General features: G+C 38.7%; 5 protein-coding genes across 9 annotated transcripts; 4 read left to right on the plus strand and 1 right to left on the minus strand.

The window, feature by feature from the left end:
• Positions 1 to 11,720: 11,720 nt before the first annotated feature.
• LOC132621169 (RNA demethylase ALKBH9B) lies at positions 11,721 to 17,993 on the minus strand. The gene is made up of 6 exons (XM_060335332.1): positions 17,650 to 17,993; positions 15,844 to 16,518; positions 13,442 to 13,527; positions 12,870 to 13,180; positions 12,724 to 12,795; positions 11,721 to 12,628 (listed from the first exon to the last, which is right to left on the minus strand). Exons 1-6 carry the CDS (start codon positions 17,822 to 17,824, stop codon positions 12,343 to 12,345), a joined length of 1,605 nt encoding a protein of 534 aa, XP_060191315.1. The 5' UTR covers positions 17,825 to 17,993; the 3' UTR covers positions 11,721 to 12,342.
• Positions 17,994 to 26,197: 8,204 nt separating this feature from the next.
• Positions 26,198 to 26,929, plus strand: LOC132623467 (uncharacterized). Its single transcript, XM_060338219.1, has one exon. It carries the CDS (start codon positions 26,276 to 26,278, stop codon positions 26,795 to 26,797), a length of 522 nt encoding a protein of 173 aa, XP_060194202.1. The 5' UTR covers positions 26,198 to 26,275; the 3' UTR covers positions 26,798 to 26,929.
• A 1,377-nt stretch (positions 26,930 to 28,306) lies between these two features.
• Positions 28,307 to 33,186, plus strand: LOC132625144 (endoglucanase 2-like). Its single transcript, XM_060339955.1, has 6 exons — positions 28,307 to 29,141; positions 29,233 to 29,516; positions 29,869 to 30,303; positions 30,573 to 30,723; positions 30,818 to 30,984; positions 31,463 to 33,186. Exons 1-6 carry the CDS (start codon positions 28,937 to 28,939, stop codon positions 31,799 to 31,801), a joined length of 1,581 nt encoding a protein of 526 aa, XP_060195938.1. The 5' UTR covers positions 28,307 to 28,936; the 3' UTR covers positions 31,802 to 33,186.
• Positions 33,020 to 37,572, plus strand: LOC132625145 (uncharacterized). Of its 4 annotated transcripts, none has more exons than XM_060339957.1 (3): positions 33,020 to 33,186; positions 34,035 to 34,926; positions 37,169 to 37,572. In XM_060339957.1, the coding sequence occupies exons 2-3, from the start codon at positions 34,067 to 34,069 to the stop codon at positions 37,341 to 37,343; spliced, it is 1,035 nt and encodes a 344-aa protein (XP_060195940.1). In that variant the 5' UTR covers positions 33,020 to 33,186; positions 34,035 to 34,066; the 3' UTR covers positions 37,344 to 37,572. The 4 variants fall into 4 exon arrangements, with proteins under 4 accessions (XP_060195940.1, XP_060195942.1, XP_060195939.1 ...); XM_060339959.1 differs by having other exon boundaries at positions 34,125 to 34,926; XM_060339956.1 differs by having other exon boundaries at positions 33,021 to 33,186; positions 34,064 to 34,926.
• A 1,056-nt stretch (positions 37,573 to 38,628) lies between these two features.
• On the plus strand, positions 38,629 to 42,477 carry LOC132625146 (transcription initiation factor TFIID subunit 14b). 2 transcript variants are annotated; one of them, XM_060339961.1, is made up of 7 exons: positions 38,629 to 38,761; positions 38,792 to 39,037; positions 39,755 to 39,843; positions 39,930 to 40,151; positions 40,239 to 40,423; positions 40,511 to 40,632; positions 42,067 to 42,477. In XM_060339961.1, the coding sequence occupies exons 2-7, from the start codon at positions 38,921 to 38,923 to the stop codon at positions 42,148 to 42,150; spliced, it is 819 nt and encodes a 272-aa protein (XP_060195944.1). In that variant the 5' UTR covers positions 38,629 to 38,761; positions 38,792 to 38,920; the 3' UTR covers positions 42,151 to 42,477. The 2 variants fall into 2 exon arrangements, with proteins under 2 accessions (XP_060195944.1, XP_060195943.1); XM_060339960.1 differs by having other exon boundaries at positions 38,677 to 39,037.
• Positions 42,478 to 71,662: the final 29,185 nt, after the last annotated feature.

Genomic DNA, 71,662 nt, shown 5'->3' on the forward strand with positions numbered 1-71,662 from the left:
TACCCCCCCCCCCCCCCCCCCCCCCTTTTCCTGTGTGAGGTAGAGAGGAAATGGTTGTATAATACTAGGGAAAATAAATGAAATCTGTTAAGAACACCTGCCCAGTTAATATAGCATGACAGGGCAAATGGTAAAGTCTTAAGGTGTTTCAGAAAATCTCTCAAGTTTGAGCAGTACTTTAGCCCGATCATGTTAACTTTATCTGGATGAAGGGTAGAACCCTTGACTCATCTAAGCAAGAAGCTTATGTGTCTATGTCACTGTAATCTGTGGTTTATAAAGCAAATTGTGGAGTCTAGATTCCATAGAAGATAGGACAGCTTTTGGTCAGTTTGTTCTTAAGCACTTAGCCATAATATGTCCGTGTTCTATTATCCAAGGTTGTAACCTAGTGATCAATGAAGTGGGGTAAGAGACATAAGGTCTTAGTTTCAAATCGCAGCAAAGGCAAAAAACACTAGGTGATTTCTTCACATTTAGCTAAGTCTTGGTGGGCAGAGTTAACCGGTACCCGGTGGAATAGTCGAAGAACGCACAAGCTAACCTGACACCACCGTCATCCATGTTGACACCCAATTTTGTCCCTCTTTTATTTAATTTACTCGGGTTTCTAAATTTACTGACGAGCTAAATACTTTATTTTTCACAATATTTTATTGCTACTACTATTAATATCACTACTTTTATTTTCAACATTATGAGCATTACTTTATCATAAATTTTAAATGTTCGTCATCGTTTCATTTTTTCCGGTTGGGAATCGTTAAATTAATTACGAGACAACACTTTGTAAAATCTTTATTTTTTACATATTGATTATTAATTGTCTTTACATAGTATATGTTGTACTAGTTATTAAATTAGAAGCCCAAAAATAATTAAATAGCGGAGGAAGGATCAACAATTCTCAACCAAATTAATGGCCCAAAATACAAACACAATATTTTCAACCCAACAGACCAGCCCATTGGATTAAACTTAAATCAGCCCACATTTTACCCGGTCCAGCCCAAACGAAATTGACCCGATCCGGCCCACTACAATTAAAACCCCTAAAACCCTAATCCCTTCTTTTCTCCACTCACCACCGTCGTTCACCCCTCTCTCTTTCTCCTCTCCTCTCTCTTCTCCCACGCTCCTCTCCACCTTCCTCATTCCCTGCCACTTCTGTCTCCCCTGTCCCCCACGTTACCCGCTCTCCTCCACTCACCCTTGTTCCCCACTCGCTACACCCCGCTCCTCTTCTTCTTCCATTTAAAACGCTAAGCACAATCCTATAAAGGGGGGAGAAAAGAGGAGGAAAAGAAAAAAGACACGGATTGAGTTTGTTTGGGATACAACAAGAATCACCCAGAAATCTTTAGCATTTTTTTAGGACTTTCATTTTGATTACGATCCTAACTTTAAGACTGAAAAATGTTCGTTCTATCTTGGTGGACTTTGGCCACGATAGAACTCTTCGAATCCATTTGTGTCGATTCCCAATCTGTTAATGTTCGAGTGTAGATTCGACGACTTCGACACCCTAGTTCATTGCGCACAAAACAGGTAAACTTCGATACGTTTATTACTTCTAGTCTTTAGTTTCTGCTTTTAGTTAAAGTTTAGCTGATTCTGCTACTTTTAAGTTATGTAATTTCTTTGTCGTCGTATTATTCCTTTGATGTTTGGGAGCTGTTAGGATAGAATTTTAGTCGCTAAAATGAATTTGAAAGGTGTATACTGTAGTTTGGATGTTTAGACTGAATTCCCAGAACTTAGAACCCATTTAGAGCCGAATATACATGTGGTATACAATGAGCTAACAAGATAAGAAGAAGATATACATTCGGTATACACCCGATATACACACCCTGATACATATTCTAGGTATACTGTGTATATGGTTAAAACAGTTCTAAACTATCCATCTTTCACTCTGTTTATTCAAGTAATATACTCTGACATGAATGTGATTTGTTTGGGTTAGATGTTATACAACCTTGAATCTGTTCAGCTTTTTATTGTGATCTAGTATGTTTTTGGTTAATCTATCCTAATTATAGCAATACATCAGGCCTGCTAGGTTTACTAAGATTAATCAACTTATTCCCTGCTCTGATTACGCTATTGTGACTGTTGTCTGGCAAAGCGTAAGCTAACTTGGTCTGAATCTCGTTTGCGATATACTTGACGATTCATAAGTATGATTAAAAGATGTTATGTTTGGCTATATCTATGCTTATGAGTGTGATAACATGAACAATGAGGCTGTCAATTTGTCTTACAAATCAGTAGGTGTTACTTGCAGATTTTAGGACAAATATGCATAACTGTAGTTCGAACTACTAAAAATAACAATTTCTGTTTGTCTGGTTCTGTTTTAGCCTCATCTGAATCAAATTCGAAGCTTTTTGAGTGATTGTCCTCAAGTGAATCAGTCACTAACCAAATTTACTCCTTAACTTTACAAAGAATGCTTCTCTTTAAGTCCATAACAAGTGTTGTTTACTGGATACTTTCCCTTCATGAGCTGATAAAGTTCTAGTCAAGTTCATGCTAGTTTTCAAATCTGCAGTAGTGATGCCTCTCCCATCATGATTCACTGATTCTTCTTGCATGAATGTATATTAATTCCCTCTTTCCCTCATTCCTTTTGGTTCTATTTCAATATAGTGCTTAATACTTCAACTTGCTTCAGTTTTGTTTGCTGCCCCACATCCCCAATCAATTTCTCGACTCTATGTTTCTGTTTTGCTAGAATTCAACGTGGTTTAGTTGATTTGTAAGTGTCTTGTCTCTACTTTGTTTTGGATATATGAACTATGAAATACGATATAACGAACTACTCCCTTTTGAACTGAGTTTCTGCCACGATTTAGGTTAAATTTCAGTTTGTTTTGAGCTAAGTTACTATTGAATGTTTGAGGTTGAAAATATTGCTTTTAGATTAATTTGGCTGCCGAAAATTTCCAATAAATGTTTACTATACTTGACTGGATCGATTCTTCGTTTGATACCTATTTTGAGTAGAGATTGTTGTTTGGTGTTTGCTTTTTTACTATTTTCTTCTCGTTTTTTTATGTTGCGCTTCCTTTACCCCCTCTTTCTTTCTTTCTTTCGTCTAAGTTCGGCTGCTGCTTTCATATTTCTGTGTTTGAATTGTTTGTTTGGGGTCTTTTGTGTTCTGGTCATTTTAAATTTTAAAAATGGCCAGCCGTGATTTAAATAACTCTGTTTAAGTTGTACGACCTGCTATATTGACTTGTTGATTGTGGCAGTTTTCTCTCTGTTATAACTAAGAATCGGATCATTTTTATGAAGACCTATGCTTCAGCCATCATGCTTACATATGTACATACGGTCCAACAAAAATGAACATACGTCACATTGGATAGAAAATATGGTTGTTGCTATACGGCTGCCTGTTACCATTGTTGTTTACTACAATAAACCATCGATAGTTCGTTGTTTATTTGGTTGAATCGCCGCTGCCGGGTATCATTTTGGCTAGACATTGTGTTGGGTTGCCGCTCCGTTGCTCGTATGGCTGTTGAAATTCCTTTGTGGACATCTAATCCGAACATGGGTCCATTACATTTGTTTAACTCCCTTTCTCCTTATTAGTTTGGCATGCCAATCACAGGCAGTCCCTGTTTTAGTTGAAAACTGTCGGCTTATTTTTAGATTTGCATCATATATGTTGAGTTTTATGGATTGCGTATTAATCTTTCTTTTCTTTTGTTTTATGCATGACCATCTCGCCCACGAGTCCAAGAGACTCATCCATTTCCGCAATTAATATTGGGCTAGAGCCCAACAGAATTTTCTTCTCGAATCAACCAATCCGCGGCTGCGCAAAAAATGATGTTGGGCCAAGGCCCATATAGCAGGATGCATGGCAGCATATTGAATGGGCCAAACCCATTTACTCTTTTACTCTCTTCCTTATTTTTTATGTATTTTTATTTGCTTTGTATAACTAACATTTATGCTTGTTAATTAAGATAAACTTTAGTAACATTAAGGGTTTTAGTTTAGTTATGGGTAGTTAATTATTCACAAATTACATTCACTTCTATTTTTAAAAACTATTTATAGTATCTATAGCATTTATTTGAGTAATGGATTTTCAAAACAGCATGATTATATATTTCAAGTCAAAGGAATCATACTTTATTTTACTATCTTAAAATTCTCAAAACGTCACTAATATGTAAATATTAATCCGAGTGTTCTTTAGAAACATTATTTTTAAGACGTATTCAACTATGCATACCTTTAGCCGAATTAGTTAAATAAGTTAATGAAAAATAAATCTCACCTCCTTTTGCATCCTATTTGTAAAATAAGTGTAGATTTTTCTACATCGCAATATTCATACAATATAATTTTTATCTAAAGTTCACATTTGTGGAATCTCCTCTACAAGTATTATTTTAAACAATACTATTATGCTTTCGTTTAAAAACTTAACAACATTTATAAGTCGTATTTTAAAACAACATTAGAAGTATTCTTTTATACAAATTATTACCTTCTACAAATTCTATTTTCAAACAACATTTCTATATATCTATCTGTAACTTTAGCTACATTTACAAAGCTATTTTCTTTCTTACAATACTATATTTACACTTAGCCTAATTAATCATAAGTCCGGTCGGTTAACCATTGTTAATGGGTCTTAAAGAGTGCCTAATACTTTTCCTTTAGACTAATTGAACCCTTACCTAGAATCTTAAGTTTCGCAGACCTTAAACAGAGTTAACTTTAAGAAAATAACTTTAATAAACTTTAGGTGTCCTAATTCACCATAAATAATTAGGTGGCGACTCCTTAAAACAAACAAAAACAGGAATCCTCAATATGTCGTACTTCTTAGTTTAACCCGGTTAAAATGGGGTATGACAATCCAAAAAGAAAATCTATGTGCAATTAGTTCAGGAACTGGCAAGATACCATGTGTATAGAATATTAACAAGCACTGCAGTAGTTTGAAGGTCAGAGAGCTAACAACTCCATTTTTTTCCTTCTGCTTACAAGCCCGCTTGTGAATGCTGCTGGTTCTATCATAGTGCCATAATGACAATAGTTTGTTGAAAGCTCATCGTTATCTTTCTCTCCCCAAGGCATGCTCGTGAAAGATAAAGATACCTCCTTTTTTGCTGAACGATGCAACTTAGAGAAAAAGAACTCCTTATGAATGCTGCATAGTGTCTTGGTTTTGTAATAGTATAAATATGAAAATAGCTTGTCGGAAATATATATCCTATTTGATATCATTGAATTCTGCATTTTACTGATGTACTGTCTAACATAATTGCAGTGTCAGCTACAAAAAAATCTGTATTTGGGAGGTTGAAAGATTGGTCTAGCTGAAAATTGTGGTGGTATAGTCCTATTATTGAATTGATTTGTCATGAAACTTTGTTTGATTGTTTGAAGATCAAATAGTGTTTTTGTCACGAATGGAATGTCGGCTCTAATATGATTAATGAGATTGGACTTTGAGGTGCTCTGCCTCCTACTAATTGTCGATTCATCCCGCTGTGTGGGGAGATGCGGCATCTGCAGAGACATGCTGATGCTGTACCACCGATGGCTTTAGCGGACTATCCTCTACCATTTCGAGAGAAAGGAAAAGAAAAAAGGAAATTGATATTACTGATAGCAGGTATAGTGCTGTAGAATTGCTTGTTGTAAATATCTTGATCTGACTCGATTATTTTCCTGATGTTCCGTGCCTATACTTGGGTTTTACTGCTTCCCTGCTGTATCGTGAGTTTCAATAGCTTTGTTCATTTACATTTCAGTTGGGCTACAATACAGGAGAAACTTATCAAAGTTTTCATGGTCCGTGGTTTTTTTTCCTATAAAATGCGTCCAATTACGCAATGCTGATTTCTTAGGATGAATACTTCTTGTTAGGTCAATTTCTTTGTGTGGAAAGTGATCGACCATGTTAGTGAGTTTGAATTATTTCAAGACGGTTATTGATTGGCTTAGAGTTGGTAAGCGAGCGACCATGTTAGTTCCGGACTCGATGTAGCATAGCAGAGGTGAAATTAAAACAATAAGTGAGCGTAACTGAAATCTGGCCAAATTACAAGTATGTTAGCAAGTGAAAACTGATGCTGGTTCTTGCCTCATCTTACTTGTAAAGGACATTACGTACAAGTGGATTCAAAAAGTTCTAAAGATCATACTGGATCCACAACTAAATCTCCAAGTATCCATGAACTCGGAATAGAAGCATTGTCCATAATTTTCTCCAAACACATGCTCAGTAGAAGTTCAAGAGGACAGTACTCCAAAGGGAATGAGGGTCATCAAAACCAGTAAAGCATGAGAAACTTGTCAAACCATATATGGGAAAGCATCGCACCAAAATCTTTGTGATTGGGACTGGCTTCATAATTATTGAGTGAGAAAAAAAGCTTTTGAAGGCAGTGGGGGCCAAGGGAGATGGAAGAAAATTCACTACAATGTGAATGAATTGTAAACCAGTTTTTTTAACTCCCTATGTTTGACAAAGATAATTCCCTAAATTAAAAAAAAAAAAAAAAACTAGTTTACAATTCAGTTGGTTGGCTATCTGAGCGCAATTGTTTGGCTACCTGAGCTCAGTTGTTGGTGAGGGTTCGAATCCCCACATTGTAATCCCCTTCCCCCTATATAATAAAAACAATTTCTTTTTTTTTAAAAAGAGCATGCATGTATTTTCCCAGGAAACGCAACAGTTTATGGCTTAATACATCGACAATCCTTTAATTTGTCAGTAAATTTCATTTAGACAATCGAATTATGGTTTGTTCCAACTGACACGATAAAATATTTCTATTAGAAAATTTCGGTTCAATTTTTTTTTCTCAAATGCCCATTATTTGGATAAGTTAATCACTTAAAATATGTCACCCTCTTTAGTTATACGAACTAATCTCAATAAACAGTAAAACAACAGGCATGTTCCGATTGAGGATTATGTGTATAACTAAAGGAAATTAAATATTTTAAGTGATTAACTTATCTACGTAATGGACATTTGAGATCACAAGCAAAAAGATTTCTAAATTTGAACCAAGGGTATCTAATAGAAACACCTTATGTTCATGTTCCCAACTTGAACAAGCATTACTTCGAGTGTCTAAATGAAATGCATTATATCAAAGTTTAATAGCTTTTGCAACCCAAAAATTGATAAGAAGGGAGCCCAAGTTTTATAATTTTGATAGTTACACAATTAATTACTATTTCTGTTTCAGAATGATATGTTCTTGTCATTTTGTTTTTTCTGTTACGTGCATAAAGGCACGACAAGTATACTTGTCTAACTTCTTGTACTAAATTAAATTATTGCATCAGAAAATACATTGATTGTGTAATATTGAATTCTTTAAAATTAAATATCCATGTTACACGCTCATATGATATCAACCTAAGCGTTAAATGATAATTCTTGAAAGATTCATTATGTATTTTTATAGAATGGTATATAATTTAGCCCCGAAAGTTGAGACTAAATTCTTGTGACACACTCGTTCATCACGTGCTGCAACCTTTTATGTACTCAACCTTTGTACAGTGTGTCTAAACACACCGCTTGATCTATTATTGTCTAATTTTTCTGAACATGTGTAAAAATGAAATTGGATTTTGTTAATACAGTGTACAAGATCTTTCTCTCATCATCCTATTATACTAAAATTGTGAGTTTTTCATTCCAAAATTCAGACGTATCTTTTATCGTCTTTTGGCTTGATATTCATGTACTCCCAATTTTTTATTTGTGCATGTATGCATATGATTACCAGACAAATAAACTGGAACCTGTAGTAGTAGGCCGGCTCACCTTTCTTTGCCAAGCTGATGCTGTTAATTTTTTCAATTGACATTTAATCTTTATCTTGCTAATTTACGAACTGCACCGATGTAAAGAATGAATGGAATAGAGATGAAAATGTAGGGTTATAAGTTCACACGGTGACACATATTGTTCAAATTACTACTATATGTAAGGGAGGATCCCAAGTTTTTGTAATCACCACATCATTCTTTGGGCAATAAGGTTACTACATGTGGTTGTTGCTTTTTGCTCACACATTTTCATTTTTTCTCGTTCATTTTCTTATGACCATTTTCACTTGGGACTTTGTAATTGGACTAGATTGACATCATATTTACTACTATATATGAGGGAGAATACCCAATTTTTGTAGTTCTCACATGAGTTTTTTTGTCTATTTTTACTCCTAATTAAAGTTTTAATGACTTTGTAAGTCCTCACATATTTTGATAAATTTTAAGAACTTTTTCCATGCCACTAAAAGTGATAATGTCGTGAAAAAGGTACACTCATACATATTTGAATCTTTTGTTTCGTGTGGAAATATTATTAAACTTGTTTAAATTAAGTTTTCCCTTACAAAAATTATTATAGACATGTAAAGAAATCATTATGTCTTTCAATTTATATCTTAATATAGTCTTAATTATTGAATTAAAATATTATTCTTATAATATTATTTATTATTTACTGATGTTATTTACCATTTATCAATTTCTATTTTAAATTTTTATTCGTCCGATTAAATGTAAAGTTTACTTTGTCTAGTTATTCCTATAATTTTGCATCATACTTGCTTGCAAACATAAATAATTAACAAAGAGTTCACTTAAGGTAGGATTAAGTTTTAAATTAAAAGAATAAACACAAATAACTTATATCATTGTTAAATATTTTTAAAATGTATCAAAATATGTAAATTACAGTCCTTCCGTCTTAATCGAAGAATGAATTTCAAAGTACGGCAGTTAATTAATCTAATTTTACGTGCGCACACTTTTAACATAAAATTTATCTAATAAAGGACTAACTAAAAGAGGGAAGAGGAACTATAAAACATTATTTTCATATATATTCTGAAAATATTTAAATACTCTGTAATTAAAGAAAATACAATTTGAGCTCCAAACAATAATAATACTAAACAATTGCAAAAGTATATTTTTCACTTTTTTTTAATATTAAAATATTTTGTGAAATACGGGATAATCAATAGTTTATATAATTTAGGATAAAATAGTTAAGTTCAACACGAAAAAGTTATTACCATGAAAAATTCATTAAATTAAGAAAAAGGGGGAAAATATTATCTTTTAAATGCATCTTTTGGAAGGAAAAAGAAAGCTTAAAGTAAGAACAATTTAATTTAATTGACTTTTCAATATTTTTTTGTATGGTTTAATTTGAAAGAACGTCAACAAATATCTTGCAATACCACGGCTTTTAAGTATTTATATTTATTTATAACTTAACTTTATTGATTTTCATCATAAAACAATGTGCAACAATAGATATTTTTGACGTTAGTCCAATATTGTAATATCATTTTGCAAAATATAAGTTAGCTAATATGGATTCAATTCAAAGAAATATATGAGATTTAATTTAACATATGAAAAGCTCAATTTGGGTCATTGGAAACTATAATCTCAAAAAGTTTTAATAAAAAAGAAACTAGAAAAGCTTTCATTCGTTTAATTCTTTTTTTTTAAAGTATAATATATAAACTAAGAAAATGAAAAATGTTTTCCTTTAATTTTCAGATACCTTTTTGTACTTTAAAATTAGAATTCTTTATAAAGAGTCAAACTGACACCACCAAAGGATGTGGTGCAACAGATGGGGTTGCTCCTCCCTTAATCAGAGGTTGTGGGTTCGAACTTTGGGTATGAAAAATTCGGGCGGGGGGGGGGGGGGGGGGGGGGGCTTCCCTCAAATGGGCCTTACGCGGTGTGAATCCGGATATAGTCGGGCTCTAATGCGAATAACGGACACTGGGTGAGAAACAAAAAAAAAAAAGTCAAACTAATATTACAAAAAATGAAGAAGCAAGAGCAGAAAAAATTTAAATACAAAATTAATTTTTAATGTCGGTAAGCCAGGGCCAAATGACACTAGTATTACTAATAAGAGAGAATCTTGGTGCTATCCATATCTTCAAAAAATTTGAAGATGCATGTTTGTTAGTACTAATCTTTAGGTATGTATGTGGCTCATATCAACGAGTATAATTTCTTAAAATTACATTAGAAAGCGTTTTGGAATTGTAAACTATTTTTTTTTTTTAATAAATATACTTTTTTTAAAAATAAAGTATATTATAATCATATTTACTTAAGTCGATAATATTTTAGTCATGTATGTGTGTGAGTGATGAGTGGAGAGCATGTGAGATGTATTCTGATCAATGCGTGTGTGAAATCGAAATGTATTTTGGTGAAAAATGAACGGGCCATAACCAAGTTGTCTATACAAATGGGCCTTTATACCTTGTCGGACCTTTGTTATAAATTGACAATGAGCACCATGATAATGAAGCCCATCCATGCCATGACTCACTTGGTCAAAAATTAAAGACCAGCACAAAAGAGCCCAAGTGCTTATATGGTATGAAAAAAGATATTCTTTCAAGACCATTTTCCAGTGTTGGTAATTAGGTATACAAATGATATATAGAAATTGTGTAAGATGGAAGATATCTATGACAAGAGAATAGTATTTGGTGACATTGTTGAGTATTAAAAGCTATCGAAAAACGTCTCATGTTGGTTGAAACAAGTTATAAAATATAAAAGTAAGTTTTGAGTATTAAGTGAGAAAAAAATATTTTTATCTTCGGGTGAAATACATTTTTCTTCGAGAAAATATTCTACAAATCCAAGGTAATCAACTATTGTAAAATTATTTCACTAAGAAATATTTTCATCAAACACACCATTTGCTAAAATTGTTTGAGCTAGACCTCAACTTTTATTAATTCATAATTTCATATACCATGACTATGGTCTCTTGGCCCGGTTTCTGGGGAAAATGCTTACACTCGAAGTTTACACTAAACAAATAATGACATCCATTTCATGTGTCTTCAATATACTCTTTATCACTTAACTATGGCTAGCTAATCTTATCCTCGCCTCATTTTACACTTAATTAACCAAAATAAATTAATTTCATTGGTGTGATGTGACCGAATGTGAGAATGTTTTTGCGAATTTGTGGTATGTATTAGCGAACCCTCCATGCTGAATTTTCTTTACTTGGGTCAATTATCATAGGATCAAATGGTGGTCATCTGAACGGGTTATATTGTTATATCTGGACTTTTTCCAAATCCAACAACTGGGGGGCTTCTGTGCTCACTATATGGTTAGCATGTTGCTTAATTAATTACTAGCATTGAATTTGGTACCTTTTCTTACGTGCTATGTGAATGTGTGACAGTCTTACAGTCACTTTGGTGCATTATCTCATAATCCTTGCCAGTAGCTTGACTTTTGCTTGTTGTTCCGTACTAGCATATGCATTCACTTATGAGACAGAAGTTATAGATTATACGAAAGAAATCGTCTCTCATTTGCCTTTCCATAATCTTGGATGGCATGCCCGCGATATAGTTAACACTAGGTTTTTTCATCTGTTTTGACAGCAGTCTTGAAATTGTTACTACATTTTAGAATGTCTAATGTTTGTATATGGTCATGTGCTGTATTCTGTTTACATGTTTGTGTTTGTTAAGTTACGTGTACGTGTATGTGTATGAGCAAAGCTCATCATCAACAGGCAGTTTGTTCTGAGCTTCCACCTATAAATTCCACGGCCACCGCTAAAAAAATCAACAAGGAGAAATCTGTATCAGCTGCCACAAATATTCCATGGAAATCTTTGAGCCAACAAGTAGAAAAAACAAAGACACTCAGATAACACAACTTGGCTCTCAACGCTTTCAAGTCCAATACAATAACAATACGAATCCTAGGAGAAAATAGTAAGCACCAAAGCTTATGCGCAAACAAATGTAACCTATGACATATGAATAGTACACCATGTAAGCTTCACCTATACACGATCAAGGTAACACGGGTGGACACATTTCTCACAAGATATATTATTGAAGTAGAGCGAGTCCAGTTCAGCAGGGTTTATCCAAGCTGCCAAGTATTTATTTGCATAGCTGCCTCATGCCATTACAGCTGCAAATTGGAAGACCACGCCTACATCGGATCTACTATCATATCAGCCCATCTCTAGCTTTAGATCACACCACCACTCTTCCCCACTTATAGCTTGACTGTTCCTCGTTCACATTCAATACTTGGTTTCCCGTATTGCAAATGTAGATCAGAGAGTAGGATTGAGCTTCTATTTAAGAAGATATCCATCAAATGCAGTAGCAAACAAGCAATCTCCCACAATTTTAATACTTTAACAACTCCAGAAGATAAGAAGACCCGAATACCAATAACCTTGTTAATTTTAGTAGATGACGCGGACCAATATACAGAAGTCAGAATGTGCCTTCAATTTTCCGTATTCGCCCCAACCCACTGTCTGTTTGGAGGTCCTCGTCGATATCGACCTGTGTAACGGGGCTCTGAATGCCTTCTCATTGGCATCTTTACTCTTTCCATGCTCTCTTCTTGTCCCACTGACTGTTTTCTTGCGGAAAACCTTGGCCTAGAGGAGCTTGATTTCTTTTGTGTGTCTGCTTCATATGACAAGGGCTGCAACCCTTCTAAATCATGCTCAGAAACATATTCAGTTGGTCTTTTAGATTCGTCCATTCTTCTAAATGTGATTGAAATCCTATGTGAAATAAAGGTTTACAAGATGTTAGCATATTACAGAACGAAACAGAAGATTTAACTATGACTCGAGAGTTCTGAACATTCAGTGGGTACCTCTTAGCAGGCACAGCTGGCACACAGTGTTTAGCAACATCAGCTCCATTTCCATTCAAGACCAGTACAGATCTGGGAGTAATGTAATGTCATTAATGACCAATCTTCCTAATTTCAATAGTTATGAGAAGAACACACTCACTTACCCCACTGGCAACGGTATTGCAATTGCACCAGCAAATGCACCGGGACCCACTACTTTCAAGTTGGATCCGAACACAATGTTGCACTCGCTAAGGAATGAAACAGTACAAAATGGGCGCACAAAATCATGATTGTCAATATGTGGTGGTATGCAATCGCCCTCTTCATAAATGTTGATAATACAGCTGTCTGGAACACAAGTCGGAGGCATCACATGCCACCTTACAAGCCTTCTAATCATGACCTTCAAAAGATCAGGCAATGGATCAACAGTTGCACTTTTGAGGATCCCTGGGGAATTGCCACTTTTATCCTGCCATAAAGAAATTTCAGTCATTATGCCACCCTCGATTAACCCATATGCCACAACTCTATCGCAGAAGAAGGCTGTAAACTGGACAGGGAGGGGGAGGGTCTTTACTACAGATTCTTAAATTGTGATCTAATAACCCATAATTTAAGGCACTCAAAGCTACAGTTTTGAGCCACTGTGTGTGTATGTGTGTTGAGGGTGGGGATGGGGATGATTCTGTGTGGAGAGGGAGCGATTAATATAAGATTGTAAAATACTTACTAGTGCATAATTGTAACAACAACCAAATTGGATTGTCACACGCCCTTTGCCCCTCATCCATTTTGCTGGTGCAGTATACGTCCTCCCTAAACAACCACAATACACAGGTAAGAGCCATGAGATAACTAAAAATGACAGAAATAACTTAAGTACAAACAAATTTATAAAGAAAATTTTAGGAGGAAGCTCAAAAAAAAAAAAAAAAAAAAAAAAACCTCCATCATCACAAGTATAAAGGAAAAGCAATATCAGATCAAACTAATTGATGAAGTGAGTCAGAACTCACTAGGAAGACAAATTGACACTGAACGAGGGTAATTACTGAATTAGAATAGAAGATTTTTTAAGGAAAAGTCGTGGAACTACTTTAGGAAATTTTTCAAAAAGTGAAGGTGCAAGTGTCATTTTTACAGAAAAGACAAATTAACCAAACGGAATAAATGTGCACCTTGTAAAACTACTTATACATTTTTCCAAATGAAAACTCATAGTTATGCCTCAAACTTCATTTCTGCAACTTCTTCTTTCCTATACCATACTCAACAAAATTCTATGATATCTTTGTTAATGTTTTCAACCAGGAAACAGTTTCTAAGCTGAATCGAAAAAATTTTGGTGCTAAAATCTAGTTATATTGGTTATTTTACTGTTAAAGCAATTGACCTTGAGCCTAACTCAACCTCAAAAGCTAGCTCAAGGAGTGAGAATTGCCCAAGACCATATAAAGTGACCAAGTAACCCTTGACGCACCGATGTGGGACTCCCAACATTTACAACTGTAAAAGCAAGCTCTTTTTCTTTTAGTTTAGGCACATTAAATAAGCAAAGTTATCCTTATTACCGTAGTCCTAATTCTGGGCTTCTGGCACACCATTAAATGTATGCTATAGAACTCCTATGCGATTAATCTAGGTGTGTGCAATGAATTAGAAACATCTGACATTAACCCTAGCCGTTTTTTAATATTTACTTCAATTCCAAAAAAAGAAAGAAGAGATTTCTCATGCCGCATATTATCACATTATATAGATATCAACATCTATTTTCCTGTTGACAGTTAATCTGATTTCTTGAGGGGAAAAAAAAAAAGTTGACAGTTAATCTGATACATAAAACTATTAACCAATTCTCTTTTTCTCAGTCCCTCTCTTTTTTCTTTCATCTTTTTAATGTCTGGTAATTAACATAGAGGATTCTGTGCTATCAATAAGAAAAACCTAAAATAGGATAAACATTACTAAGACAAGATTCCCCATTTCAATACGTTTGAAGTCTAGAATGCCCAAAGCAGCTAGCTTTAACATACAACGATGAAATGTTTCAAGTACTGTAACTCTCAATAACAGACAAAAAGAGAAATTAGGTATCCTTGAAAGAAACAGAACGGCTAATGTTGAATCTGAATGAATCCAATATCCTCTCAATTAAGTAGTCGGTGAGTTCTCCTGCATAGGATTCTTATAGTAAAAGATACCTGTAGGTAGAAAAGGTGCAAGCCAATGCAATAGATTCGTCCCCTCTCAAGAAAATCCAAAATCTTTTTCTTACTTTTCTGATAGTTAAGCTAATGCACTAACTCACTCCATGTCAATCGCCCTACTTGAAAGATATCGGCATCTAGATAGCATAGGACCTACAAGGAATTGGATGACTATCGGCCAAAATGAAGATAAAGGCATGAACAGCAACACTAGCATCAAAAAACTTCATTCCATAGCTAAATTGTTAGAAAAACTCAAACTGAATCAGAATCACCAATGGTACATCTGCCATTCTACAGAACCAAGCAGTCGTGTAATGAACATTCAATCAAGCAGAATTTCTTGAGCGTGCTGTGTGATTTCTGTTAGACTCAGCCAGCCGTACCACCTCACAAGGAAACAAATATTAATTTGACAAATACTCTCGTATCTATACTAGAAATAAAGAATTTTTAGCCCTCTGGCCAATAAAATGAACTGCATCCAATGATTGAGGTCCAAAAAAAAAAAAAAAAGGAAATCAATGAGGAAAATAAAGGGAATATGCTAGTTAGTACCAATCATCGAACACCAATAATATTGTAATGTTAACAAAAGTCTAACAACAACAAAGTGGATTAAAACTGAGTGCTCTGGTTCACAGAAACACCTGCTTAAATTTCAAATACATTTGAAGCTTAAGCATTAACAGCTGGGCAATATCAACCAAGCAGCTATGCTTGCTATAAACTAGTTGGGCCCAACAAGGGATGCAACACAAGGAATTTCAGACTATTGTACGTTGGACGTCAACCTATTGCTACCTTACTCCTTTCTTCCGACTTGGATTAACTATGCTTTGCAAAGCTCAATATGACAATAAAATTCATTTGAGGAAAGGGAAAAAAAATGATTAAGAGTTATATCAAGGGTAAAACAAACCTTTCAATTCCCCGTTCTTCCCCATCTGGTCAAGCTTCTCCACATAATTAACTATTCTAGTTTGCTCAACTGCGCTAAAGACTCCCTTATGTAGCTCCAGTCCACCAAGTATATTAAAGATTTTCCCGTTCACCCTCTCCAAACATATAAAATCCTTTTTCCTCTTCACATTACAGAATCTAATGTACTCTCGCTGCTCCCTTGACAATTCTGTTTTTCGCTTACTCTCCGGGGTAGTAATTTCTTCTTCAGACACACCATTCACCTGACTACTCAAGGCAGTTGACTCACTCACTTCCTCATCTTGAAGTTCATCCTCCTGAGCCATATCTGCCCATGACATCTTCACTTTAGGGGTAGTCACAGGTAATGCTTCACTTGTAGATACCTCTCCAACAGGCTGAGATAGGGAATCTGCACCCTCTATACAACTGTCAGATGAATGCCTGTCCACAGAAAGCTCCTCAAAGGGCTCCCCCCCAGCCCCATCTTTCCAACTCCCCAGTGAGTTAGTATCTGCATTATCGTTCAAGTCACCACAATCATTCCAACCTCCAAGTGAATTGTTGTCACAATTCTCTTGGTTCCCATTACAGCCATCCGAATCACAACGTTCCGGAGTCGAAACACTCATATTCTCCGGTTGCTTCAAGCATTCCGCATTGCCACCAACTTCTGCAATCATACCAACAAAGTCTCTGATCAGAAAAAGTCACTCAATCAACAACTTTACACTTCAATACTATAGTATAATCCCAAATACATAAACAAGACAAATCAGAAATCAGTTTGTTTGGCCCCATCATTATCTACCAAAGATGCTATAGAGCCCGTTTGGATTGGCTTATAAGTTGGTCAAACCAGCTTATAAGCCGTTTTTAACTTATTTGAATGTTTGGCAAAAATAGAAAACAACTTAAACTAAGTTAAAAAGTGCTTAAAATAAGCCAAAATCAAGAAGTTGCTCAACCCCAACTTTTTTTTTTTTTGGCTTAAAAGCCATTATGGTTTGACCAACAACTTTACCCTTTTATCCCTTATATTTTTTATTAATTCCAATACTACCCTTACTTCTAAAAACCCTTTAAGCACTTTTATCCAAACACGTAACTGCTTATTTATAAAATAACTTTCAGCACTTAAAAGTACTTTAAGCACTAGTGCTTAAAAGCCACTTTTTTTCAGCTAATCCAAATGGGCTCATAATTTGCATATGTTATCTACAACGATCTTCATAACTAGGAATTATATAAACCAACGAAACTTAATCAGATAATTAATATGAATTCTCTGTACCTATTCACACTCTGTTCAGGTTCTTCATAACTAAATAATTTCCCAAAAAATGTATACATCTTAACCAAAAACTAAATAAATAAACAAACCTGAAATAACACGCTCCCCCCTAGAGAGAAAAAAAAACTCATCCAAAAGCACATAAAAGTTGGGCACTTAATGAAATATTTAAGTATCAGTATATGAAATATCTACAACCATCTTCATAACTAGTAGAGTAATTATATAAACCAACAAAACTTAAATCAGATAATTAATATGAATTCTCTGTATCTATTCACCGTCTGTTTAGGTTCTTCATAACTAAGTAATTACCCGAGAAACATCTTTATCATAAATTTTAACCAAAAATAAAATAAAAGCACGCTCCCTCTCCTCGAAAAAGTAAAGCACATAAAAGCAAGGTACTTGATGAAATTTCTAAGTATGAATATATAATAATATATGAGTAGGTAACACATGCATTAACACATATTAATGTAAAGAATACATAGGAGAAAGAGAGATTACTAAAACTGAGGGATCGGATACGATCGGAGAGGGTATGTGTGCAGTGATGGCAGAGGTCACGTGAGAGAAAGGGAAGCCAATTGGACAGAAACTCAGAGGCGATTCGGAGTTCATCAACGTTGTAATTGAGGAGGAATGGATCGTCTTTTTTGTGAGTTCGTTGGTTGTCAGACATGGCGGATGAGTCAACTAGGTGAATTCAAGACGAGTGGATGATTTTAATTTTGTCGAGTTTGCTTAGAGACTACGGGGTGTTATTCTTAGGAGGGGTGTTTTGTCAATTCATAATGGTAAAGATTAGGCGGTTTAGTTTCCCAAGACTACCCTCATAAGTAACTCTAGGAGAAAAGTTTTATTCCTGGTACGTGGAAGACAAAATTTGTGTGAGACTCCACTCCACTCATACTTTGCCAAGTGAATTAACGGGCCCCACACTAAATAAAATGGAGGAAAGTCCCATCTCTTACTCCTTTTCCATCTGTCTGTCTCTTCTTTTCCAAAGCTTGCTTTAACAATAATAATCTGCCCGATCTGACAAAACTCAGCTTGCTTTTCCTTCTTCCATTTCTTTTGTGCTATTGTTTTTCCAAAATTTTCTATTTCCTTGTCTTAATAGTGAGGTTATTTGTCGAGAAATTTTGTGGAGAAATTGTCAAGAATGGAGTTCATTGTCCCTTATACCCCCTTGCAGAGAGAAATTGGTCAAACTGTCATATTTCACTTTAATCATTTCATTGTCATTAATCTTTTAGTCACATTACTCACATGTCAAAGACTCTTCGGTTACAAACGCCCAATTGTTATGAAAATATTAATGTGTGGATATCTATTGATGCTCTACATGTAATTTTTACTATTTCAGGTTTATAACTCTTGTAGAAGTAACCCCATTATTTTATGACTATTACTCCCGCACTTTATTTCTATAATTCCCAAATAGTTACTATTCATGTTTATGATACACCCTTTGGTGTTCTCAATGTATTCCTCTATATAGTTGAGTTGTATATAATAGTTTGTGACTTGAACACATTTGGATGAATAAGAAATCTCTCCTCTCTTGTCTCTCTATTTATATTGTTTACATCCTTTACTATTGTTACTCTTTTAGCTTAATTTTACAACACGTTATCAGCACGAGACTCTAATATCATTTTGGTATTTTCAAGTTGAGTTGCACTCCTTAATTTGTGTGCAAAGAAACCAAAAGGTATACGCTACTGATTGATTATTTTCTGCCCACAAAATTCCCTAATGGGAGAAGGTAAACAAATTTGCAGTTTTCTTTTGCTCCCGTTTGAGGTATATTACTCTTTCCTTTTTCCTCTTTTTAATACATCTTGGCCTATGTTTAAAATTTTATTTGTCTAATTATTTGAGATTGAGATCTCCACATAGCTACAAGAAAAATGATAAAGAACAAAAGCTTTCTTGGTAAGATTGAGAATATGGTAAGTCACGTCTCTAACTTTTTTCCAATTCTTAAGTAAGATTATAGTAATAAATCTGAAGGCCCGTATGAATGATGTTACCAATACCTGTTGCCTATCATATTTTTACACTGTGAGTGAGTATTATACAACCAAATGGATTGTGCGTCGAGACTAAAAGTGGATAGCAAGAATTGAGGAGATTCCAGTAAGTATATGCTATTGACATGTCGTTCTTGATATTTTTATTATGGTTTGTGCATTTCACAACTTTCATTATGAATTTGCTTACTGACAGTGGTATTTATAAAACCGTAACATGAGAGAGGAAAAATATTGAATCTCAAATGGTCTTGTGTATATGAGAAATTAAATATGAAACTGTCTCTGTCTAGCACCAAATTAAATAATTGATAAAATTTGAAGACATTTTTAAAAACGGTATGGCCGTATACTTGATGATTTTAATGGAGTTAGATCTAGTTAAGGATATTTTGGTGGCTGCAGGTGAACAACCAATGATTGAACCATTGCGGTTGACTCGAAATTTTATTTCCCATGAACAGACTACTGCCTTATAATTTTAGAAGTTTTTGTTGATAATATTTTGTCATTTTTAATTTACTTATGCATTTTAATCACAAATTGGTAATAATTCTTAAAGGTTCGAGTCCTATTTGCCATTGGTTGAGGGTAAGACGATGGATTCAAGTCCCATTGCACCAAGAGGGTAAGACATCGAGTTTGGGTCCCGGTGCATTATGATGATAATATAAGATTTTGGGTTCAAGTCCCATCGATTTATGGCAAATACGCCTTTATATGGATAAGATGTTGGGTTTGAGTCCCGATGCATTATATTGATGAATGTGCATTTGATGTAAAATCGTGAAGCCCGTCCCACTTGATATGCTCCATTCCGTGAGGGGAATGTGGTAGTAGTACATAATAAGTCTAAATGAAAACAAGTGGTAAAACGAATGAACGTGGGCGTGGCAGAGGACAAAATAATGTTAATCATTATTGTGGTAATTATAAAAGAAAGAATGCTATGTGTTCTCCAAATGGTCCTTCAAAAGGTGAAGGTAATATTTGTCATCAATATGGTATAAAAGGTCATTGCACACCCGGTTGTCGTCCGACCTAATTTTATAAAATTTTAAATCCTCCATCAAAAGAAAGGAATACAATTTCAAAGTGATGTTGAGGTGGGTCTATGGATATGATAAAGATAATGGGCTTATAATGAAAATTTATAAAGCACGTATATATGATTATAGTCCATTCCTTGAAGAGAATGTGACTTGTGATAAGCATCGTAAATGCTCGCCCATTTTTAAAGTAATATTTGTAACATTATGGATAAATACCACAACTCACCTCTACGGGAGGTTTGAGAGGACGTGCTCATGTATTATTGGATAAATACCACAACTTACCTCTACGGAAAAATTTATTTTGGTATACATGGTCATTGATCACGTACTTTTAGTACGTCACAAATATTGTGGTATGTCTTATCATGAAATACCAAAGGGTAAAAGTAAGAAATAAGTCTTGCTTATAAAGGTTTTGACCATGACCATAATGACAATTACTCCATAAAAGGAGATGTTCATCATACATATGGATTATGAAATATGTGGTAGTACATAATTAATTGAGAGTTTTGGAAAAGCTAGTTTGTTACTACCCGGAGGAATGGAATTGTTCATAATATTGGTGTTGTAGTAAGTCTCAAAAGAAACTTTTTTAAGTTTCAAAGGCATTGGTCAAATATGAATTATATTGAGACTATAAATTATGGGAAGGTTTAATATCTTCATATTATTAACTACAACGATAGCGGATAAATAAAATGTATGTGTAATGTTGCCTGTTTTTCCTCCGAATTTGTACTACATAAACACAAGCATGATGGAATCACATGCTACGGAAGTTGGCATGACAGGTTGGCCATCCGGTTCAAATATGATGCGAAAATAATTGAGAATTCATGTGGTTATATATTAAAGAAACAAAATATTCTTCAAGAATTCTCTTGTGCTGCTTGTTCTCATGATGACAAATTGGTTAATTTACCAGCTAAGGTTGGGATTGTATCCCATAATTTTGGAATGTATAAAAGATGATGTATATATATGGGCCCAATCACCTGTCATGTGGACCGATTTAATATTATACGATTTTACTAGATGCATCTATGTTATCGTCATATGTGCATTTGGTATCAACTTGCAATTTGGTTTTTGCAAGGCTGTTTGCTCAAATTTTTAAATTAAGAGCACCATTCCAAATTATGAAATGTTGTTGATAATGTTGGTTTATATCCAAGTTGGTTTAACAGAAATTGTATGCCCCAACTATAGTTAAACAATTGGTTATGAGAAGAAACTCCCAAAACGAAATTTGGGATGAGGTATGTTATATGTAGCAGCACTTGTGCGCATCAAGCCAACAAGTTATAATAAGTTCTCCTATCATAATTGGTTTAGGGTCATGAATCAAATAATTCTTATCTAAAAATTTAAATGTGCGGTATATGATTTAATTGCTCCACCACAACGCATAAAGATGGGTCCCCAAATTATGTTGGGAATTAAATGTTAGATTTCCTATCATTAGGGGGAGGGATGATAAGCGGCTGGAAAGTAAGGTATATGTAATGAATTATCATTGGTATGATCCATGTTGAAAGGATAATTCAAGTTAACTGCCAGACGCATTTACTGACTCAAAAGTGAATATTATATTCCAATTGCAAATGTTCCAATTCCAATTAGAATTAGGACAAAGTCTATGGCGATAGACCGATCGGTTCCAAAGATAAAACTCCTTGAAGAAGGAGAGGAGAAAATGATCAAGATGGTCATACTCATGAGGCAAGTGCTTTAAAATAGCACCATGATATAATATTTCATACAACCTTTGGTTAGGTTCAGGTACCTGAAAATGATGAAAAATAAAGAGATCTCGATAAGTTATGTCAAATTGAAACCGATAACAAATGACCGTCGACGGTATCTTTAAAATAATGTAGTGCTCAACATTAAATGGTGATGAGGATCTTGAATTCAAATCTGTCAAAGAATGTGGATAGATATAATGATTAGCCAAATAAAATATGTAGTTCAAGTATATTTTGTTTCACTTGAAAAAGTGATGTTTTGGACCTATAGTCCAAGGACCTCAGGGTATAATGCTAGTGGGGTACAAATGAATTCTTGTGCGAAAAGTAAAGTAAGAAATAAAAACCATAAATATAAAGTACGGCTTGTGGCTTGTGGCATAAAGATTTTTCGCAAAAGTTCTAACATTATTGTATGGAGATGTATGTATTCTCTTATGGTGGATGCAACGGGGTTTCTTATCAGTCTGGCAATACATGAAAATTTTGAATGCGTATAATGCATTGTTGTCATGTCTAGCTAGACAATGAAGTTTATATGAAAATACTTGAAGGATTTAAAAGGTTTTAAAGCGATTCCATTGAGTAGCCCAATGGCCATGGCATCGCTTAACATTAAGAAAGATCAATTTCGAACTCATGATGGTCAGAAAGTACCATGTATTTGTGTAATTGGTGCACTTATATTTCTTGCTCTTATAATTCATAAGATAATATTTTTATTAATGTGCTGGCAAGATATAATTTTACTTCTACGTGGAGATACTCAAGTAAAATCAAATATTGGTATAGATTTATTATTTCTAACCATATTGTCAATGGTTTGTTGGTTATGAAAATGCAGGAAGATTATATGTTCTATGCAAGGTTCGATGGCACGCAAGTTATTTATTTATATATGGGTGCTGCCATATTATTTTGTTCTGGTAAAAGTCAATTATTTGCTATTTACGCAAATCATGCAAAGATAACAATGATCGTGAAGCAAGCAAATGACAAATTGATATCGGGATGAGCTCAAGGATGTAACATCTTTGTGGATGTGAGTTGGTCACAAAGACATGACCAATATCAACACTTGGAAAGCTGGTATATAAGATCATTGGAAGGCATCATCTACAAGAATTGATACGTTGAAGTTGGAATAAAATAAAACACGTCTCGCTGAAAGTTATTTTCACACACGATCTTCAAAGGAATGGTGAAAAGATATTCAAGAAATTCAAGTGACAATTTAGCAGATTTGTTAACGACAGCATGGTCAACCTCAACATTTGAGAAGCTATTATACAAGATGTGAATGTGTCATCTTCGAAATATCAAATGATGTTATTATTAGGGGGAGTAAAATGCGCGCTGCACTATTTTTTCCTTAGTTGAGGTTTTGTCCTACTGAGTTTTCCTGGCAAGTTTTTTAACGAGGCAGTAAATAATGCGTATTACAAGATATGTATACTCTTTTTCCTTCACTAGGATTTTTCCCACTGGATTTTTCCTAGTAAGGTTTTAACGAGGCATATTATCTAAAATAGACATCCAAGGGGGAGTGTTATGAAAATATTAATGTGTGGATGTCTATTACTCCTCTACATATAACTCTTACTACTTCAGGTTCATAACTCTTGTAGAAGTAACCCCCATTACTTTATAACCACTACTCCCACACTTTATTTCTATAACTCCCAAATAGTTACTACCCATGTTTATGACACATCCTTTGGTGTTCTCAATGTATTCTTATATATACTTGGGTTTTATGTAATAGTTTGTGACTTGAACACATTTGGATGAATAAGAAATCTCTCCTCTCTTGTCTCTCTATTTCTATTGTTTACATCCTTTACTATTGTTACTCTTTTAGCTTAATTTTACAACACCAATAAACTTTAAATTTATTTTTAACTTTCATAGTTAAACATAATATAAGGTAACTAAAATAAATTAATCGAGGATGATATTTTTATTTAAAAACTTGATAATAGTTAAACTATAGGTCGATCATAGTTAATCAAATCATATAGTAATGTCTTGTACTAATAGATATGTAACTAATCTTTGGCTTATCACATATTTATCTAACTAAACTAATATCTTGTTTTTATGTATTTAAAAAATTAATTTATGATAGTATCTTTATTATAATATTGTTAGTGTGTCCCTCATGGTCGATCGGTCGACTACTATAGTCGGCCGACTGACATAGACCATTTGAGGGACTCAATCGTATTATTTGTCTATGCCTATCAGTCGATAGTTGACCGATCGACCAAGACCGTTTGAGAGTCTCATTTTGCTTTGTTCAACCTATCTAATTTATGTTGAGGACTTTATTTTTATGTTGAGGACTTTATTCATGTTAATTGCTTGGGTATAATTTTGATATATAATAAAGATAATTAAATAGTGTAATAATTTTGGTTTAATTTGTTTTGAATTATTTTCAAAAATTAAATCATTTAATCTTTTCCTATTTAAAAAAGCAAGACAAAGAATAAATACAAATATGAGTGTATATACTTTTGTATCCATGGCATTTATTGTTTTTAGTTTAATCTTCTTTTAATCAACTTAAATAAAAAAATAAGTGAAATTTAGGTCAAAGGGACCTTTTTGAAAAAGCTTGATGAAAATATTAACTTTTAAAGTTATGGTTAAAAAGTAATGGTGTTTAATTAATTGAGATAAGTGTTATTACTTAAAAAGGGTTGTTAATAATATTAACTTTCATAGTTAAACATAATATAAGATAGTGAGAATAAACTAATCGAGGATGATAGTTTTATTTAAAAAGTTGATAATATTTAAACTATAGTTTAATCATAGTTAATCAAATCAGATAGCAATGTCTTGTACTAATACATACTTAATCAAATCTTTGGCTTATCACATATTTACCTAACTAAACTAATATCTTGTATTTAATAAATTAATTTATAATATTTATATTTAATATAATGTTGTTAGTGTGTCTCTCATGGTCAATTGGTTGACTACCTGAAGTCGACCGATCAACGTAGAGCATTGGAGGGACTCAATTATATTATTTGTCTATGCTGATCGGACGACTACAGGTAGTCGACCGATCGACCAAGACCATTTGTGAGTCTCAATTTGCTTTGGTCAATATATTTAATTATGTTGATGACTTTATTCATGCTTATTGCGTGGCTATAATTTTGATACATATTAAAGATAATTAAATAGTTCAATAATATTTGGTTTTACTGAAAACAAACCCAAAAAAAAATAAAAATCGAACCGAGACAAATTTTATTATTACATAAATACAATATCATAATTTTAATAAATAATTTTAAATATACTTTTTGATGAACAATTTATTTATGTATAATAGGCTAATGACCTTACACTTTAAGCTCATTTCTTAAAAGAAATTAATGAATCAAAACTCACTTATTCAAAGAAACAATTATGAGTTTTACCTATATATTTCTTTTGTATTTCTTAACTTTATTCACTTGATTATGATTAAAGGTTATAGATCTTAAGTCATTTTCTACATAATTCAAAAAATTATAGCCACCGCAATAAAAGGTTGATAATGAATTATAAGTTGAAAAAAGATAGAAAAATTCTTTTCTAATTGTAGGGAAGCAAAATGAAAGAGAAATACCATTAGGTTTCTTAAAAATCGAAAAAACCGTACCAAACTGGCAATAACCAAACCGATGGGTGTGAATTATATTTGGTTTTGTTTGGTTTTAATAATTAAAAAATCGACTAAGTTAGTTTGGTTTTGGTTTTAACCAAAAATCGACCCAAACCGAGCCATGAACACCCCTACCAATATTGATAGAAAATAATACTCCATCCGTCCCAAATTGTGTGACACTTTTCGCTTTTCGAGAGTCAAACAAGTTGTTCTTTGACAGTAATTTTTTCATATATCTTTTAAATTATTAATTATGGTGACTTATAGTACTTTTTATGTAATTTCAAAAAATTTTATTTTGAAAAATTTAAAGATTTTATGTTCAAACACACCGTCAAAATTAAGAAATTTGACTCACGAAAAGCGAAAAGTATCAAATAATTTGGTACATAGGGAGTAAGTAAATTGTAAAACAATCATATACATACAAGGTAGTCCCAATATCATTTTGTTTTTTTTGTTTTTTTTTAAAAAAAAATGAAAATCATAAAGGTTAGAATGGGGTCTCTGTAGTTGGGCAATTCACATAAATAGAAGGATAAGGTAATCAAAGCTATTGTGCCTCTCCTGGCCTCTCACTTTGATACTTCAACTAAGCTCCCTGAAGGCAATGAAATGAACAGCACCATGCTCTCTAGCTACCCAAAACACTTCACTTCCATTCCAATACCACTTCCCTTCAAATCTCAACATCTCCATGTAGTTCGTTTTCCCATCAAATGCAGCAGCAGCAGTGATAACAACAATAACACAACTAGCATCAATGAAAATAGCAAGGAATCACAACCCGTTACACCACCAAATACGGTTGAGATTCGATTCAGTAGACGTCCGTCAAAACGAAGAAAGCAGAAGGAAGAAGAAATGATGAATGCAGGGAAACAAGCTGTGAAACCTAAGCCTCCACCTAAGGATTGGGAATCCATGAATCTGACTGAGAAGGCTATTGAATTATATGTGGGAGAAAAAGGACTTTTGTTCTGGCTTAACAAGTTTGCTTATGCTTCCATCTTTATTATAATTGGGGGTTGGATACTTTTTCGATTTGTTGGTCCTGCACTTGATCTTTATCAGCTTGATACACCTACTCCTCTTGCTCCTGAATCTATGTTTAAAGGTTCAGGAGAGAAACCTTGATCACTGCAAAGTTCAAGTTTTGGATGACGAGAAGAAGTTTTCTAAACTTTCTCCTGTATGCTTTAGTCCAAATTTTGTAGTCCTGTATGTAACTTGAAAGCTAATAGATTTAAGCAAATAAACATGCCAATACATACGGTCTCCTGATGGGAACTATAGCATTCGTTATATTGCTTTCACTAGCCAAAACAGTTACTTGCATATCTGTTAAAAGAGGAGGGAAAAGTTCAGAGAACCTAAAAATCCATCAAACTTATTTTTCTCTTTTTATCCGGTGAGCTTCATACTTAATTCTTTTCTTTTTATGTATATAAAATATAGTAAATGTTGAATTCCTCTTCATGGTTTAATTACTTCCTTATATTTTAAATCTCCTTGAAAATCTTGTCTCTGCCACTACTGATGTATGTGTTTTATTGGAAGTTTGGAACTACAGTTATTTCGCAATGGTGCCTGCTTGTCAGGCCTGTTAATTTTGATGCTATATGAAACAGAGTTCAGTGGTAATCGAAGTACTTTGTGTTGTTTGCATAGCAAGATTGGAAAATTTAAAGGAGTAATGACTCATGACTAGTTGACATTGGTGGCTGGATAATGGTTCTACTAGTCAATAGCCTTAGGAAGATATTCTGCGCACTGATTAGCTACCAATGCGCTCCTTTTTTTTTTTTTTTGGTGGTTGGGGGGGTGGGGGGTGGGTTAAGTTACCAATGCACTCCTGCTCCGTTTACTTGCTATATTCTCCAGAAAATCATCACCCGGGCCTGAAGCACCTTTTTCAAACATCGACAGAGTGAGACAGAAAAACCATCCCATGAGGAGAATTGTGATTAAACATGATTCCATCCAGGCCTAGACGATCCTCCTATCTTTCTCTTCTAATTGTCATTTTACTTTAGAGATGTTATTAAATGTGTAACGTGCCCTATGTTTAATATTTCACAAATTAAAATGACTATGATACATCTTGTTGTGTGTTAATTGTGTAACGCTTGAGGCCCCGACTTGGAGCGCTGGCCCGATAGAGTGCCATGAGGGGTGACCAACTAGGTTAGATGGGTGCTACGAGTGGTGACCTGGATTAGAGAAATGGTGCTAGTCGTAACCAACAAGGTCATTGATCCTCAAGCAAAAGCAAATGCTATTTGTCAATTGTCCTTTATTGATTAAAAAAAGAAATTTTGTTATTCACTGCATAAACAACTCTCGCTTTAAATAAAATCTCTATATACCTACTTCATGAACCAAACAACCCCTTAAACATATATTATCTAGTACTCCAATGAACTTAAAATTGTCAACCACTAATTTGTGCACCCAATGACATAAGAAAACCTAGGATGGTTCTCTTTGTGAACTTAAACATTGCATTTTCTTACTTGAACTTTTTGTTGAAAAAAAATCACGTCCCTTTAAGTAATCCAAAAGTTCATATTGTCAACGGAAAAAAATGGGGAGAAAAAGAGTGATGAGCATATTCCTCCCCCCCCCCCCCCCCCCCCCCTTCTCAAACGATTGATGAGCATAAAAAATAATTATTTTCATAACTTTCTTTTTCATGGATTAAAAATATACTAGTCATTTTTTCATTGACAAGAGAGAGCAAGCATAGTTGGATAATTAAAAAAAGGAACCACCTTTCGTAAGCGGGAGACTTTTTCTTGGTGGCAAAGGTTAGAAAGAGGAATAAGCATCAAGATTCTCGTTAATTACAGTTCCAAATACTTCCAAAAAGTTGGTTCGTTGAAGTAGAGAAATCAAGAATCAGATTGTTGGCATCATTCATTGCTGACTTTGCACCACCTGATTGGCAGCTTCTCAATAAAATTTTTGGTTTCTACAATTATTTATAATCACAAACTCACATATTCTATCATCATTTTTCACAATAAAAGAAAAAGACAAATCTCAAATATGCCGGTTTCTCATCTATCTCCTGTATTCTGCTGATTGTTCAGATACCCAAATAGCATATATAATGCGGCCACACGAGAAGTATAATTTAACTCATTATCATTATCGAGTCTCTAATCATTCGTCATGGTGGCAAAAGTTGTTCCTTGTTATGTGTATATTCAATTTAAAGAACGACAAGTCTGATTTTATTCGAAATATTTTGGTGAAGAGAACTGAAATTAAATGGAGAAAGAACCACACAAGGATAAAAGATGGGTCTGGCGGGGGCTGATCCTGGTGATCGTGGCTCTCGTTCTTGCTGCGGTCTTATTCAGTTTCCGCAAATATTTTCATCGTTCTAATTCTTCAGATGCAGATACTAGCCAAGTGGTTGACAAATATGCAAATGCTCTTAGTATAGCTATGCAATTCTTCGACGTTCAGAAGTGTAAGACGAGCTATATTATATTCACATTGGTCACTTAATTAGTCCTAAGTTTAGTAAGTACTTATTTTGATTTTTGATTTATTAACTGCAGCTGGAAAATTGGTGAATAATAAGATTGCTTGGAGAGGTGATTCAGCTATGGGAGATGGAAGCGAAGTGAATTTGGATTTAAGTAGAGGAATGTATGATGCTGGAGACCATGTGAAGTTTGGATTTCCAATGGCATTTACTGCAACAGTTTTATCATGGGCTATTTTGGAATATGGAAACCATATGAACATGGTGAATGAGCTGGAAAGTGCCCAAGAATCCCTCAAATGGATCACTGATTTTCTTATTAATGCCCATCCTTCTGAGAATGTCATGTATATTCAGGTAGACTAATAACCTTTGACAATTAAGAAATATTTTCAGTTTCTCCTAAGTACAATTTTGAACTTCCTGTTGTATCTCCCATGTGAAATTATTGATCCTTCATTTGCACTATAATCATGTAGAACCTCCATTTGGACTAAACTTCAACTTCCTATAAGGCTATAAGAAGGCCTTCAGTAATTGTTTTTCTAAGTATATAGGAGTGTTATCTTTCTAGGCAATTCAGATGACATTGTTCTAGTTTTGCTGAACTCATGCAGCATGTACACAAGTCCCAACCCCTTGCCTAATTAAAGAAAACAAGAAAATATTGCTTAATGAAGTGCCTTTTCTGTGTTTTTCTACAAGGAAGGTGGGTGACCCAAAGCTGGATCACACGTGCTGGGAAAGACCTGAGGCAATGACAGGAAAAAGGCCTCTCACACAAGTTAATGCATCATATCCAGGAACGGATGTTGCAGCTGAAAGTGCAGCAGCAATGGCAGCTGCATCTTTGGTGTTCAAGTCAATTGACTCTGCCTATTCAAGAACTCTGCTTAAGCATGCCAAACAGTTATTCAAGTTTGCTGATACTTATAGAGGTTCGTACAGTATCAGCATTCCCAAAGTGCAAGAGTTTTATAATTCTACTGGATTTGGAGATGAACTCTTGTGGGCGGCTGCCTGGATTTATCATGCTACCGAAGACAAATCTTACCTTAGATATGTGGCCACAAATGGTAACACGTTTGCTAATTGGGGAAATCCTTCTTGGTTTTCTTGGGAAAATAAGTTGGCTGGAGTTCAGGTATTGTACACATACATGCACTAAGCTACATATATTCCAGAATTCGAGTTACACCTTAGCTGTTAGAACTGATAGTATCTGTTTGTGCACTTAGCATGAAGCTGGAAAAATACGATACTTGGAAACACTATGAAGAACACGAAATCTTGCTTCTATTTTGCATTGCATCTTTATCTTTGTTAAACTTAAAATAGGTTAAGGCCCATAACTTGGTGCAGCATGTGCCATGGTTCTCATAACAACTATGCATATTTTTACCTTTGATTCAGGTCCTACTGTCAAGGGTCAATTTCTTTGGTTCAAACAAAGATATTTCAACTGAGGCAAGTCTTTCTCTCCAGTTGTACAGACAAACTGCTGAGACCTTTTTGTGTGGACTTCTACCTGAATCCCCGGAGTCAACCTCTCAACGAACAGCAGGTATTGAGTTCCTGTCAGCAAGTCATTTTAACATTATGATCTTTTTCCTTTTAGAAAGAAAGGTTGGTGTAATAAAACTATAATTTTGTCGCAGATGGCCTGGTATGGGTTGACCAATGGAATCCATTGCAGTATTCTGTAGCCTCTTCATTTTTGGCAGTTGTTTACAGTGATTACATGCTTAGCTCCCAAACATCAAATTTATATTGCAACGGGAAGCTATATGAACCAACAGAGTTGCGCAATTTTGCAGTTTCACAGGTATGCATTTGCTTATTTTAAGGTTCAATTTTCCTGATGTAAAATGGCCTGGCCAATTTAACATGTCATTTTCTCATAAAGGCTATTCCAACATGTCATTAAAATCCTTTTAGCAGTTCCATTAGAACATTTTCCTACTACAGCACATATAGATGAAATAATCCCTTAAACAGACTAACTATTGCCGTATGTGTAAATTACAGTTCTGAGAAAATCGATCAAAAGACATTATGTTCTAACACATTCATCATTTCTTCTTTTGTTATCGATTATGCTTTTAACGGTTCAAATATCTTGCAGACTAGGCAGCTTCTGTTTTTGTCATAGCTTGATGAACTTCTACCAATTTCAATTATTTAGATCTTAGAATTGTTTCTTCTTGAGATGCTCTTACAGTAGATTTTTTTGACTTTGGATGCATTACATGTCAAGTCCATTAAACCTCTATGTCATAATGAACTTATTATTTTGTTTACAGTTGGATTATATATTGGGAGACAATCCAATGGAAATGAGTTACCTTGTTGGTTACGGAAGTAGATATCCTCAGCAAGTTCACCACAGGGGTGCTTCAATTCCAGTGGATGCTAATTCTAATTGTAGTGATGGATTCAAATGGCTTCACACAAGACACCCTAATCCAAATGTTGCAGTTGGAGCTCTTGTTGGGGGACCATCCCTTAGTGATACATACACGGACTCTCGGAACAACACTAAGGAAAGTGAACCAACTACCTACAACAGTGCCCTTCTTGTAGGACTCATCTCAAGCCTTATCACCTCTTCTTCACAAGTAGAGTCATTTGTGAAAAACTGAAAAATAAACGCCAGCACTGTGTTTTCCCTTTTGACTCAACATGGGTTGCCTTAACTTGCATCAGACAGCCAGCCCTCACCAGGCTGGTGGCCTAAACTATACTCTATTTGGATAGGGGCGGACGTAGAGTGTGAGTTGTGCTTCATCTGAATCTGATAAATCAAATGAGTTGTGGTAGATCCCAAACTTGAACTCATAAAATTCAAATCTGAATCCACCTCTGTATCTGAATAGATATGTCCCTATGAGAGACTACATTGTCAAAGGAAAGAATTTGTCGAAATGTACATTACTAACATCCTTCAACCTAGCACTAGCACCTTTTAGTTGTGAATTGTGTGGAATAGTAGGCATCTATATTTGCTCATGCCATGTTTATCTTTCAGTTGGGCATTTTCTGATTCTTAGTTTCCTTGCATTGGGTGTTCCTATGTAAATACCTGAAGAAAGAATAAAGTCATCCCATTCAGGTGCAGTAACAGTATTTAAGTTGAAGCAGGTACTGTGATTTGCTTGTAGTGTAAATGTGTAATGCCCAAACTTTTGTTCTTGTCTGTCTACCTGAGCTATGACCAAGGATACAAACAAGAATTTAACTTTTATTGACTGACGGTGTAATAAAATTTCTAAAATATCGGTGTAACTTAATGTTCTTAAAAGGTACCTGTCTTATTTTTAAGTGACATGATAATTTTAAAAACTTTTACACAGAAAATATATTGAATTAAACTCTAAGAACAAGTGCAGCACTGTTAGTATGTTACAGAGAATGCTTCTGTATTTAAACCTTTGTAAACTCCTTTTCATACTAGTAATCGTAAGAAAACATGGAGGATACAAGAAGCTACTATAAAATTTAATATAGGCCGGCTGGAAACAAAAAATAATTTTAAAAATTGATTAGGAGAGGGCATTCATTCTTTAAAAGATGTTGGGGCGTAAGTCTCACAGAACAAGGTCCTGCATATGAGGCTCAAGAAGTTTTGCAAGTGCTTTGTCTAGAAACAAGCTCAGAATTAATTCCAAAAAAAATAAAAAATTAGAAACAATAATTGGTGGATAAAAAATTCAATAGAACATGACATAAAATCGTAAGTATTTTTTTTTATCGCATTTTATCCTCTAAATCAATTTTCGTGGTTCAATCATTTTATGGACTAAATATAAGACCCAAAGGTCCCCACTATAGTTTTTTATGAAAGCTTAAAAGAAATCCGACAAGGAAAAGGCAGAGACTAGAAAAGCAAGAAGCGGCCTTTACCAAATTCGGTTTCAATGAAATGAAATTTTTCATTGATAATTTTCCATAAGCATTATCAACATAATTACCTGCCAATTTTTCTAGCCCAATCTGAAGCTCCCAAAATTCCCCTCAATTTTGGCAGGTGCATCTTTCTCTATACCTTGTATTTTTTGGTTCTGATGTACCTGCTTACTTTGTCTTCCTCTTTAAACTGTGCATAATTGTTTAGATAAATAAATTACCTTGATTTCGTATCTATTTCTGTTCCAATTCATTTGAATGCTGATCGGAATTTGATGGGTACCGGTAGGAGGGTTTAATCCTATAATATAAGTTTAATGAGAAAATTGTCCCTTTCTTTATCTGAAATTCTAATTCTTTTACATGACTTTTTTTGGACTTGATGGGTTCCTGTTTCTTGGATTTATGATCTTGATTAGTCAAAGAAACCATTTTGACGGTTGGGTTTTGGACTAATATGGATGTACTCAGTTGAGTGATATCTAAACTCCCTGCCAAGTTATTTTTCTTACTTTCCTCTCGTGGTTATGCACAGCTTGCCGCGAATTTGTATAACTTTATAGTGATCTTAATAAAATTTATTTGGAAATGCTGTCTTTGTGGGGAGTTTATGGATGAAATTAGACTGCTTAAAGTTTGGATGTCAAGCGAAATTCTATTAGTAGTTGTTTACATAGAGGTAGATTTAAGATTTAAAATTGATATGCTTTTTGGATATGGGAATTCCTCAACTAGTTCCAACAGATTTTAGCTTTACTGTTTTCATCTGAATATTTTGCTCAATGCATGGAAGTGATTAAAATCATCTTGGAAGGACTTTTATACAATTAACCTTTTTTATCTGAAGGTCGAGAATTGCATGGTGGTGATGAGAGTTAAACTTTTGATATGATTCCCATGTGGTTCATTTGAACAACTGTCTTCTGCTAGTTACTAGTCCCCGATCTTCCTAAAATTATAATTTTATAGGTTCCTGAACTCACATTGTACTTGATAAGGTGATGGCGGGTGCAGAAGATATTGATCTCTCAGATTTAAAATCCCAATTGTCTCAAACAGACGTTACTTGGAAGCTGGAGATGGAGAAAAGCCAGTCCCAAGTGGATGCTTTGCAAGCAAAACTTTTGGAGGTAAAAGCTTATATTCAGGGATCAGAAGAAGATACAAACAGGGGTTTAGATGTTCTATGGCATAGAGTGAAAACTGCTTCAACATTGATGACGTACTTGAAAGCTAAAGCCAGGGTCATGGCTGTTCCAGATTTGGCCCAGTCTTCATGCGGTATCAAAGAACTAGATGGAGTAGGCCTTGTTGATAAAAATGGGATACCATTATCCAGTTGGTCTAGGGATGTTGATCTCTCGTCTTTTGATGATGCTGATGATGAATTATGGATTAGACTTTCGAGTAAACATGGTTGCCTTGATGAACAAGATGGATCTTATATGAGTGAATTACTCAGAAGTGTACAATTGGTTACAGATGTTATGGAAAGTCTTGTCAAGAGGATTATAATGGCAGAATCTGAAACTGCTATAGAGAAAGAGAAGGTAACTGTAGGTGAAGAAGAGATTAAAAGGAAGGTGCTCCAGATTGAAAACATGTCCACTAAGTTAGAGGAAATGGAAAGATTTGCTCTGGGTACAAATCTTATCCTGACTGAGATGAGGCAGAGAGTTGAAGATTTGGTTGAAGAAACTTCTAGACAGAGGCATAGAGCTGCAGAAAATGAGCAGGAGCTTTGTCGTGTTAAGAGAGACTTTGAGTCTCTGAAAACCTATGTCAGTAATCTCATTAGTGTGAGAGAAACAATTCTATCATCAGAAAAGCAATTCCAGACAATTGAAAGGCTTTTTGAGCGGTAAGTATTCCCCTTTCGTCAAAAGAAATTTCCATAATCATAACATGCTGACCTACGTGTTTCTTTATTTCCTGGCTATACAGTGTGTCTGTGATGCATGAAGTTTACTATTAAATATATTATTTTTCTCACTTTCGCAGCATTGCATCTTAATACTTGCCGTGCATAGAAATGTTCAAGCACAACTTCTTCCTGTGTGTTTGAATAATACTTGCCTTGCGGCTTGTGTATAATTATTGAAATACAAATTCACAAGAATAAATTTAACTGCATATCATTGGTGTGTCATTTGGTAAAAAATATTGCGATAGCTCCATTAATTGCTTCATTGTTTCTCTTGTTTGGCTGTTTGTCCTTTCGTGTGTAAAATATTGCCTTTAGGAGTAATATATTTTTGTGTTTCACCTTAAGGCAAGTGTTGATTTAAAGGGAGTGCAAGCATGGATACTCATTGTTGTTTAAGTGTTAAACTTTTTTTCTTCTTCTTTTGGGTGTGGTTGATTTAGATCAATAATACCATGCTGGACTCTTGGACAAGCTTAGAGCTTTAACGTCCCTTTTAAGCGATCCGGGCTATTGTAGGATCTTGTTCTTGTAATGATCCCGGGCTGTCATATTTCTCCTTTTTTATCATTCTCCAGGCTTGGGTGGGATGGGGATCATTTGAATCTTAACAGTGTTGGTCATTGTTCAATGCTAAGGGCTGGGACCATTTGAATTAACAATGTCGGGCATTGTTCACGTGATGTTATCAGGGATAATTGTAGTAACGTCTAGATGTAAGGCAGATATACCATCTGAAAACTCTCTAAGGGGTGAGAATTAGGGAAAAGATTGAGAAGTGATTGGAAAAGCTTGATTATTCAAGATTGGTTGGGTGTTTATACTAGTTACTAGCTTATAATATGGTAAGATACTGATTCTAGGGAATAAAACATATCTTAATCTATGGTTGATGACTCCTCATATGGTTTTAGACAATTTTTACCATATGAGCTAGCTTTTGAGGTTGAGTTAGGCCCAAGGTCCATTTTTTAATATAAATATTTGTGAGAAATTAGAACAATCAGTCGAAGGAGCAGAGGTTAGAGCCTTTATATAAAGTGCATGTGCTCTAATGGCGCAAATTGGCCAAAGAACACAAAACTAAAATAATTTCTCTATTTTTCATAAATTAAAGGGTAATTATAAAATTTCTCAGTTTTTTTTTTTTTTTTTTGTATATGGGTGCCGAGAGTTGCAGAATGGCACCACAATAACCATATTGCCCAGTCCTGGTTATGCTGTGATGGCGCACTGGCTGGTTACATATCAGTCCAGAAACTAAAGAATCTCAAAGAATAAAAACAGCTTAATGATGCCAGAATGAAATAGTTGAGAATTATTAGTCTCATAGAGACCACAAAACAAGAAGTAAGGTTTTACTGCTAGTTTGGAATACCTTAATCCAATATAAGGCAATAATGGGTGTCAGATTATCAATTTAAAAACCTAGCTCTCTCAAACTTTTATTAATAGAAAAAGTTATATTCTCTATCTTATGACATAAAGTTTATTCTTTTTCTTTTGAGAATGTTTGTTCTTTTTGAGAATGAAGTTGAATAATCTTTTCTAATTGATAATTAATTGAAATTAGAACTTTTGAGATGCTAAATGTTTGAAATGATAGCTTCATTCGCAATATCCTGCATTTCATTACTCTGTTGCTCAACCCAATTAGCATCTTTAAGTCATTGGGTAGCTGTATGACCAAGCAACATAGTAGTACAGAAAAAAAGAGAGCACGGACTAGGATGAAGTTTCATCTGATTGTAATCTAGAGAACACCACTAGTCCTTCTAGATTTATTTGAGCTAATATAAGCTTTAAACTTTGTGCTCCTTTTTCTGCTGTGCTCAGGCTCCCTGCTCTTACAACTAGCTTAGCGGGATTTTGTCAGGTTGGCTTCCCAAATGGTCATGAATCATAATTTTGTAATCCATTCTACTGCTTTGGTTTTGAATTACTGCATTGTTTTTTGTCTGAAGACTTGTTTGTCATCTAATTAATGCACGAAGATAGAATTCTGACCACTATATTAGTGGTACATATTTATTGTGTAGTATTCATCCTCGTGAGAATATGACTGCAAAATTTTCTGATATCCCAATAGGCACGAAATGTTAAAGCTGGAATAATTTGATTAACTAATATTTCATCATCCGGGAAATATTGTGTGCTGAGTTTGTTTTATGTAAACCAGGCTGGTCGCCAAGACAACACAATTGGAGACTGAGAAGTTACAGAAAGAGAATGAAGTACAAAAACTGATGGAAGAAAACGTGAGGTTGACTGCTCTACTTGATAAGAAAGAGGCACATCTTTTAGCCATGAATGAACAATGCAAGGTTATGGCACTAAGTGCTTCAAATATCTAGTTCAGTGTGTTTAGACCCTTTGTTTTTTGTGTCTTTGTCATGTTCAATGATCTCACCTGCTGGCCCTCCAGCTTAAAAAGGTGAATGCAATAACTGGATTCTGCAAAACTTTGTATCCAGTAAATGCAACTTTGAGAGGAATCTTTCTACCCCCTTGTTGTCTTGTACTGTCTCATTGATAAAATGCACATTTTTTCTTAAATCTAATGGAAGAATTAGATTGCAACCCTGTTTGGTGCCTTGTCTTGTACATCTATGACGATTTCTGTTCATTTTTCTTTTCGTTTTAGTGAGCATGGCTGTCAGACAATGGTATTGATATAATGATGTTTGTTCTTTTCCCATTTTTTTGATAAGTGGCATTGGTATTTGTTGCTGAAGTATGCTGCGCTCTAAGAATAACGCCTTGCTCCAGTGCCTAAATTAGTGATGTACCGAAGTTCAGTTGGAACTGGTGGGCACGCACAACAAAAGAAAAAAGCACCTTGATTACTTGGTTAAACATGTATGTTTCATACATTTTTTCAATCTCTAAGGAGCTTGGTTACCTTGAACTCTCAAATCTCATGCTTGTTAATGCAAGGGACATCAAATGACAACTTTCTCTTTCAATGTCTTTGATTCAAGTGAAACTAAAATTGGTGAAAGAAAATAAATAATTAATTCACTTGTGTGTCGTATGACTCCATGTATATGCTAGATAGAATAATCACATCAATTCTCGTATTTTTCGAAGTGCAAAACGAGATGAAAGGTCTTCTTTTCTTTTATTTCTTCATAATTAAGCTGTCACCACATTTATTTTTTTCCAACTGATTCTTTCCTCTTCTTTTTCCCCCTCTAAAAAAAGAGATTTGATGATTGGGCACTATCTGTTTTTAAATTTAAATTATTTCTGATTATTAAAATAACTGATTAAACTAATTATTTCATACTTGAAAAAAAAAAAAAAAGTACTCTCTTCGTGCCAAGAAAGAATTACACGTTTCCATGTACAACCATCATCAACGTCTTAATTTCGTATTTAGAATGTTAAAAAATACAATCACACATTTGGAAATTGCATAAAGTCACTAAGCATTATAATTTTTTATAGTTAAAAGTATTTTTAAAAGTTCAATAGTATCATACTAATTAAAAGCAAAATAATTTGACTTTGCAAATAATAGCAATTCTTTTTTGTTAGGAAGGAGATTCACGAGCACTTAGAATTAATTACTCCAATAAGAAGGATAAATACTTAAAAATTAGTGAAATTATCTTAGTCCAAATATGATAATCTTAATAAAATTCATATATGATAATGGTTCGTTAATTCCTTAGAAAAGATGGAAAACCCGATCGGTAATTTGGACGGACGCGAAACCAGAATTAGGACATTCTTTGTTCCATGCAAATGCGATAAAACTTGTATACTAACTTATTACCCCAAAACCCCATGCGTACCTGATTTCATTTCACCCACGCACAAGTTTCCCCTTTTCCTCTAAAACCCTAATTCCCAATTTCCTCAACCTTAGTCAAAACAACCTTAATTTCCTTAACTAGGTTGTTTTGAATGTAAAAAAAAAAAAAAAATGCCTCTCAATTCGCCTGCGATGACGCCGAATGAGAGTGAGCTAGGTGAAAATGAGTCTGATCCAAGGTCACAGATCACCAAAATTGCTAACCCTTCTGAAGATTTTGAGAAAAAGGCATGTTTTTTCGTTTACCTGATAAACTTTTTAGCAACCCTTCTCGGTATTTTGTTGGTGTATTCTATGCTTCTAACCCCTATGTTTGTGCTAATGTTGGTTCAATAATGTCTCCTGTTAGGATTAGCACTGTTGCAGATGACAATATCGTACTATTCATTTTACTTTTTATCTGCAACCGAAAAGTTGGGGTTAGATGCCCTGTTTTTGATAATTTTGTGCTACTTCTTCATTTTTCATTCAACGGGATACCATAATATTTCCTCATGTTGCTTATATATGTGAGTTTGATGAAGTTTTCAGTGTTATATGGTACTCCTTCCCTCCCTTCACTTTTACTTGTCACGTTTCCCTTCTCGAGAGTCCATTTGACTAATCTTTAGAGCTAAATTGAATTAGATTAATTCAATATTTTAAAATGAAAATTTGGACGTTCAAAAACTATACGAAAAATACTGGAAGTTGCAATTCGTCTCATATTAATATGGTGAAAAAATATAGTAGTAAAATTATGTTGGTCAAAGTTCATGTAATTTGTCTCTCGATCAGTGAAACGTGACAAGTGAAAGTGACCAGAGGGTAGAAGTACATTGGTACTTCCTTGATATTTATGTCTATTGTAGAAACATTTGAGACTTGCGCATTGACCAGTGTTCTCCTCACCTGTCTTCTTTCTTAGCTAGATATATAATTCAATTAGTTCCTGGTGTTACACAGGCTTCAAGCAAGAGACTGAAAGATGTTGAAGTTTATGTCCCAATAGTCTATGGAACAATTGCATTTTGGCTCGGCAGGAAAGCCACCGAGTAAGTGGACATTCTTTTTAGTGCATTTATTTGCTCAGAGTACCATGCTTCTTGAGACAAAAATAACATATGGGTTTGTCAATCAGAACTCAGTCGCATAGGTGGACAATATATGTTCGTGGGGCAACAAATGAGGATCTTAGTGGGGTTATCAAGAAAGTTGTTTTTCAATTGCATCCAAGCTTTAATAATCCTGTGAGAGTGGTAGAATCACCACCCTTTGAGTTGTCAGAATGTGGTTGGGGTGAATTTGAAATTGCGATATCCCTTCACTTCCACGATGATGTTGGTGAGAAGAAGTTGGATTTGTAAGTTCTTCACTCTGTGCATTAGCTTCTTTTTCTTTTTAAACTTTGCCAGGCAGTGTAGATATACTTTCACTCTTTTCTCTGCAGGTATCATCATTTGAAGTTATATGCAGAGAATGAGCCTGGTCCCCAGTCAACAAAGAAACCTGTTGTTGTCGAAACCTACAATGAGGTTGTTTTCCCTGATCCTCCTGAGGATTTCTTTTCTCGTATCCAGAACCATCCTGCAGTAGTCGTGCCACGGCTTCCTGCAACGTTTAAGTTGCCTCCTGGTAAATGTCTTCTTTACTGAGATCTTTAGGCGCTGCTGCTGGAGCAACTTAGTCCTTTCAGTTTGTAATTTTCTACTTTATGTTTAGCACCAATTGAGGATCTGCACGAGTCGAAGAGAGGTGATACAAAAAGCCATCCTCTTAGTCAGTGGTTCATCAATTTCTCTGAGGCCGATGAACTCCTAAAACTCACAGCAGCTCGTCAGAGGGTGAGCTTAACTTAACTATCTCTCTCTCTCACACACAAACATATGCAGACATGTTTGGTACATCTAAACTTTTTTGTGCATCTAAACTTCTTTGTGTAAAAAACATTCATTCTCATAGATAGTAGAAATCGTGTGTGGCTGTTCTACCTCCCTTGAGAGAAAGCTGGACGCTTAGTTTTAAAATACTGAAGCTGAGAAGCAACATATTGTTATTTAAGTTGAATTATATATTGGTGACGGAAGCACCCAAAGGTGTGGCCTAGTGGTCAATAAAGTGGGTCAAGAACCATGAGGTTTTGGATTTAAATCCCAGTGCAGGCAAACACACTAGGTGATTTCTTCCCCTCTGTCCAAGCCTTTGTGGATAGAGTTATCCATTATCTATGTTGATGGGAGGTAATAACTAACCCGTCAAATTAGTTGAGGTGCGCACAAGCTAGCCCCAACACCAAGGTTATAAAAAAATATATTGGTGACATAAATTATGTTAATTCAACTTGAGAGTGTTCACTTTCATCTCTATATAAAGGGCAGCCCGGTGCACTAAGCTCCCGCTATGCGCGGGGTCCGGGAAAGGGCCGGACCACACTTTCATCTCTATATAAAGTTTGTATTTTAACTTTTCATTTTTGGATGAAATGTAGACCAGAAGTTTGTTCTCCAACACACATCGGATGAATGAGACTTATGTTTCAATATTTTCCCTTAAGCTTTAATTTCTCTTCACAGTCATTAGTTCTCTAACTTGTGTCTTTCAGTACTAGAATCGAATTCTCAACTTCCATCTGACCTGGATAAACTGTCTTGTGTAGACCTGGGAGCTTCTTTTTCTCCTTTAGACGGTCATTAGGGTTTTAAGGGGAGCGTCAAGCATATGAATGCTTTTGGTTCTTAAGAGACCTAGTTCTTTTTGTTTATCAGAGAAGTAGATGAATACTTTCACTAAAAAATGACGAAGAAGAAGAAAAGCAAATGATTCCTTAACAAAAAAGAGAAGAAGAAGAGAAGCAAATGACTACTTAATAAAAATAACCCAATTTCAGCATGGTAACAATAATGGTCAGAGCTTCAGGCATTGGCTACACTGTGCAAGTTATTCAAATCCTTAATAGACGAAGTCATAACATTGCAAGTCACAAGTGTATATAAGTGCCTCAAAATGCAGTAAGTATATGTAAAGGCTTCAGTTTGAAGGAAATTAGTTGCTTTGTCAACAAGTTTACAGCTGGCAACAACAGCCTTCTTACCTTGATCTCTTTTGTGTGGTTTGCGAGCGATTGTACAGGAGCGGGGTTTACCCTGTGCGCACCCAAAGGGTAGTGGCTGTGGGTTCCCTTGTCATAAAAAAAGGAGTTTATAGTATGAGTAGTTTTCTATCAGCTAATTGATTGGACATTGGTCTATCAGCTAATTGATTGGATATTGGTCTGACAGGTGCAAGCTCACATTGTTAAGCTGAGGAGGCAGTTGAGTGTGATGGATGAGCTACCCCCGACACCCAAACTGGATTCTGATTAGAGTATGTACATGATTGGTCGGTCGCATAAAGAACTTGTGATGTTCTTTTGTACATGTTGACAAGCTCAGTTAGTGGAAGTTCATCTTCTTTCTCCATCCGCGTCTCTTTGTTAAAATCTCCACTTGATCCCTCTACTACTCCCCACCCCACCCCGTTCCCCTCCTTTCATTTCTATCTCCTCCTTATGCTGTGTAGGACAGGCTGTGCGATGTTCTGGATAACTTCTAAGGATATTTTCTTTAACATCTACGATAGTTGTGTTAGTCTGGTGTCACTGTAAAGAAGAATGTTATCGCGTTTATGGTTAAAATCTTGAATTGGTGCAACTGCTCCCCCAGTGATAGGTTTTCACGCAATGCTCATCAGATTATTGTTTTTCATGTTTTAAATTTAGACTTTTTCGGTTGGACTACTCTTCACATTGGTAGTTATGTGGCAGGTCTTCTCAATTTTAAGTCTTATTGATTTTAACATGGTCTTTCCACGTCCATGTCTCATTAACTATGCTCTTGTTGTTTCTGATATCTGTGTGGGGTTTCTGTGTGTACTATAGCATATACTGTGCAGTCAGCTGTTTCTTTTGTCTTTATATGTGAGACTATGCACTTGGATGAGTCCTTTTGACTCTACTTATTTTCTGTAACACACTTCCATTTAATGTTACGCCATCAACTTTTTGCAAAGAGAAGCCTGGGTGTGATAAATTATCTTTTTTACTAATGGTGTTGAATAAGCATGCATAGATACTCTCTGGTTGATGTTGAAACTAAAGAACGACATTTCAATTACCATATTGCTTTTGCTCGTGACAACCTTTCAACATATTTAGTATCAATAGTAGAACAATTCTTTAGCGGCTGAGTTGTGCCTCCTTGTTATCTGGTAGTGAATGGCAGCCTATGAGACCTTTTTTTCCCGTTTTGTACTCAGTCCTGGTACTTAACGCTGACAGTCTAACGTGTTTGTCCTCTGCAAGAAGGTAAACTAATAAGCAATAGCAGTACTCTCAAGTACCTTTTCAGTTTTGGTGGTATGATTGCATTATGAATATATAATTAGCTGGTGAAAATAAGCAGCCCTACTAAATATCATCCAAGGCCCCATATAGAATTGCTGTTCCAGAAGGCTTCAACTTGGAAGCAATAGTTAAGAGTGTGACGGTCATTTTGGAACGTTATATTAGTGACCAACTTGGACATATTTGCATAGATCTTTTTCATTATTACAAGGGAAATCTTGTGGGCTAGTGTCGTGGTGGTTCCTTTTTTCATATTCAGAGCTTGGATAAGAAAGAAATAAGAGTTTTTTATGAATAGTGTGGTCAAAATCCATAATAAAGTCTAGCCATAACAACCTTATTGATTATTTTAATGCATAACTATCTTAGTTGCAGATGTGTGACGCTTGGAGTTATCGTTCATGATCCCGTCCCTTGAAGAATTTGTGATTTGTTTCCAGGGACTTGAAACTCAATTTCCTCGTTAAATTCTCTGATCCAAATGGCAGGGAATTTTCATATGTATATATTTTCTTGTTGAAGGAAGCTCTGTGTGAATCACTTCGCTTGGGAAAGAACAAAGAAAGGGTCATCAATAATTTCTTTTAGTTAGTAATTTGACTAAGACTGGCTTTCCTCGAGTTTCAAATTGAGGGACATGTTTCTATTAAAATTTTCAATCTTATTCTACCTTTTTTCTGATGAAGTAAGAAGTTTCCATTAAGAAAGGCAACTGGGAGGTGCCATTTTACAAAAGCAAAAGCTAGTAAGCTTTTGGAGAGGAAACTAAGTTAGACTATGCAAGAACCATAGAGCTAACAGTCCAGGTAATTGTCAATGCTATTAACAGGGGAATGAAAGCTCCAACTGAACAAAACTACTAAACATCTAGCTTTTAGAGTATGAAGAGCAGTTGAAATCCCATCAAAACACCTGCGGTTTCTCTCATTCTAAAAATGACGGCAGGAACCATCTTCCAGACCTTTTTGATGGCTTTGTCAACTCTCCAATGATTCAATCTTATTCTACTATGTTTAATTATATGTAATCTATTATCATCGGCTGTCTAGTTGTAATTGTTAGTGTGAGATTACTGCTCAATTTCTCTAAGTTAGTAATTTTTTGTGGTTTCCTTAAAATTCACTAGAAATTAAACAAAAATTCACATTTTCCGATATTCGTATTTCGAATCGTACAAGGTAGGACAAATCAGGGCTATCATTGCTGTAGGAATTGAGAACTCAGATGTATTAGCAGCCTCCGTCTTGTTTCATCTTTACATGAGGTCACGAAAAATCAAGAGTAACATGGCTTCACATGCTTACTCAAGTTTTACGTTATCGCTATCTACACATAGAAAATGCTATTTGCTTGTGTTTTAATAAGTTTGTTGGTCCTTGCCCTCTGCCTGCAGATTATTCTCCTAGCGTGTGTTAGCCATTCTTTAGACTTTACTACCGCATTTTTAAACTAAGCAGGGCTCAAAGCGGACAATATCACTAGAGGTTAGGTTGTTAGTTATTCTTGACCCGAAACTTCATTTATTTCTAACTATGGAATCAAATATGCGGAAGGGGAGCATTGGCGTAACTGATAAAGTTGCTGTCATGTGACCAGGAGGTCATGAATTCGAACCGTGACAATAGTCTCTTGTAGAAATGCAGGGTAAGGCTGCATCCAATAGACCTTGTGTCCGGCCCTTCCCTGGAACCCGCGCATAGCGGGAACTTAGTGCGTTGGGCTGCCCTTTTTTTATGGAATGAAAGATGCTTATGCATCAATACCTATATTTTTAGGTTTTACTATTATCAAACTGGAACTGAAATTTTTTGTTTCTAACTAATTTCTAAACATAGGCCTGGGATGATTTATTTCTCAGAATATTGGAAAACTAGCACAGACAAATAAAGGCAGCTTCTGGGCCTCAGCACATGTGAAAGACTGAAAGCATGAAACTTTTTATAACCTGTCAGCAGAATAGAAGACTGAATAATAGTTGTGCTCGTTTGTTATTTCAGAATGCATGTCTGCTTTGGCATTTTTCTCCTTTAAATCTTTCAGGTAGACATTAACAGTACGTCAGTTTTTGTATTTATGTGCTTATTATGTTGATAATGAGCTTCAGCAGGGTCACATGCTAGGTTTTACGATGTTGAGACATTTCATTTTCACCTTGCTGCCAAACAACAGACGATGCTTTCAAAGGACTGGATGAACTAGTACAAGGATATGTCTTAGTTGTCATAAAGTGGACAAAAAATATTACTGTGATTTCTTTTTATCTGATCAGGGCGGAGCCACAACAGAACCAACCAGTTCTGCATAATCCAGTAGGTTTGGCCCATATCCCACATTTGTAATAAGAGATTTGTCTAATATGTATAAATAATTTATTCAGAACCTAGTAAACAAGAACGTTTGTGGTTTAAAATCCATGAACTTAAAATCCTGGATAGATAAAAAGTAAAAAGTATCCGATGAAATAGTTAAGATTGACCTGACACCGCCATTATTAGAAAACAAAAGACTGAATGAAGCAGAAAACTGGCTTTTCTTTTGAGTGACAATTCTAAATGATTAGTCGATGAATGACTCTTACTATAGGATAAGTTATTATGTCGAATCAGGAGTTGCTGTCCTTGGCATTTTTAAAATTCCTAAATTCTCTTATTCCACATATTGAATTTTGTTTTTTGTTCTTGCACCAGTATAGGATCAAGTCACTCTGCATCAATTCACATGATACACGTCATGTAGAATAGACAAATCTAAATTTAAATTTAAACACATCTCAGCTGTATGGTTTCTCACTCTTAAGAGGGACAAGAGTGCATAAGGTCATAATGAAATTCCTTAGGCGAACGAAGATGATTTTATTGGATATTGAGTGGGTTCACATTTCATTTGTCCATCAATTCTTTCTTTCGTTATCTCTTCACTAGAAGAATATTGCAATCTACCTCCACAAGATGAGCCTAGTGAAGTTAGGTGGGAACTAGATTCGTGGAAGACAAATTAAAGGTAACGTTATCAAATAGTCGATCAGTTATATAAGTTTAACATCGCATATAACAAGTTTATTAATTGAAGATTTCAGATTAAATGCTCAGCTCTACCGCCCACACTAGAAATGAATCCTTCTGTGGTGCAAGAAAAGAGTCAGGCGGCATGTGAGGAGGCATATTACAGAACTAATATGATTGAATAAATGAGTTCTCGCTAATTACTTAATTTTAAGACCGTATATTGACACCCATAATCCAACAACATGGTAAAAGTAGGAGAACTCCAAGTTGGTTCACATCATCTCACAAGGTGGAAAACATTTAGGGTCAAATCTAGCTATATCAAAGTTGAAAACTGCAGTACATTAGTTTGTCATCTCACTCTCAGTGCTTTTACCTTTTGTACAGACTAGTTGCATGTTCAATCCTAGGTGATACTTTGTGTCCTCAAAGTGAACATTTCAATCCTCTCATAAAAATTGATAAAATAAAATAAAAAATGAATCCTACATGAACATAAAAGTAATAGGGGATCATTATGATGAGAATTTTTTTGTTGTTTCATAACTTAAGTGACATTCACGTGGGTAACAAAAAGTGAAAGAAAGCGAGCTATATTTCTGAAAATACGGTCAATCTCGTCAGTCTTTAGTTTAATTGCTGCTTACGCTCCCCTAAAGAAAATTATATACTCAATTAACGACTATAATTCTCATCTTATGGGTTGTTGGGAATAAATTTGGATGTGTATTAAAATCAAACTCCTCAAAGAATTGAGGATGAGACCCCTTTTGGAACATTTGACTAAGACTTAGGGCCATGAATGGGACTGGCACTAATGAAATAGCGCTGTCATTTATACTATTTTTTTTAAAAAAATTGATGATTGATGTCCTTGGCTGTAGGGTGATTTCTGACTATCTAACGTGGTGGTCCAATACTTCTATGGAAACTTTGTTATCGTCCATCCATCGTTTCTATAAGTTGAAACATGAATCAAATTGGCAAAAACAGGGGTCCATATAGTTGTGTACAAATGGTTTTAAATGTTGAAAATCATTATCTCAATAATGCAGTACTGGAGTATTATTTATTTCTACTAGTGTTCTATATTGTGTGGTGTTGACTTGTCTTTAATCCAACACCATTGGCAATGTCAACCCATATTCTATCCTTGTTAATTTTAGAAGAAGATAGTTGTTCGTTGATAATTACGAGTAGGGACACGTGGCGGTGCCATATGAATATGATGTTGTTGTAAAACTAGAGAGCAATGTATTTTGGTAGACTATCATCAAATCAGCTAAAAGATAAATGCTCCAAATTTATATTCTCATTTCTCTTTTGAACCCGATGAGACATCAGTCTGACGCACAAAGAATTACATATTCAATAATTGTTATTCACTTATTCACCTCAACAACATACCCAATGAAATTGTTTACCCTGAATTTGGATAATCAATTAAATTTGTGAGTGGGTGTAAGATATGTGGTTAAGTCTCAATCTACTTGGTGAAAGGAAGGTATAAATATAATACGATATGAAGAGAGCAATGATAATCGGCGACTTGCTATATACTAATGTATGAATGCTACTTGATTGAAGAAGTGCAAGAAATAAACACAACAGATATGACCGAAATCTGGTATTTGAGAGAGAGATTTTGTATATAAATTGCTATTACAAAGTGTTCTTGATATGAGGAAGCCAACCCCCTAAAGGGAGGCCAATGCCCCTTATTTATAATGCTGCCCCATGGGCTTCATACAACATAAGAAATAATAAAATAAGGAAAAAGTTCTGAGTTGGATTAGGTAGACCGTACGGTCTGACACTTGTACGATTGGTAGTTGAACACAGCAGGACGCCATCGACGCGTGACAACTGCGCAAAGGATCTCCCGGACTATCGGCCACGATCAATCGGACACACAACCTCGAACAACCGGCCATGGGAGAACCAGACCAAATGACGCCCTTCCGTTGCTCCGGTCCAAACGCTTCCCCGGCTCAGAATGGGGACCTTCATGCGCGTTCTTGTCCCTTTCTTCCCTCGGCCTTTGATCTCTCCGGTTTAGCATATATCCGGTTTTTACCGTATACAGATAGTCCCCACACTTCTCGGATCGTAGATTTTGTCGGAGTGACGGGGATTGGATGAATCACTAAGCCGGTGACTCCTCTTTTCCCGTTGTTATCGTTTCGTTTTTGGCGGGAATAGTTGCCCCACGTTCTTCTACCATCGGCCACGTGTCTCGTCCCGGATGGTCTGCTCTGACAAACCGTCGTATGCACGTCGTTTCAAGTCATTCCTCATTAATTATGGGGGCACGTGGCGCTTCCTGATTGGCCGGGGGATCGTAACCGTCACAGTCCCATGCCTATATAAGGCTCTTCCATTTCTTCATTTGAACATTTAGCTCTTCGATTAATCCTTTCTGCTTCAAACATTCTGCCTCTTACACATTCAATATCTCTATTTATAATCATCTGAAAAACTCGGTTCTTGTTGATCCGCTGCTTGCACTTCGTGAAAAGGATCGATACCGCTACCCTCTCCACTCGTTATTCTCGCTTGTTGCTACTTCCTCCTGTTGTTTCTGCCATTTTTTTAACCTTTTGACTGTTCCCTTTGCTCTTTTGCCTTCCTTTTCGAACCCATACAACCTCTTCTTTTCTTATTTCCAAATGTCTGAAACAACTTCTCATGATATTCCATCGGTTTCATCTCAAGGAACCGAGGCTGCCTCCCCTTCTAAGGCAAAGGCCTCCTTCGAGCCCACGGCCTCGGATATCATACCGGCCAAAACCAATTTCAACAAGGACTTAGAGGTCGAAAAACCTTCCTCCGTATCCGACAGAGGGTATGGCGTGAGATGATACCCCTCATCCATTACCAAGGATAGACTCGACCTTGTCCGATCTGACTGTGGATGGGACAATCACCCGGTCCGAGTTTTTGCTCCTAGGCCCGATGAGTCTGTCACCGACCACCGGGAGGGTTTTTTGTATGTCTACACTTATCCTTTCACTCTCAAGCTCGATCCTCCGGTAGATCAGGTCATTTTGGATATGTGCCGGACCTACGACGTGACCTTGGCACAAATTGGTCTGATCGTTTGGAGGGTCGTAGCATGCCTCCGATTGTTAGCCAACAATGCCGGTAAGGAGCTCACGCTGGCCCACCTGATACGCCTATACTCCCCGAGGCTGTTCCGGGGTGGCGTAATAAAACTCGCCAAGCGTAGCCAGAATCCATTTTTCTCCAAAATGGATGAAGACAGAGACATGGGCTGGCTGGAGCGATATGTCCGGGTGAGGACCGAGGACATCATTCCGGCCGACCACATGCCTTTCCCAGAGAAGTGGAACAACAAGCGTAAGCCCGACCCTTAAGTGATTGCTTTTGTACGTTTCGTTAAATTTTGATCCCACTTTCTCACCGTTTTTCTTGTTCATATCAGCCAATGGGTACATTCCTCCGGTCGTCCGGGACCTGAGCGAATGGGTCACTGCACTTCTCAGCCAACATGTTCACGATAACCGGACGTGGGGCCACCTGTCACGTGGCCGATGGATCGCCTAGAACCATGGTAGTACTTTGCTTCTTCCTGTGCTCACCGCACCTTTTGCTATTCGTATTCATTGCATCTTTTGACTTTCAGGTTTACCCAAAGGCTCGGTGGATCCCAGGCCGGAGTCGGCTGTCGAACCCACAACATCGGCACCCGAGTTTGACTCGGCGGGTGCGTCCCGTGCCCTTGCTGCTGCTGCTGCCGCCAAAAGAAAAAGGCCCTCGGATAAAGGGCAACAATCGAAGAAGAGGGCGAGGAGCGTCACTCGGACCTCACGGGATGAAACAGAGGTCGACATTATTGTTCGGAGAGTCGCTGCCGATGCTCCCGTGGCTCCTATCCCGGAGGAGACTGTCGCCGTTCCACCCCTTCCTTCTGCTGGTGAAGGACTTTTGGTTCCGGTTTCTCACACAGGTGCGGAAGAAATTCTTTCCCCAGTTCCTCTAAGGTCGATTGACTTCGTCGACATTTCAGGTGAAACTTCTTCCGAGGAAACTCCCCTGCAAAGGACAAGAAGGCCCGGGGAGGCAGCTGCTGTTGAAGTCGGTCAAAGGACTGAGCCGGTCCCGGAGATCGAAGTCCCCATTGACGTTGATCTGACGCCCGAGCATGAGCCTGCTGCAACTACGGAGCCCCCGAGCTTTGTCGAAGATATTGAGGCTGCTCCAAGTTTCTCTACTCCGGCTCCGAGGCCTGATGAGTTCAATGATATATTATCGGGCACCCCTCCCGCTACCGGCGAAGCCGCGGGATTCGGGAATCTCCCTATCCCTCGGGCCACGAGGTCGGCCAGCCGGTCCTCCGAATCTGGGGCTAGGGACAGCTTAGTGCGCATTTTTCCGGCCCCAAACGTGGAGCCGAGGAGAACAAAATCGGTCGTGGTCACCGTCCCTGAGGACTGCAGCTTCCTTTCTCGCCCGGTGGGCGTAGCGAGCTACTTGAGGCCTCTTGTCTCAGATTCGGACAAACGGAAGATGATCGGGGTCTCCTGGCAATGCCTCATCAATGAGGGTATGTATGCGGGCAACCGGGTAAGTTTTTTAGCCGTCTCTGCACACCTTTACTGAGAATTTTAACCTTGTCTCGTTCAAGATTTTAACTTACTTTCTTTTGCAGATTGTGGTGCTCGTCAACGAGGCCTTCGTCCGCGCCCAGCAAGAGATGGACGATCTTAAGGGCCAATTGGATGCCCAGGGCTGGGAAACGGAGAAGAATCTGCACCTTCTTCAGGAGAAGGAGGAGGAGTTGAACCGAGCAGTCGCTCTTTCCAATCTTCGGCTCGAGCTTGACGCAGCGAAGGCCGAGAATCGTCAGCTGAGGAGTGAACTGGCCGCCATGACCGAATACAACCGGAGCCTCGAAGCTTAGAAGATCGGCCTTAGCCGGGATAACGCCCACATTTCCTCGAGGCTCGGTGAGCTTGAAACCACCTTCTCCCAACTCCGGGAGGAGCTGGACTCGGTGAAGTCGGATGCTGCGAGCTTGGCTGAGGGGAATCGACTGCTCGAATCTGAGAGTGCCCAATACCAAGAGCGTGCCAGGGTGTTCGAAGAGAAAACGGAGAGCAGGGGCCGGATATGTGATGATCTGAAGAACGAACTTAGGGAAACGGCCGATGCAAATGACACCCTCCAGGCCGAGCTTCAATCGGCCATCCAAATGCAGAATGTTCTTGGAGAGGCTAGGGATGCTCTAGCAGCGAAGTTAGCCCAGGCCGAGGCTGATTTGGACGAAGCTTGGAAGAACGTGGAAGCCGTCGAGGCTCAGTCTACTATTGTTGCTGAGTACGAGAAATGAAAATCTCGGCGGATCACTCTTGAGCAAGCCGAGCATGGCTTCACTGATCTTCCGGCCCTTATTGCTGAGGCTAAAAGGATCGAGGGAGAGGCCAAGGATGCTCTCGGTTCTGACTCCGATGACTCTGAGCGGACAATGTCCGAACGTTCTGGCTCCAGCCATTCCGGGTAGAGTAGGGCCTTTACTTGGCTTTTATCTTCATTTTATTTTTTTGCCTTTGTAGGACTTTGGTTTTTTGATGTAAAAACACCCCTTGTATAAATGAAAAACGAATCTTTCCGGTTCCTTCATTTGAATGTTCAATATTTTTTGTCCGTTTTAAGGACAAGCCGACTCATAGTCATTTAGTTCACTGTGCCCGTAGGACTTACTTAATGCTTTGAGAGCTTAGACGCCTTCGAATCACGATAGGCATTTCCTTAGGGCTGGTATTTTTCGGCAACATCTTAGGGCCGGTGTTCATTCGGGCATCCGAATCTCAGCCTTGGCTGGATTTTGACGTAACATTCCCCGTTTGGGGAGGTTAGAAAATTTCAGCCCGGATCGTTGTGATCTCGTTGCCTTAGTTCGAATTTTTTAGCGATTTTGGCTTGGTTCACTATGACCTTGCCGCCCTTGTCGAATTTCGACCATAATGCCCGGTATAAGGCGTGTGAATGAAGTAGTGCCGAAATACGGCGGTTATCACCGAGGTAAAGCCTTTTAACGGGAAGATAACCGAGATATTGCTTATCCAAACTTTTTGATAATTTTTCATTGCAAAGTATTTGTGTACATGAGGACTTTGTTTCCTTCTGCTTTTTCCGTAGCAAGTACTAAATGAACATGATTCATTTTGATCGTTTGGTCCTTACACCGTAACCTATAGCAGAAGGTCCGACCTTGCTTTTGCCATAGCAAACACTCAGTGGACACGATTCATTTTGATCGTTTGGTCCTTACATCGGAACCTAACATTTTTGTCCCGGTTGGTTTGCTGGGGGCGGCCTCGGGCGTGTTAGTACCCTAGCTCTTAGTCGGGCTGCAAGATCGGGTGAGTGCTATTAAGTCCCCACTCGTTGGGTATGACCCCGACAGTCCGGACGTTTGTCCTTTATCTTCGTCAAGTAACACGTTGTACTTGTTGCCTCATTAAAAACCTTGTCGGAAAACCCATTTTGGGACAAAACCGCACTAAGGAAAAGAGTGCAACACGTGTTTTCAGATTAAGATTCCTTTCTTTGACCGGTACTCGGTTTCCTGCAAAAAAGAAATGTCAAAAATAGAGAAACATGGGGTGTCTTTACCTGAGCAGTAGTATCTTTTCATATGATCCACATTCCAGTTATTGCGCAGCCGTTGCCCATCCATGGACTCCAGCTGGTATGATCCTTTACCCGTTACCTCGGTTATCTTGTAGGGTCCTTCCCAGTTCGGGCCCAGTTTTCCTTCGTTGGGATTCATGGTGTTCAAGGTAACTTTTCGGAGCACCAAGTCCCCCACTTGGAAATGACGAAAATTGGCTCTCCGATTGTAGTACCTTTCCACCCTTTTTTTCTGGGCGGCAATACGGACCAACGAGTTTTCGCGAAGTTCGTCCGTGAGGTCGAGTCTTACGGCCATGGCCTCCTCGTTTGACTCCTCGGTCGTATATCGGAACCGTAGGGTCGGTTCACCAACTTCTACGGGTATAAGAACTTCAGCCCCGTAGACCAACAAGAAGGGAGTCTCCCCAGTGCTTGATTTCGATGTGGTTCTGTAAGCCCACAATACCTCCGGTAATATTTCTCTCCAATGATGCTTTGATGCTTCAAGTCTTTTCCTCAGGATTTGGATTATTGTCTTATTTGTGGATTCCGCTTGTCCGTTTGCACACGGGTGATACGGAGTTGATACAATTTTCTTGATCTTCAACCCTTCGAGAAATTTGTTGACTTTGCCACCCATGAACTGGGGCCCGTTATCACAAGCTATCTCAGCGGGGATGCCAAAGCGACAGATGATGTGATCCCATATGAAGTCGATGACCTCCTTTTCTCTGAATTTTTCAAAGGCCCGCACTTCAACCCATTTGGAAAAATAATCAGTCATAAACAAAATAAAACGGGCTTTACCTGGTGCCCATGGTAATGGACCAACGATGTCCATCCCCCATTTCATGAAAGGCCAGGGTGACACCACCGAATGCAACAACTCCCCGGGCTGATGAATCATCGGAGCATGCCTCTGACACCCGTTGCATTTACGGACAAAATTCTTCGAGTCTTCTTCCATCCGGTTCCAATAATAACCGGCCCTGATAATCTTTCGGACCAAAGCATCAGCACCGGAGTGATTGCCGCAGGTTCCTTCGTGCACCTCTCTCATCACATACTCCGTCTCTCCGGGACCCAAACACTTGGCCAGGGGTCCGAAGAAAGACCGCCGATATAACTAGCCGTCCACCAAGCAAAAACGAGCAGCTTTGGTCCTTAGTGACCATGATTCTTTTGGGTCACTTGGGAGCTTACCATCATGCAAGCATTAGATGTATTTGTTGCGCCAATCCCAAGTTAAACCCATTACGTTTACTTCGGCGTGTCCGTTTTCTATGGCCGTGTTTAACAAGTGCACCGTTGCCCCGGGGTTGATTTCCTCCCTTTCGACCGAGGATCCCAAATTCGCTAATGCATCGGCCTCGCTGTTCTGCTCCCTCAGTATGTACTGCATGGTCTATTCTTTATACCGATGTAGTACCACTTGGGTTTTTTCAAGGTACCTCTGCATCCGTTCGTCCTTGACCTCGAAGACGCCGTTCACCTGGTTTACGACCAAAAGCGAATCGCACTTTGCCTCGATTATTTCGGCCCCCATACTTCAAGCCAATTCCAAACCTGCAATCATAGCCTCATACTCGGCTTCATTGTTAGTCAATTTAGCAGTTCTTATGGACTGTCAAATGGCATCCCCGACCGGGGTTCTCAGGACGATCCCTAGCTCGGAACCTTTGAGGTTCGAGGCCCCATCCGTGTGCAGAGACCAAATGCCCGAGGCCTTTCCTGAGGTCAACAGAAGCTCTTTCTCGACCTCGGGGACCATAGCCGGGGCAAAATCTACCACAAAGTCGGCTAAGATCTGGGATTTGATGGCCGTTCGAGGTTTGTACTCGATATCATACCCGCTAATTTCTACAGCCCATTTAGTTAACCTACCCGATAATTCCGATTTATGCATGATGTTTTTCAGAGGGTAAGTAGTTACTACATGTATTGGGTGGCATTGAAAGTAGGGCTTGAGCTTTCTGGAAGCGCTTACCAATGCCAATGCCAATTTTTCCAAATGGGGATAGCGGGTCTCCGCATCCCCCAAAGTTCTACTCACGTAATAGATAGGGAATTGTGTACCTGATTCTTCTCTGACCAAAACGCCACTTACCGCCACTTCGGAGACAGCAAGGTAGAGAAAGAGCGGCTCATCCGCCTTCGTTGTGTGCAGCAGCGGGGGGCTAGACAAGTACCTCTTCAATTCTTGTAAAGCTTTTTGTCACTCCAGTGTCCAAGCGAAGTCGTTCTTCTTCCTTAGTAAGGAGAAGAAACTATGACTCTTGTCCGAAGACCTCGATATGAAGCGACTCAACGCCGCTATCCTCCCGGTGAGCCTCTGTACCCCTTTGACGCTATTCACTACTTCGATATCCTCGATGGCCTTGATTTTATCCGGGTTGATTTCAATACCCCGGTTTGACACCATGAAACCCAAAAATTTACCGGACCGGACACCGAAGGCACATTTTTCCGGGTTAAGCTTCATATTATACTTGCGGAGCACATCGAAGGTTTCCTGCAAATATAAACTTCCATCGATTTTCTATTTGTTCTTCGAACATCCCATTAACTAGGCGTTGGTAAGTTGCACCGACATTTTTTAGGCCAAAAGGCATTACATTAATACAGTAAGTCCCATAACGGGTGATGAAGGACGTTTTCTCTTGATCCCCCGGGTGCATCCGAATTTGGTTATACCTGGAGTAAGCATCGAGAAAACTTAACATCTCATGCCCGGCCGTCGCATCGATCATTCTGTCGATGTGAGGCAACGGAAATGAATCCTTCGGGCATGCTTTGTTTAAATCTTTATAATCAAAACACATTCAAAATTTATTACCTTTCTTGGGTACCACTTCCACGTTAGCAATCCAATCCGGGTGCTTTACCTCCCGGATAGAACCTATTTTTAAAAGCTTTGTTACCTCGTCTTTTACGAAGGCGTGTTTTACTTCCGCCATGGGCCTTCTTTTTTGCTTCACCGGGGAAAACTTCCCGTCCAAACTGAGCTTGTGAGTTGCTACTTCCGGTGATATACCCGTCATATCTATATGGGACCATGCGAAGCAATCTGCGTTAGCTCGAAGAAATTCGATTAACTTGTTCCTGAGCTCCGGGGTAAGCCCCGTGCCCAGGTATACCTTTCTGTCTGGTAGGTACTCGAACAGGATGGTCTGTTCCAGCTCCTCTACAGTTGACTTGGTTGCATCCGAGTCATCCGGCATGACAAACGATCTCGGTACCTCGAAATCATCCTCTTCATGTCCTGGATCCGACCCGGTGTGCTTTGATTGCTATTTGGTGTCCTCTCCTCCGGTTACATTTTCTTCCTTCTGAACCGATTCTTCGGGTCGAGGCGCTGCTTCCTCTACTGTGAACATCTCCCTTGCAGCGGGCTGTTCACCTTGGATGGTTTTTATCCCTTCCGGGGTGGGGAACTTTAGCAGCTGATGCAGTGTTGAGGGCACGGCCCTCATGCTATGTATCCAGGGTCTGCCCAGTAGTGCATTATACTTCATGTCCCCTTTGATCACATTGAACACCGTTTGCTGAATGGTGTCATCGACGTTCACAGGTAATGAGATCTCCCCCTTTGTGGTTTCACTCGCCATGTTGAACCCGCTGAGTATCCGGGCTACTGGTACGATCTGATCAAGCAGCCCTAGCTGTTCGACCACTCTCCACCGGATGATGTTGGCCGAGCTACCTGGGTCAATCAAAATACGTTTAACCTTAGTTTTAAAGATAAGTACAGAAATTACCAATGCATTATTGTGTGGTTGAATGATGCCCTCTGCGTCCTCGTTGCTGAAGGAGATAGAACCCTCGGGTAAGGGATCTCCGGCGCGCTTTTCACGACCAACAGAAACCTTGGCCCGTTTCATCACCGGCCCCTAAAGGGCATCGATACCCCCAACTATCATGTTGATTGTATGCTAGGGTTCTACCGGCTCGGCCCTTCGATGAGCCTCCCTTTCCTTGTAGTGACTTTTGGCTCGTTCACTCAGCAGATCTCGGAGGTGACCGTTCTTCAGTAACCGGGCTACCTCTTCTGTCAACTGGCGACAATCCTCGATTCTGTGACCATGGGTTCCGTGATATTCACACACCATGCTCGTGTCCCGTTGGCCCGGATCCGACCTTAGAGGTTTCGGTCATCTTACATCCGGGACGCGACCGATGGCCGAGACGAGGCCCGAAGTACTAACGTTGAAGTTGTACTCCGATATCTTTGGCAAACCCTTGTTACCAGCGGAGCTTCCGGCATCGCTCCTGAATGAGAGACCCTGGCTGTTTGACGGGCGCTCGACCCGTTTACTACCCCGACCTGAGAAATGGCTTGGGCTCACCCTTGACTTTTCCGACCTAAAACTTTGCCTCTCCGAATGGGAGTATGGCCGATACCTTTCCTTCGATGATTCGACCTTTGTTTCGTAACCCTTCCTTGGTTTCTCAAAACTTTTATTCACATTTATTGGCCCCGGGAGGAGCTCGAATTGATCATCCTCCACCCGAATCTTCGACTCGTACCGGTTATGGGCATCGGCCCATGTCACAGCCTAGTATTCCAGCAAGATTTCTTTCAATTTGAACGAAGTTGTTGAACTTAGAACATTGAGCCCCTTTGTGAAAGCTTGCGCAACCCATTCTTCTGGAACCGGAGGGAGTTCCATCCGTTCCCTTTGGAACCAGTTGACGAACTCACGCAGTAACTCATCGTCTCTTTGGGTTATACGGAAAATATCGGCCTTGCGGGCCTGCACCTTTTTGGCACCGGTGTGGACCTTGATGAAGGTATCGACGAGCATTTCGAAGGAGGTGATCGAATGCTCGGGTAGATGGTCGTACCATGTCAATGCTCCTTTTGACAGAGTTTCCCCGAACTTCTTCAGCAGTACCAATTCAATTTCGTCGTCCTCCATATCATTGCCCTTTATGGCACATGTGTATGAGGTCACGTGCTCGTGCGGGTCCGTTGTGTCGTCATATTTCTGGATATCTGGCATTTTAAACCTCTTCGGGATTAATTTCGGGACCGCACTCGGAGGAAAAGGCCTTTGGATGTACCTCTTCGAATCCGGCCCTTTCAGTAAAGACGGAGCCCCCGGGATTTGATCCACCCGAGAGTTGTATGTTTCGACCCTCTTCTCGGTTGAGTCTACCCGTTTCGCCAAAGTTTCGAGCATTTTCAGAACCTCGGTGGAGGACCCAGCTCCGGATCCATCGCTCTCAATAACGCGTGCCTCCTCCCTTCTGGGTTCAGCAACACCGCTCATTTTTTCTGGGGTCGTTGTATCCCCTCCGTTTTGCAACCGGGCTACGCGATTCCCTGTTCGGCAATCGCCGCTCTCTGCTCTTGCAAAAATTAAAAAATTAAACGTAAGTCAATATTATCATTGGGTGTACTCGGTTCCTTCCGGTCTTGTGCCCGGGACAAGGTAACAAAATTGTAGGTATTTAGCGGATCAGTGGCCGGTAAGGTGGCATTCTCCTGGTCTACGGTGTTTTATTGGTTGAGGTCCTCCCTCGAATTAACGGGGTTAGGATCAGATGGGTTTGGTGGTCCTCGTGGACCGCTTCCTTCGTTTTCGGCCACAATTTCGTTGTTGTTGACGTGACCGGATTGCCCACTGTCAGCCATTTAGTCTGTTTTCTCAGATACGAACAGAAGGTGTTTTTGATTTAGATGTGTAAGGTAGAGATCAAGATAAAAGACCACTATTATCCTAGCCCCACGGTGGGTGCCAAACTGTTTACCCCGAATTTGGATAATCAATTAAATTTGTGAGTGGGTATAAGATACGTGGCTAAGTCTCAATCTACTTGGTGAAAGGAAGGTATAAATATAATACGATATGAAGAGAGCAATGATAATCGGCGACTTGCTATATACTAATGTATGAATGCTACTTGATTGAAGAAGTGCAAGAAATAAACACAACAGATATGACCGAAATCTGGTATTTGAGAGAGAGATTTTGTATATAAATTGATATTACAAAGTGTTCTTGATATGAGGAAGCCAACCCCCTAAAAGGAGGCCAATGCCCCTTATTTATAATGCTGCCCCATGGGCTTCATACAACATAAGAAATAATAAAATAAGGAAAAAGTTCTGAGTTGGATTAGGTTGAATTAGGTAGACTGTACGGTCTGACACCCGTACGATTGGCAGTTGAACACAGCAGGACGCCATCGACGCGTGACAACTGCGCAACGGATCTCCCGGACTACCGACCACGATCAATCGGACACACAACCTCGAACAACCGACCATGGGAGAACCGGACCAAATGACGCCCTTCCGTTGCTCCGGTCCAAACGCTTCCCCGGTTCAGAATGGGGACCTTCATGCGCGTTCTTGTCCCTATCTTCCTTGGCCTTTGATCTCTCCGGTTTAGCGTATATCCGGTTTTACCGTATACCGAAATATCACAATGTGGGGTCTGGAGAGGGTAAAGTGTACGCAGACCTTACCCCAACCTCAGAAGATAGGGAGACAGTTTCCGAAAGACCCTCGGCTCAAGAGAAAACATGACGAGAAAAAGTCAGATAAGCACAAGCAGTTCAAAGTAATATGCGAAAAAGCCATGATAAAAGCAGTCTGAGAAAAAGATGCAATAGATACCACAAATAAATAAGATAATCGAAGTATAAGAAACAACATATAGTAGCAAGAATCAAATGACAATAAACTATAGATCAAAACTGCGACTACTAGTACGTAGAGGTGTAAAAATGGGTTGGCCCACCCTAACCCAACCCAACGCCAAAGAATTAAATAGGCTAGGACGGGCTGGCCCTTTTAATTGAAGGGCTTGTAAAATGGCAACCCAACCCAGCCCTAAGCGGGCCGACGGGCTAGCCTGTAAGTTTTTTCGTCTTCCGAAATAACATTTTTAAGTGATTTTTGGTACAATTTGAACATGAAACTTTTGCAATATGAAATAGAAGAAACTTTTGCAATATGAAATAGAATCTTTTACCACCCATACTTGCGCAAATCCATATTACAGAAGAAAAAATTCAAGAGAACAATTATAAATTATTATTTTTAATCATTAATTCAGATCACATTCAAAAGAAATTAAACATAATATAAATTCTAAGACTAAAAAGTATTACTCCACTTTCTAATTACTACTTAGTAGTAAGTACATTCTTTTTTCTCATTACTTTTTATTTAATTTACTTATATTTTCATTAAAAAAAAAAATTTATTATTCTTTTCTGGCCTCAAGGGCTGGCCTCAGCCCAACCCTTGAGGTCGGCGGGCTAAGAGAGGCTGAGCTTCTGAGCCTCACTTCTATATGAGCCAAAGAAATGTTAGCCCAACCCTACTTAAATAAAGGGTTGTGTTGGGTTGGCCAATCCCATATTGACAGCCCTACTAGTACAAAGTGATACGCGGGACTATCTACTAGCGTTCTACCCTAATCTGAGTCCTCCATAACCTCCTATCTAAGGTCATGTCCTTGGTAAGCTGGAACTGCACCATGTCCTATCTAAGTACCTCTCCTCAATACTTCTTTAGCTTACTTCTACCTCTTCTGTAGTCATCCATAGCCAATCTCTCACACCTTTGCTCTGGAGCATCTGTGTCTCTGCTCTGGAGCATCTATGTCTCTTCTCTTTACATGTTCAAACCATCTTAGCCTCGCTTCCCGCATCTTATCCTCCACCGATGTTACTCCCACCTTATCCAGGATATTTTCATTCATAATCCTATCGCTCCTGGTGTGCCCACACATCCATCGCAACATTCTCATTTCCGCAACTTTCATCTTTTGAATGTGAGAGTTCTTGACTGCCCAACACTCCGTCCCATACAACCAAGCCAATCTCACTGCCACTTTGTCATTCACGTCATAGATTATAATTTGTTACATATCTTATAATAATCGAGTAGTAATATTTTACGTCATGGATTCATGCGAGAAAAAATAATATAATTAACGGCAAAGGAGTATGATATTGTCTCTAATTGTAATTTTACTAGATGGCCATTTTCATAGAATGACATATAATAGTTTGTACCAAAAAAAATCAATATTTCCCTGGGTCCATTTTATTTGTCATGTGTTTTTGTAACACGTCTCTTAAAAAAATATTAATTAAAATGGTATACTTATTTATTATTTGATCTCAATTTAATAGAGTTGATTTCTCATATGATCACACAACTAATGAAGAAGTTATTACTCAGAAAGACACTTTCTTTATTGAAGGAAATTGGAATCAAGAAGATGTGACCATCTGAGAAATCCACCCCAATTTAATACTATACTCTTTTCACCGCATTAATGTCAATTCACATTTATTAAGGGCAAAGATGGAAACTAATAATTAATCATATTTTTATTTTTTAAAATAACAACTAATTTGGATTAATTATTTTTAGTAAGCACGATGATTAAATGGACAGGAGGGAGTAGCCTTTTGACTTTTATAACTGGTATAATCATAGTTCACAAGAATATTAATATGTAGTATTACTAAGAAAGGGAAGGATTAACGATTTATTCAGTGTAAGATATCACATTAGTAGAGAAATCTGAATGTTGTCCGAATAAAGTGGCTTGAGCTGTTAGAGTATCACTTTCATACTGCGAGAGTTATTAGTTCAAATCTAATAATTTTAATTATCTAAAAGGCTAACATTAATGCATATTTGAGTAAATTAAAATATTAGAGAGTCCCTAATATTTTCAACTTAATGTTTAGGTACTAGGTCTCCAAATTGAGTCAAGTATATGGGAAAACGTTTTTTTTATTAGATTCATAGAGTTATATTTCTTCCTTTTCTCTCTATATAAGGAATTTTCTATATTCAGCCTTTCTATTTGTATACGGTAAAAACCGGATATAAGTCAAACCGGTGGAACGAGGAACCGGAGGAAGGAATGAGAATGTGACGGATGCTATTCGCCCTTGACCGGAGTAGTGCCTGGGCCGGAGCTGAGTGAGGGCACCGACTGATCTGCCTTCTGCATCGTTGAAACGGCCAAGCCCGGTGACTCGAGCATTCATGGTCGTTGGTCCGTGTAGCTATTTGTCCGAGTAGCCGTTGGTCCGTGTGGCCGTTGTAGGCGGGCCACGCGCCAGTAACGTCCAGTCATGGTCAACTACCCACCATGCGTGTGTCAGACGGCGCCGTCAGTCTAATCCCACCAAATCCGTGCAGAGCTGTCCTTGTTATTATTATTTTATTAGTTCACATTGTATGAGACCCATGGGAGTCACACTATAAATATAGCACATCCCCCTCCTTTGTAGGGGTTGGTTCCTTTTACTTTCCAAGAACACTTATAATAGAAGAATTCATATATACAATCTCTCTCTCAATATTTGATTCGGCCAAGGCCGTTTGTTTCCATCATTATTGTGTTTCTTCCATCAAGTGTTTCACATTGTTCATAAACGTTTACATTCATAGCAAATTGTCATCAGTAGCCATTTTATTAAAGAACTCTCATATACATATTTTCTCTATCTACCATACATCAAGACCCAAAGCACATATCATATACCTACTTACAACTTCAATTGATTATCCGAATTCAGGGTAAACAGTTTGGCGCCCACTGTGGGGCTAAGATAATAGTGGTCTTTGGCCTTGATTTCTATTATATTCATCAAAATCAAAAACGTCCCTGCCCGTCTCTGCGAAAACGGACTAAATGGCTAACATCGAACAATCCGGTCATGTCAATAACACCGAAATTGTGGCGGAAAACGAAGAAAGCGGACTACGGACATTGCCGAACCCCGCTGACTCGAACCACGTCGATTCAAGGGAGGGACTCAACCGGCAAAATACCGTGGATCAAGAGAATGCCGCCCTACCGGCCACTGATCCTCTAAATACTCACAATTCCGTTACATTGTCCCGGGATCGGGGCTGCAGAGAACTGGAAGAGCCAAACAACGGTGTTAACATACGTTTAATTTTTGAAATATTGCAGGAACAAAGAGCGGCAATCGCCGAGCAAGGAATAGCGATTGCCCAGCTACAGAGCGGAAAGGGTGAAGCAGGGCCGGAAAAGGCAAAAGGTACTACCGAAACCGGAAGAAACGAGGCACGAATGGTCGAGAGCGACGGCTCCGGGGCCGGCTCTTCTACCGAGGTTCTAAAGATGCTCGAAACTTTGGCGAAATGGGTAGATTCAACCGAAAAGAGGGTCGAGACATACAATTCTCGGGTGGACCAGATACCGGGGGCTCCACCTTTGCTGAAGGGGCCGAATTCGAAAAGGTACATTCAAAGGCCTTTTCCACCGAGTGCGGCCCTGAAACTGATCCCGAAGAGGTTCAAAATGCCCGATATACAGAAGTATGATGGCACAACGGACCCGCACGAGCACGTGACCTTATATACCTGCGCCATAAAGGGTAATGATATGGAGGAAGATGAGATCGAGTCGGTGTTGCTGAAAAATTTTGGGGAAACTCTGTCGAAGGGAGCGTTGACGTGGTATGACCACCTACCCGAGCATTCGATCACTTCTTTCGAAATGCTCGTCGATGCCTTCGTAAAGGCACATACCGGTGCCATAAAGGTGCAGGCCCGTAAGGCCGATATCTTCCGAATAACCCAAAGGGACGATGAGCTACTGCGAGAGTTCGCCAACCGGTTCCAGAGGGAACGGATGGAACTCCCCCCGGTGCCGGAAGAATGGGCCGCACAAGATTTCACAAAGGGGCTCAACATGCTAAGTTCAGCTGCTTCGGCCAAATTGAAAGAAAATTTGCTGGAATACGAGGCCGTGACATGGGCCGATGTCCACAATCGGTATGAGTCGAAGATTCGGGTGGAGGATGATCAGTTCGAGCTCTCTTCGGTAAAGTTAAAAGTGAATAGAAGTTTCGAGAAACCGAGGAAGGGTTATGAAACGAAGTCCGAATCATCAAAAGAAAGGTTTCGGCCATACTCCCACTCGGAGAGACCAAATTTCAGGTCAGAAAAGTCAAGGGAGAGCTCGAGTCACTTCTCAGGTCGAGGTAGCAAGCGGGTCGAGCGCCCGTCAAACAGCCGGGGGCTCTCGTCCGGGAGTGATACCGGAAGTTCTGCCAACAATAAGGGTCCACCGAAGATTTCGGAGTACAACTTCAACGTCAGTACTTCGGATCTCGTCTCGGCCATCGGCCGCGTCCCGGATGTGCGATGGCAGAAACCACTAAGGTCAGATCCGGGACAACGGTATCCGAACATGGTGTGTGATATCACGGAACCCATGGTCACAAAACTGAGGATTGCCGCCAGTTGAGAGAGGAGGTAGCCCGGTTATTGAAAAACGGCCACCTCCGAGATCTATTGAGCGAGCGAGCCAAAAATCACTACAAGGAAAGGGAAGCTCATCGGAGGGTCGAACCGGTTGAACACCAGCAAACAATCAACATGATAGTTAGGGGTATTGACGTCCCTCGGGGGCCGATAATGAAACGGACCAAGGTCTCTATTATTCGTGAAAAACGCATCCGAGACCATTCAACCGGGGGCTCCATTTCCCTCGATGACGAAGACGCGGAAGGCATCATTCAACCGCACAATGATGCACTGGTAATTTCTATACTCATCTTTAAAACTAAGGTTAAACGTATTTTGGTTGACCCAGGTAGCTCGGCCAACATCATCCGATGGAGAGTGGTCGAACAGCTAGGGCTGCTCGATCGGATCGTATCGGTGGCTCGGGTACTCAGTGGGTTCAATATGGCTAGCGAAACTACGAAGGGAGAGATCTCGTTGCCCGTGAACGTGGACGACACCATTCAGCAAACGGTGTGCTCTTTGCTCAGGAAGAAGAACGACTTCGTTTGGACACCGGAGTGCCAAGAAGCCCTACGAGAGTTGAAGAGGTACCTGTCTAGCCCACCATTGCTGCACACACTGAAGGCCGATGAGCCACTTTTACTCTACCTAGCTATCTCCAAAGTGGCGGTAAGTGGCGTTTTGGTCCGAGAAGAATCAGGTACGCTATTCCCTATCTATTATGTAAGTAGAACTTTGGGGGATGCGGAGACCCGTTACCCCCATTTGGAAAAGTTGGCATTAGCGCTGGTAAGCGCTTCCAGAAAGCTCAAACCTTATTTTCAATGCCACCCCATATATGTAGTAACCACCTACCTTTTGAAAAATATGATGCATAAACCGGAGTTGTCAGGTAGGTTAACAAAATGGGCTGTAGAGATTAGCGGTTACGATATCGAGTATAAACCTCGAACGGCCATCAAATCCCAAATCTTGGCCGATTTTGTAACAGATTTTACCCCGGCTATGGTCCCCGAGGTCGAAAAGGAACTTTTGCTGACCTCGGGAAAAACCACGGGCATTTGGTCTCTACACACGGACGGGGCCTCGAACCTTAGAGGTTCCGGACTAGGGATTGTCCTTAGGACCCCGACCGGGGATGTCATTCGACAATCCGTTAAAACTGCTAAATTGACTAACAATGAATCCGAGTATGAGGCTATGATTGCAGGTTTGGAATTGGCTCGAAGCATGGGAGCTGAGATAATCGAGGCAAAGTGCAATTCGCTTTTGGTCGCAAACTAGGTGAACGGCGTGTTCGAAGTAAAGGACGAACGGATGCAGAGGTACCTCAAAAAAACCCAAGTGGTGCTTCATCAGTTTAAAGAATGGACCTTGCAGCACATACCGAGGGAGCAGAACAGTGAGGCCGACGCATTGGCAAATTTGGGATCCTCGATCGAGGGGGAGGAAATTGACCCCGGGGCAACGGTGCACTTATCAAACACGGCCATAGAAAGCGGACACGCCGAAATATATTCAATGGGCTTAACTTGGGATTGGCGCAATAGGTACATCGACTACTTGCGTGACGGAAAGCTCCCGAATGACCCGAAGGAATCACGGTCACTACGGACCAAGGCCGCCCGTTTTGCTTAGTGGACGGCCAATTGTATCGACGCTCTTTCCTCGGTCCCCTGGCTAAGTGTTTGGGCCCCGGAGAAACAGAATACGTGATGAGAGAGATACACGAAGGAACCTGTGGCAACCACTCCGGTGCAGAAGCTCTGGTTCGAAAAATCATCAGGGCCCGTTATTATTGGAATCGGATGGACGAAGACGCTAAAAGTTTTGTCCGAAAATGCAACGGATGTCAGAAGCATGCTCCGATGATTCACCAGCCCGGGGAGTTGCTGCATTCGGTGATCTCACCTTGGCGTTTTTAATGAAGTGGGGAATGGACATTGTGGGCCCGTTACCTCAGGCACCAGGTAAGGCCCGTTTCATTTTGTTTATGACTGACTATTTTTATAAATGGGTTGAAGCACAGGCCTTCGAAAAGATAAGAGAGAGGGAAGTCATCGACTTCATATGGGATCACATCATCTGCCGTTTCGGCATCCCCTCCGAGATAACCTGTGATAATGGTCCTCAGTTCGTGGGCGGCAATGTCAACAATTTCCTCGAGGGATTGAAGATCAAGAAAATCGTGTCAACCCCGTATCACCCATGCGCGAACGGACACGCAGAATCCACGAACAAAACGATAATCCAAAATCTGAGGAAAAGGCTTGAAGCATCAAAGCACCATTGGAGGAAGATATTGCCGGAGGTGTTGTGGGCTTACAGAACCACGTCCAAATCGAGCACGGGGGAAACCCCGTTCTCATTGGTTTACGGAGCCGAAGCCCTTATCCCCATGCAAGTCGGCGAACCGACCCTCCGTTTCAGGCATACCACCGAGGAGTCAAACGGGGAGGCCACGGCCGTGAAGCTCGACCTCGCAGATGAACTACGCGAAAGCGCGTCGGTCCGCATAGCGGCCCAAAAACAGAGGATGGAAAGATACTGTTATATCCCGTATTTTTGAACCTCGGAGCATCTGCTGGGGTGGGGCCCACATACCGAGATTTTTTTTGGAACATCTGAAAAGTCATATGAATCACATATGTAAAGTTAAACACAACTCATGAAGTACCTTTGGACCAAATCAAAGTGGAAACCCTCCAAACGAATATTTTTAAGAAAACGTTTTCGGGTGACCTGACTTTGGGGGGCAAAAAACTGTATTGTAAGTTTGGAATTTCGAAAATACCTTGAAATAGAAGTTGTAGATAATTGAATTAGCTTTCCATCCATAGGTCGTGGGTTCCCAGGTGACGTCGGTACAAGGAGATATGAACGTTTAAGGTCGAAAGGTCAGTGGGCTAGGCCCAACTCGGGACCAACCGAGTTGGCCCAAAAAAAATTCAGGCCCAAGTGAGGAGCCATTAGGCCATGGTCCATAAAAAGGATCCAAGCCCATGGAATTAAGTCATGTGGTCAATGAATAAAAGACCACTTAATCATCCAAATTCCATAGAACTTTCAAGAGAAAGAATAGGAGGAAAAACAAGAGAAAAACAAGAACAAAAAGAGGGCATTTCGGGTTTGGCCATAGAAAAATCACCCCTCAAAATCTTGCCTCTAAAATTATTTTCTTGTTGAATTCCTACTAAATTAAGTGTCCTCTACAACTTGGTGTAATTGTTTTGGAAGAAGGAGCACTTATTTCTTCAAGTTGACAACTTGTTCAAGTGAAGAAGTTTGTAGAAAAAGGTAAGAATCAATTCCTTTTTCTTATGTTATGAAGGTTTGTTTATGTTGTGGTATGTGGAAATGAGTAGAAATTATGGAAATAAGGAAGTTTGCAAAGTGGGTATGTATATATATATGTAGCCATGGGTGTATATATGTTGTATACATATATGAGTTGAATTTTATGTTGCATTCTAGTTGTGGTTATGATGGAAATTATATTGGGAATGAAAGTTGAATGAATTTTGGTTGAAGTTGGAATGTAGATGATTATGTCACTTTAGAATAATTTTGTGATATTATGGAAATGAAGTTGTTAAGATGTGAATTATGATTATGGTTGATGAATTTGGAAGTTGGAAACTTGTTATGAAATTATATGCCAAAGATTTGATGTTTTGCATAAGTTATGCTTTTGGCGGAAAAGTGTATATCATGTATATCAAGTGTATATCCTAAGGGAAATGGTATGAGATGTCTTTAGATTTATATGGTGATGATCATGATGGTTGTTGAATATGAAATTATTGATCTTAGTTGAAAGTTGGGTTGAATTGAAGATTATGTCAACTTGTGAGAAAAATGACTAGTTGAAGGATATTTGTGTTTTTAATGTTCATTGTTGATATTGTTGTTGTCGTTTGGGTTGTTGTTGATGATTTATAGCCGAGTTGAATTCTCGGGGTGTCATATGTATAGGGGAAGTGCTGCCGAAATTTCGGTAGCCAAATATGCTTAAAGTTGAAATAATGGCATTAATAATTCACAATTGGTAAACTTGACCAATTGCAGTTTTTCGACGAAACGGGAAGAGAGATTGGAAAGGCTTAAGGAGCGTGAAAGGTATGTAAAGTAAACCCAATTCTTCCCTTGGCATGCCCCTAGTGTGTTAGGGTCGGATCCGGGCCTCGAAGGGCCTCTTGGCCCTCGGAATCCGCAAGACAAAATTTCAGTTTTTCCTTCAGTAGAATTGAACCATTTTGATACGCCTTTTTTTTTCTGAAATTATGCAATTTTGCTCTAAATTATTCAGAAAATCATAGAATGTTTGTATAACCATTTTAGGTGATACTATATGCTTAGAGGGCACAATTTGAGCCCGCCGCCTTGTTTGTCCCAAGGCGGGCCCGCTATTTACGGTTTTGCCCCTAATGTGTTAAAGCTTCCTTTTTAAGCGATTTTTGAAAGAAATGTTTTAATTACCCTACTAATCGCTTAACGAATATTATTTTAAATATTCTGTTAAATATTATAAATTATTTACACTCGGAATGACTTCGGGAAAGTTATACTTCTGTAATTTATTATGATATCCGAAATACATTTATTATGATTCCGTCCGACCCCATTGGATTTGTTTGTCTTCGATACGCTTCATCGAGTCTTTGAAAACATTTATTATATTTTTAAATTGCATTAGTCTCTCACTACTCCACTCGTGGATGTCCCAATGTTTCCCACACTGAGCCCGGGCCAGGATATGTTGTCAAGCGTAATTCTCTGCATTGTTCGCCGCGTCCCGGTGTGAGGGGGCAGGTATACGCGTACATGGGTCTGTGGAGTATGATGTGCCATGTCCGCCTATTCTGATCTGATCTGTATGGCCATTTTGATATGACATTATATGATACGGGGCCACACCCCTTTTTCTGATTCCTCTGTATAGTGGCACCAGCGTCGGGAGGGTGGCCACATTCTGTCTGCCGAGTCCCGTGTCAGGGACCGGATATGATATGATATGATATGATATGACATATGTTTCTGTACGCATTCTGTCTGTTTTGGAAATATGCATTTGACACTCTGGATTCTGTACACATTTTCTGTAACCATTATGATTTGACTTCTGTGATTCCGCTTTACATATTCAGTACATATTTCGTACTGACCCCCTTTCTTCGGGGGCTGCGTTTTCATGCCGCGCAGGTACTGACGACAGGTTCGCTGATCCACACGTTTAGGATCCTATTTCTGCTATTTGGGGCGCTCTCTTCTACAGAGCCCATCTTTTGGTACAATCTGTCACTGCTATCTGGATATGTACTTTGTTCAGGGTATGACGGGGCCCTGTCCCGTCTTATGATTATGATATGTTCTGTAGAGGTCTGTGGATACATCTGTGTGGGTTCTGTACATATGTTTGGGATATTCTGTTCTGTGATGGCCTTATCGGCCTATGTGTGCCAAGTCTGCTTTTCTGCTAAGTTCTGTAGCGACCACTATTATTATTATTATATTATTATTCTGTTAATATGCTAATTTGGGGTATCGGGTACGTATAGGTGCCCAGCTCGGGCACTGGTCGCGGCCCACGGGGTTGGGTCGTGACAGATACTACAACCGAAGAGCCAACTTTCGGCATTTCCAAGTAAGGGATTTAGTGCTTCGAAAAGTTACCTTGCACACCAAGAACCCCAACGAGGGAAAGTTGGGTCCGAACTGGGAAAGCCCGTACAAGGTAACCGGTATAACGGGCAAGGGATCGTATCAATTGGAGTCCATGGGCGGGCAGCATCTGCGTAATAACTAGAACGTGGCCCATCTAAAGAGATACTACTGCTAAGGTATGGTCTCCCTGTGGTCTCTTATTAACTTTTCTCTTTTGCAGGAAGTCAAGAGCGGGACAAAACTAGAATCTAGATCTGAAAACATGTGTTGCACTCTTTTCCTTTGTACGGTTTTGTCCCGAAATGGGTTTTCCGACAAGGTTTTTAATGAGGCAACGTGTTACTTAACAAATATGAAGGGCAAGTACCCGGATACCCGGTGTCGCATCCTCCGATTGGGGACACAATAGCACTCACCCGACCTCGGAGATCGGATAAGTGCTAGGGGAGTACTATGCCACACCGAAGATGACCCCGATTAAAGCAAACGGAGAAGCTCAACATTTGCTACGGCAAAACTAAGGCCCGGCCACCGGCCACAGCCTCCGATGTAAGGACCAAACGATCATAATGAATCGTGTCCCATTTAGCATTTTGCTACGACAAAACTAAGTCCCGGCCACCGGCCATAGCCTCCGATGTAAGGACCAAACGATCATAATGAATCGTGTCCCATTTAGCATTTTGCTATGGCAAAACTAAGGCCCGGCCACCAGCCATAGCCTCCGATGTAAGGACCAAACGATCATAACGAATCGTGTCCCATTTTACATTTGCTACGACTAAGGAAGAAAGAGTTAAAATTCCCATATGTACAAACATTTTGCAAACACAAAGCTATCAAAAGTTGGGATAACAGCTTTCTGTTAAATATACTTTGCCCAGTTGATAACCACCGTATTTCGATACTTTCTCATTCGCATACCCTACGCCGGGTACCATGGTCAAAATTCGACAAAGGCAACGAGATCGCAATAATCCAAGCTAAAATTTGATAAGCCACCGGCCCCAAAATATCGGATAAGACCTACGGGCACGATGAATTAACGACTACGAGTCGACTTGTCCTAGAACGGACCAACAACTATAGCAAAAGCAGTAAACAAACACTCAAACGAAGAAGCAAGAAAGATGCACTTTTCATTTATACAACGGATGTTTCTTACATCAAAAGAAAAACAAAGTCCTACGAAGGCAAAAAAACAAAAACAGAAAGCGAGGCACAAGCCCTATGCTATCCGGCATGACTAGAGGTGGATGAGTGCTTGGACTCGGTCCACTCGGATTCGTCTGACTCGGACCCGAGGGCACGATTGGCTTCCTCCTCCATCCTCTTGGCTTCGAGTATCAGAGCCGGAAGATCCGAGAGACCATGCTCGGCTTGCTCGAGGGTGATCCGCCGAGACTTCCACTTCTCATACTCGGCAACAATAGCAGTATGAGCCTCGGCCGCCTCAGCACTTCTCCAGGCTTCTTCCAAGTCGGCCTCAGCCTTGGCCAGTTTTGCTTCCAGATCAGCCCGGTCCTCCTCAAGGACACTTATCCTACCAGTGGCTGCCTCCAGCTCGGCCTTAAGGCCGTCGTTGGCGATAACCGCCTCCTCGAGCTCGGCCCTTAGGCCTTCACATATCCAAGACCGCTCCTCGGCTTTCTCCTCGAACACCCTCTTGCGCTCGTTGGACAAAGCAGCCTCGGACTCGAGCTGCCGGTTCCTCTCGGTCAGGCCCGTTGCATCAGCCTTCACTAAGTCCAGCTCCCCCCGGAGTCGGGAAACCGTGGTCTCGAGCTCATCTAGCCTCGAGGAAAACTGGGCTTTATCCCGGCTAAGGCCGATTTTTTCGGCCTCAAGGCTCCGGTTATAGTCGGTCATAGCGGCCAGTTCACTCTTCAAACGACGGTTTTCGTCCTTAGCCGCATCGA

The sequence above is a fragment of the Lycium barbarum genome, chromosome 12 (assembly GCF_019175385.1).
Source record: "Lycium barbarum isolate Lr01 chromosome 12, ASM1917538v2, whole genome shotgun sequence".
In the NCBI taxonomy this organism is placed as follows: Eukaryota; Viridiplantae; Streptophyta; class Magnoliopsida; order Solanales; family Solanaceae; genus Lycium; species Lycium barbarum.

Coding starts and splice junctions, on each gene's coding strand:
- LOC132621169 (XM_060335332.1), bottom strand. CDS start 17,824: ATGTCTGACAACCAACGAACTCACAAAAAAGACGATCCATTCCTCCTC. Junction 13,528..15,843: donor GAAGAACGGGGAATTGAAAG/GTTTGTTTTACC, acceptor GTGGTTGTTTAG/GGAGGACGTATACTGCACCA. Junction 13,181..13,441: donor GTTGTTACAATTATGCACTA/GTAAGTATTTTA, acceptor TCTTTATGGCAG/GATAAAAGTGGCAATTCCCC.
- LOC132623467 (XM_060338219.1), top strand. CDS start 26,276: ATGAACAGCACCATGCTCTCTAGCTACCCAAAACACTTCACTTCCATT.
- LOC132625144 (XM_060339955.1), top strand. CDS start 28,937: ATGGAGAAAGAACCACACAAGGATAAAAGATGGGTCTGGCGGGGGCTG. Junction 29,142..29,232: donor ATTCTTCGACGTTCAGAAGT/GTAAGACGAGCT, acceptor TATTAACTGCAG/CTGGAAAATTGGTGAATAAT. Junction 30,724..30,817: donor AACCTCTCAACGAACAGCAG/GTATTGAGTTCC, acceptor ATTTTGTCGCAG/ATGGCCTGGTATGGGTTGAC.
- LOC132625145 (XM_060339957.1), top strand. CDS start 34,067: ATGGCGGGTGCAGAAGATATTGATCTCTCAGATTTAAAATCCCAATTG. Junction 34,927..37,168: donor ATTGAAAGGCTTTTTGAGCG/GTAAGTATTCCC, acceptor TATGTAAACCAG/GCTGGTCGCCAAGACAACAC.
- LOC132625146 (XM_060339961.1), top strand. CDS start 38,921: ATGCCTCTCAATTCGCCTGCGATGACGCCGAATGAGAGTGAGCTAGGT. Junction 39,038..39,754: donor CTGAAGATTTTGAGAAAAAG/GCATGTTTTTTC, acceptor GGTGTTACACAG/GCTTCAAGCAAGAGACTGAA. Junction 40,424..40,510: donor AACGTTTAAGTTGCCTCCTG/GTAAATGTCTTC, acceptor CTTTATGTTTAG/CACCAATTGAGGATCTGCAC.